Source organism: Pyrus communis, chromosome 12 (assembly GCF_963583255.1).
Source record: "Pyrus communis chromosome 12, drPyrComm1.1, whole genome shotgun sequence".
Classification (NCBI taxonomy): Eukaryota; Viridiplantae; Streptophyta; class Magnoliopsida; order Rosales; family Rosaceae; genus Pyrus; species Pyrus communis.
The window spans coordinates 5,132,193-5,204,281 of NC_084814.1; the positions used below are offsets into that span (position 1 = coordinate 5,132,193).

At 38.1% G+C, this 72,089-nt stretch overlaps 2 protein-coding genes and 1 long non-coding RNA gene across 6 annotated transcripts; 1 reads left to right on the top strand and 2 right to left on the bottom strand.

Moving 5' to 3' along the window:
- Nucleotides 1–7,353: 7,353 nt before the first annotated feature.
- On the bottom strand, nt 7,354–10,784 carry LOC137710353 (gibberellin 20 oxidase 1-like). The gene is made up of 3 exons (XM_068449305.1): nt 10,294–10,784; nt 7,932–8,259; nt 7,354–7,608 (listed from the first exon to the last, which is right to left on the bottom strand). The coding sequence occupies exons 1-3, from the start codon at nt 10,782–10,784 to the stop codon at nt 7,354–7,356; spliced, it is 1,074 nt and encodes a 357-aa protein (XP_068305406.1).
- Nucleotides 10,785–31,184: 20,400 nt separating this feature from the next.
- On the bottom strand, nt 31,185–34,201 carry LOC137710343 (uncharacterized). 2 transcript variants are annotated; one of them, XR_011064975.1, is made up of 7 exons: nt 33,741–34,189; nt 33,562–33,616; nt 33,349–33,406; nt 32,816–32,864; nt 32,651–32,677; nt 32,199–32,280; nt 31,185–31,559 (listed from the first exon to the last, which is right to left on the bottom strand). It is a non-coding gene; the product is annotated as an uncharacterized lncRNA (long non-coding RNA). The 2 variants fall into 2 exon arrangements; XR_011064974.1 differs by having other exon boundaries at nt 32,651–32,864; nt 33,741–34,201.
- A 66-nt stretch (nt 34,202–34,267) lies between these two features.
- LOC137710342 (polycomb group protein VERNALIZATION 2-like) lies at nt 34,268–42,518 on the top strand. Of its 3 annotated transcripts, none has more exons than XM_068449294.1 (15): nt 34,268–34,712; nt 34,926–35,060; nt 35,501–35,556; nt 35,867–35,946; nt 36,596–36,648; nt 37,351–37,404; nt 37,478–37,537; nt 37,735–37,781; nt 37,888–38,021; nt 38,966–39,224; nt 39,492–39,540; nt 40,895–40,978; nt 41,557–41,636; nt 41,820–41,909; nt 42,183–42,518. In XM_068449294.1, exons 1-15 carry the CDS (start codon nt 34,575–34,577, stop codon nt 42,313–42,315), a joined length of 1,452 nt encoding a protein of 483 aa, XP_068305395.1. In that variant the 5' UTR covers nt 34,268–34,574; the 3' UTR covers nt 42,316–42,518. The 3 variants fall into 3 exon arrangements, with proteins under 3 accessions (XP_068305395.1, XP_068305396.1, XP_068305397.1); XM_068449295.1 differs by having other exon boundaries at nt 35,882–35,946; XM_068449296.1 differs by having other exon boundaries at nt 34,555–34,692.
- The last annotated feature ends 29,571 nt before the right edge of the window (nt 42,519–72,089 follow it).

A 72,089-nucleotide genomic window follows, 5' to 3' on the forward strand; every position in this document is an offset into this window, starting at 1 on the left:
TAATCCACTCATTATAACACGTATGTTAGTCACATTATATACGATTTATAAATTCACACATTATAAACGTATATTAGTACCAATACCTAGTTTTACTTTATCCTAGAAGATACTCTCACTTATTTTATAAGACGGTACGCGTTAGGTACACACGTCTTTGTAAAATAAGCGAACTGATGAGTATGAAATCAAAATTTCTTTTTCTCCTCCTTTTTTCCCTGGAAATGGTGGTATGAAATGCTCTCACGCTGTCCTCGTGCTACTAATTTGTGGCTCTTCTCCCTTCATTTTACTCTGATCGATCACTAACTGGTGCAGGAATTTCACATGTTGTTGGTTGCTCTCATAGCTAAAGTTGACTCCGCGTGCTTAAAAGTCTTTTTTGATGATGCGATGGGAATTATGCCTTTCACTTTCTCACTCCACAAAGATGACAGGGAAAGGCAAAAAACATATAAATATCGAATCCAATATCTTTACTCAATCTTGGATGTGGGATTTCAACACAATCCGGCCGTGTTAGCTACAGTGAGATATGAGACATCTACCTCTGATTAAAATATTAAACATGTTTGCCTTGCGCCCTAGTTAATTAGAGCTTTCTTATTATATACTGGATCATGCACAACGTGGTACATGAGTGATAAATTAAGCAAATTACTTTGAGTGATAAATTAAGAAATAATACGGGTATGGAAAAAAGGCAAGGGTTCCTATCGTTTTAGTATTAAAAAAAGATATACTACCGAGTACCACCGACCAGCCGTAATTATAAAGGTCACTAAAAGTTCATCCACACACATACAAAATAGACCTTAATTAAGCTAATTAACTGAGTTATGAGTAGAGACCAAATGGGGGAGAGAAGTGAACAAAAAGAATATATAGGTACTCTTTTGTTTAATTAGTGGGCGAAGTGCAAAAGTGGAGGGTCACAGTACATCAACAAAGAATCGACATTTTTTACAAGTCCAAATAATAAAGTTCAAAGGACTTAAACAAGGATGGGTACGAACAAAGAGCTTTTACATGTTGAGTGTGCATCAACAAGGAACACACCATTTTTTGTCCTGGCAAAGTTAAAAGGACTGAAACAAAGAAATAATGTGTTTAACTACATCTTTACATGAAGATGTATAAAAAGGCTTATTAAATAATCCCATTAACTACTAATAGGTTGTTATCCACCTCATTCTCTGCAACTAAGGCTATTGTCAGTTTCTTGTAGTGCTAGAACTGATTAATAGTTGTCAACTTAGCACAACTTTTTGGGACCTCGAACATCAATCATTCATTAAGGCCAACGCTACTTAAGTTTGGTTTCTTTAATATCTTTTTATCAGTGATATATTAATTGGTTTTAGAAAATAAGTGTAGTTTTCCTCAAGATAATCAAAGTTTCAGCGATAAACACACATATTTTAGCTCGTCATACATATTCTTTTAATCTTCTTCATTAATCAGCTAAATTTTTTCAATATGATAAAAATTAAAACAGGTGTGTGTAATCACTTCTGTTCACAGTGGCGAAGCCACATAAGAGCAAGGAGGTGCAGTTGCACCTGTGGTTGTTGAAGATCGATCCTAAGAGCGAGAATCCGCCCTTTTGATTCCTCTGAACCTGCACGAAACTGTTCTGTTTTCTACTTTTTTACCCTCACAACACCATGATATTCTTCTCTCCCTTCTCATGTATTCCTGCGACTGTGACTGATTGGATGAGGAGAAGAGATATGAGGTGGAGCGACAGTTTGTGCTCATAGAAAATGGGTTGTACGTGGAGCTATCAGCTGAGCCAGTTTTGAGATTGATAAAACTTCCAGCTTCTCAAGTGTTCCAAGGGCATGTCAGTGGTCCTGGGTCTGCTAGCGCTAGCATTTCATGAAAATTCACATCGTGATTTTACATGCACTCCCTTTATTCTTTCCAGTTACCCTTTTCAATCTAATGAATTTAGTCTTATGTTGTCTCTCTGTTTTTGATGTTTTTCATGGTGGTCTTGTTCTTTTGGTTGGGGGTAGTCATTATTTGTGTTTGTGTTTAAGATGTATTAATTGCAGTATTACCCGATTACGGAATTTTAAACATGTCGTTAGAATAATTATTTTGATGTTTATGATTTGATTGTTCACTTTTTTTTTTTCAAGACCTTTTACCCTTTTAAATTTCACCCCTATCTCTACAATTTCTAACTTCACCATTGTCGTCCATATTCAACAATTATCGATAAACTACCGACCCAGCAGCATAAAGATGTAAAGTGGCTTCCTGGTCTAAAAACACAGCATAATACAACTTAAAACTGATTTGAGTTATGAGTAGAGACCAAAAAGAGGTGTTGGAAAACAAGAAAGAAAGAAAGAAAGGTGCTTTTTTGTTTGGTGGAGTTTGCATAGTGGAGGGGTCAGAGTACATAAACAAGGATAAAGCACAATACTTTTGCCGAGTCCAAATAAAAAAGGTTAAGAGGGACTGAAACACGGAAATAAAAATGCATTAGACGACAGAGCTTTTAAATACACCATAATTTTCTTGAATTTTTATCACAAATAATTATTTATTTATAGCAAATATATAATTTTGGTCTTTTATGTTTTGAATCAATCAGTTTCATCCTCTATGTTTTGCCTAACACATTAATTTCATTTTTGTTGTCAAGTTACGTTAGAAATTTCGTTACTGTGTTGATATGGCAACCGTGTGGCATATTCTTATTTGTTATCATGTTCCACATGGTTGCCACATCAGCATACTAACATAATTTCTAATGAAATTAGATGGCAAAGATGAAATTGATGTGCAAGGCAAAACATGAAGGATAAATTAATTGATTGGTCCAAATCATAAAGGACTAAAATTATGTATTTGCAATACATAGAACCATTTGTGATAAAAAAAATAAAAAAAATTTCCCTAAGAAACAATCATTTGTTTGATACACTTATAATTTTATCTAATGAACTTCATAGAGACCACCATTTAACATATTTTGAAGATCACACGATATGACAGTTGATGAATGGATTCCTTCTTAAAATTATTATAAAAAAAAATCAAACCATTAACCACCACATCATGAGACGGTTGACAAAATGTGGTAACAAAAGATAGTATTTCTAACAATTTCCATGTCTAAAATAATACAAAAATATATAATATTTTATAGTAACCAACGTTAGTTGCACAAGATAAAGTGAGTAAATGACATCAGTGGCTCATAAACCCATTAGACACTTATAGGCCTTTACCTAATACTCATTAACTTGTCATATGCTGATGCGGAGTACTATCGGGTTCGTTAATGAGTAATTAGGTCAACAATAATTTGGTATGAAGTCTCTATTTATTGAAGTTTAACCCAACCTCTTTCTTGCAGGTAAAGAATAATATCACTAAATCATAATGCTCAACAATATCGAGTGATTTAATAAGAATAAAACAAACAAGTCGAGTTAGAATTTGACTAATACTCAACACGTAATTTAGTTGAGTTAGAGTTAACATAACGTTACACGACGCTTATTATTTTTTTGGCACATACGGGCTCGTTTGGAAATAATTTTTTAGAAAACACTTTAACTCACTTGAAGTGCTTCTTGAAAGAAATACTTAATAGGTGCTTTCCCAGAAAGAACTTAAGTGCTTTTTTGAACACATAAGGAATTTTAAATTTTTCTGCGTAAGATATTCAGAAATACTTTTAAAGATCCAAAAGAATTTTTCATTAATTTATAAACACTTCCAAACATGATGTACCTAAACATATAGAACACGCTACCTCTCATTCCCCACAATTTCCAACTTTTTTGCGTGGGCATAAAAAATATTCCCTTTGGTGGCCGGTGGGTAAACTTTCCACTCTTAATTTGTACCAAATATAGTCGTAGTAGCAGTACGGCACCAAAGATTGAAAGCGACTGACGAATATAGTCTAATGTGGTCGAGAGGTGAAGGAGCAAATGACACAGAGATTGGTTTCTTAAAGTAATTAAGAAAAAGAAAACCTAATAAAAAACTGATTAGTGTGCAAATATGGATAAAACCAAATGCTGCAATACGTAAGCAAGAACTGCACGTGACTCATGAGGGAGAGAAGACTCAGAAGTGGGAGTGGAGTGATTTAACAGATATAAATATAAGGGTTTTGAGGGAATAATGCGAAATGCGAAGGTGCTTTTTTGCCTCCCTTTGAGGGTTAATTTGTTCCCATGCAGAATTGAAAGAATAATTCTAAGGGATAGCTAAATTAATCATGTAGGACTGATTAAGTTATACATACAAGTTAATCATGATTTTTATTCCACAAGAATGTGCCAGCTATATTTATTTTCACATTGAAACTTGGATTTGAGAATAAATTGGGTCATGGTATAGTTCAGTTGCCTTTTTCTTTTTGTTCATGGTATGTCTACCTTCACCGAACACATATGGTTTATTTTTTTATTTTTTATTTTTTTCTATTAGTAAACGTTAGCTTTACCTTAAAATCATCTAAATAATTAATAATTCCAACACCAAATGTTTTGGATTACTCATAAAACAGGTTGTTACCAAATTTTGTGCAATTGGAGGCCAATATAATTGATAAATTATTCATAATCCTTCATTAAAGTTATGAGTTTTTTAGTAAACTTAGTGCAAATGCGGCATACATGTTTGCCCGTATATAAGTCTCAAGATTACTACGTTATAAATTTAATAAATTAACATACAATCAATGAGACATAAGGTACAAATTGATACAATTTCAAAACCGTAAAGTGCAATATGAAAAAAGTTAAAACTGTGACTCATTTTGAAAATCATCCCAACCCAAAGGGTAGTTAACCCATCAAAATTAATATAATCATTATTGCAAAAATTGGGTTTCATTAGCATAACTTGTAGAACCTGGATTGTGCTTAGATCCACTGTGCGCGATGGGGGATCTAGGAGAAAATATTTGGGGGTATGCTGGGGCTGGGCGGTTGGAGTGATAATTAATTGTGCGTGCAGGGCACCAAAGTTTTTAGATGGAAATAGCACGCAAATTTTTACTGAAGCATTTCATCGTATAATTAGTGAATATATATGTGGTCATTTGTGAAACAATTTTGTGTGCATGTGACACATCCCGACCTGGAATGCTCATTTGGACTCCGAATCGAGCTGTGTTGGCCGACACCTAGAAGGTGACAAAGCCATAAAGTGTAGTGTAGTGTAGTGGAAAATGTGAATAAATTTAAACCTAAAAGTGCCTAAATATAAAAGTGCGTTGTAAGCGGGAATGAACTTGTTCAACAATGATAAAGAACTCGTCTGTGAAGCCAAACAACATTTCTCTCTCCCAAGTCAACTTTATCCATTTTTATTTTCCCCAGAAAATTGCTTTCCATCAATTCCCGGAAGAACACGCAATTGCTAGAGGTGAAATCCAGGCAATACCCAATTGGCCTTAATCTTCAACAGTCGAGTCCTTAATTATTGACCAAAACCTTGCAGATAGGAAACATAAACTATCTGTGAATATCCATATGAGGAGGACTAGTAATGTTTAGCAAAAGAACCCGTAGATTCTCAAGTCTCATGCGTGGCTTTATTAAATGTGTAGTTAGTTGGACAAATTTTTTTCAGCTTTGATAAAAAATATGCAGCCATTTTTTTGGAGGAGAAATTTCGCATGCATGCTGGTGGATAAACTGAGTCAAGGTTAGGTTCAAAGCAAGACAATTTGCTTTTTTATTTTTCCTTAAATACGACTTTCATTTCAACCAAAATTTGGAGTTCAAATATAGAAGTGATTTTGCAACCAACAAATGTAGAAGTGATAAAAAATTCTACGCGGTAAGTGAACCATTGTTGACTTAACAATATAAATAAGGATAATGCTTATATTCTCTCACCTTTCGTTTTATATTAGGTTTTGTAAGAATTTGAGAAGGCATCTGATGTAAATTAACAAGTCATGTATTGCACAAATCGCTTTATATTAGTTACAAAACAAAAATACTTGTTAATGCTTCAGCCCGAAGAAAAAATCCCGAGTAAGCAGCTGGGTATGAAATAACAACTAGCTAGCTAGTTTCTCCTTCATTATATACGTAAGACCCAAGTAAGAATAGTTGAAAAGATAGAAGAATAAAAGTACATCGACATTGTCAAAGGGATGCGATGAAAGGGGAAACGCAAAAAAAGGAAGAAAAAACAACTTTTTTTTTTTTTTTTTTTTCTGGCATAAGTGTATATTTAAAGTGCCAATAACCACACTGCTATTGAAAACTAGCAAATTAAGCGGAGGAGAAACCTCTAGAACATGGTATCCAAATGCACCCAATATTGTCATGAGGTTTAGCCGGAGAAGATGCATGGGCTACATAATAAATATGTTTCTTATAATTGCCATTGTTATCAAACCGATAATTTAGGTCATGAGTACTCCAATAAACGAGTAATTATAAATATGGATTATAAGTTTTGTCCAGAGAAAATAATGATTCTAGGTTTTGCTTGCAACTTGGCTAAGTCACGATCATGTAATTTAATATTTTTTTTTAGAGCGATAGCGTTAATGATCTAAATAGTAAGTTGTTAATAGAAATCAATGAGAATCGACCACAAATCAAAGTGCATATGCTCCATCGCATGTAATTTAATATCTTAGCAAGTTTCGTTTCTTTTGAATGGTTCTTTATCCACTCTGCCGATTGCAGTACTTGTAAACCAAACTAAATGTAGTCTGAAATGAAAGTAGAAGCCACACGGTTGAGCGAGAGGGTTCGACCAAATCCTAAAACCTTATTAGTCTTCATTTGATTTCCTGTTTAGTTATTTGGGCGATGAGTTGACAATTTTGCATTATGTGGATTTTCATTCTATAAGACTGCATAACATATTCCGTACAGGTAAGGGAATGATATAAGAAGACCTTATTTATATTTTATATAATATATGTCTTGTTTAGTGACACAATTGATAGATCTAGATCTGTATATATATTATTGTTCAATAGTTGTTAGCTAATAAGACAGATTTCCATTTGGTTTGATATATTGGAAAATTGGAAATTTTCCATTCTTTGACATTACGTTCAAATAGGAAAAAGGCCCTTTCGTATTACTGAAATTATTAATTACATGAACACAAAAATTGATTTATGTGTGAAAGCAATCTTCATAATTTTATTCTTTCTTTTTGCTTGGTAAGCAAGGCATGTTGGCATGGTACAAGAAATCGCGTCATATTTTGTAGATTACAGTGTGAACTCCATTTTTAATAAAAGCCAGACTACTAATACAAATTGACTAAACCTGTATTAGACATCTAATATATAATAAGGCTAAACTTTTGGTCCTCCTAGGTTTCAAACTATTATCTTCATTTGGATATTAGGTATCTTTCTAGGGCAGTTTTACCAACAACCCTCTTTTGAACCAAAAGTTGCTTTCGGAAATTTCCCCAAGTAAAGGGCACATACTTTCTAGGGTTGGTTTTTGCATCCATGAGCTCAAGAGGGCAGTCAATGAGGGCAGAATTACGGGGGCTCATGAAATATGCTGCTGAAAGCCTATTCTTCTCCTTGTTAACCACTGCTCTATGCACTACACTCCTCAGCTTCCCATTAGTCCAAGCCTGCAAGAAAATTACACATACAGTTACAACTTTGTACAAAAACTGAACTTTAAAAAAGGGGAAGTTTAACAAAAAACTCTCGATACTGTTCATTTTAACGAAAAACCATATTTTTACACTAAAAAGTCAATCCTGGTACTATTCACTTTACCCTTTATTTTGTCCTTATCGTTAAAACTCAAAATTTTCAAATTTTTTTCATAAGTTTTCCTTTTAAAAAAAAGGTGTAATCCAGATTACAGCCTCACAACATTAGTAAGGGAACATTACTGCTAAATGTATATGTGCATGCAATTGCTTGAGAGAGAGAGAGAGAGAGTTACTTCAAGGGTGTCACCGATGTTGATGATGAAAGAATTTTGAACAGGACGGATTCCAATCCATTTGTCGTCACTTGTCAGAACTTGCAGGCCGCCAACATCATCTTGTAACAATATGGTTAATGTATGTGGGTCTGAATGGCTCCCAAGCCCAAGACATTTTTCAGGGAGGGGACAAGGAGGATATCTGTTGACCCTGATCATGGTAGCCTCTTTTTCCTGAAAGTTCTTTGTGAAAAAGTTGTCTGGAAGGCCCAGTCCATGAGCTAACATCTCCAAAATTGTCATTCCCAAATTGTCCAGTGCATTCAAGTAACCAATCATTGCATTGCTGATACATATTCCAAACATTGATTTGAGTTAAACTATACGAAGAAAAGTTAGACTTGACAATTTCTTATACGACACAAAAATAATACGAAAATAATGGATTTTGGGTCAACACGATTATTATTCGAGTCGTTATCGGATGACTCATTAAGAACCCGTTAATAATAGGTCCTTAACGGATACACATGCAGGTAACCCATTTCGATCCATTAAGAAAAAAAATTATTTTTATAATTTCAAAGTTAACTACTAAAAATACTTATTATAAAACTAAATAGCCATAGTGTATATATTGTATATTAAATATGTATTATGGTGTTATTATTCTATATAAGTTAAGAAAATTAAGTTTTATTTATTTATTTTTATTATGAGAGTTTTTGATTGTCATTACTAGGATAAATTTTACTTGACCTCTAGTCCAAAATTAAAATCAACTAGTATAGTATTAGTATAAGCAAGAAGGCAGACCTACAAGTGTGATAAATGTGAAACAATATATAAACACTTGTGATTGCATCATTCTTCCATGAGTAGACATTGGTTACACTTACATCGTCGTTTAGACTCCACAACCTTGAAACATAGCTTCCTTGATTTTGCAAATCCTTTGAACATTTGATATTTTGTAATATATAATATTTGAATGATAAATGTGTTTTTATGTTTTGAATGTGACAATGTGGTATGTATATACTAATTTAGTATTATGCTTTTCATTTGATTATTTATTGTTTTAAAATATATTTTCTTTAACAGGTAACGCATCGAGTAATATTACCCCTTAATATTAACGTGTAGATTACGGGTATGGTCATATTACCCGTTTAATTTAACGGGTATTACACAACACGGCCTATTAAAATATTAGGTATGACACGAACATGGAAAAAACGATATGAATAACATGTCTAAGAAAAATGCTAGCTAGGCCAGTCGTTTGTTGGTGCATGATTGATTTCAGGTCATTGATGCATGTGGGTTTTTTTTTTTTTTTTAGTACATCGATATTTTTACACTAAAGGAGGGGGAGTTCGGCTAAGCCACATAATGGGCAACCTAATTTGGTATCAAATTCGCCATTCACGAGATTCGAACCTAAGGCCTCTCACTTCCAAGTGAAGAGGAATATCACCACACTATAGTATTGAATGACGAGATTTTATTGAATATACATACATTTATCGTCAGAAATCACTCACGTGCGTTTGAATGACATTTTAGCAAGTGTGGTATTATCTACACATCTCTTTTTACCTTTCACACACCTCTTGATTGTCGGCCATTGGGTTGAATGAATTAAAGATCAAAGGACATGAATTAATAAAAAGTGTGCGAAAGATAAAAAAAGTGTGTGGATGACACCACCCTTTAAGCAATCATCTTAAACTGTTACTAACGAATAAAATTATAGTTCCAATAACCATTTGGTATAGCCATATTTAACTTTCACTTTATTGGAGAGGAGATTTTAACTTGAATTACATGGACAACAGTTTGTAGAAAACCAAAAAACTATTTGCGCCATACGTATTGAGAGAGGTGGTAAGTTTTTTTTGTATTAATTACCTCTAATTGATCAACTGTTAAAACCATTAAATATCATACATGACCTAAGAATTCAAACTATATGATATATATGTATGAAAATCTTACCTAAATTTGTGATTTGTTGGCCACCAAAAACCTTTGTTGCAATTTTCTTATAGAATTCACATACATTTACAGTTAGAAATCACTCACATGCACTTAAGCAATCATTTTAGCAATCATCTTAAACAACTACTAAAGAATAAAGAAAATTTTCCAATAACCATTTTGGTATAGGAGCACTTAGCCTTTACTTTGTTGGAGGAGATTTAAAGTAACATATGGGCAACAGTTTGTTGATTAAAGAACAGAACTATTTTACCACATGTATTGAAAGAGGTGGCCAGCAAATATGGAACAAATAGACAATATCTCTAATTAATGTACTGCTAATTAAACCATACATGATCTAAAAATTCAAGTATGTATGGTATGAAAATCTTACCTAAATTGCTGGTGTTGATCACCAAAAACTTTAGTTGCAAATGCAACTACCTGTTGAGGGGACTGAAGTAACTGTAAGATCTCTGCCCAAGGTAAATTTTTTTCATAATCAGGGTTTGTGGCACAGTAACCCAGTGGTAAAGTAGCTGATCTGACACCCTTCACTTTCTTCTCCATTGGAAGGTCAAACAGCCCATTTAAACTCCCTATGAAATTCTCTATGATCTCCAAAGCAACCCCATGATCCACTAACTTGAAGAACCCCGACTTCTCACAAGCACTCACCATCACTCGGCACACCTTCTCGTAGTCTGGGTTTTTCCTCCCATCCAAAATACCTTGGAGACTTATGACAGGGATGTCATCTGTATCTGCAAAGTCTTCGTGGTTTATGGCTGGCCATTCTTCTTTCGACCAAATGAAATTCTTCACAATTAGTTTTTGTCCCATGGAGAGTGACTCAACATATTGTTCTTCACTCTGCAAAGCCATGCCAAAATCTCAGAGAAATTAGAGTTTCTCAAAAGCGTGCTATTTTTTTGCTGTATGCAGCAGATTTTGCAAAAGGGTGATATATGCAGCAGTTTTGGGATTGTTTATCTAAATGCTTCTTTTTGTAGCCATATAGTATGCTTTGTTAAGTGTGATAAATTGTTGTTGATTGTAGTTTCCAAGAAGATTCAATGGGTTGGACTAAAAATTTTCTTGGATTCAAAGTATCATTGTTGCCTAGGTATATATGATGAGGCTGTCTTTTAGTGGGAAAAAAAACATGAGATTCCTTCGAGGTCATTGGAGATAACTAGGATTCCAACTAAAGAAATGAACTTGTAGAAAAAATGGGATCTGTTAGCCGTCCATTTGGCCATTGGATTTTGATTTTTAAGTTGTGTGTCACTACAAGAAAAATAGATCCATCGTTTAAGATATTGCCCGATGAATACATTTGCCGGTTATGAACTAATTTACGCAACGGAGTATTGCTTAACCGACGGAAAGGAACTGGTCAGCATGTCGTATTTAAATATTGTTGTAAGATATTTCGACGGACAGAGCCGTCGAAAGATATGAGTTTAAGAGACGACTTTTCCGTCGGGCAACTTAAAAACAACATATTGCAAAAATGGAAATAAATATATACAACCCAAAAAAAATTGTTCACCCAAATATATTACAAAAAGAAAAAAAAAGAAAAAAGAAATTGTAAACTATGGTAGGGTTTGGTCATTGCTGGGACAACTGCTAGGGATTTCTTGGAATGGCGGCACAAGCTCAGGCAGGAAGGTGAATCGTAAAGCCAAAAGCTGATAAGCTTTGGGATATGGCTTTGAAGTATTGATGGACTAATTCCCTTTGGCGTGCCACCTCCTCCTTTACTTGCCAAGTCTGGAATCGGTCTCAGTCACTGTAGTGGAACTCGATGAGGAACAAGACTTGACTTCCTGAACCCGACCCTCTCCTAGGCCGTAGACTTCCTTGCCCTTCCTTCGGCCAACCCCGTCCATCAGCACCTGGAAAGACACCTTTGGGTCAGGTGCCAGCTTTTCCACAGGCACGTTAGGATGCTGCTAGGAGAGATTGGTGAGGTAATCATGCTTCTTCTATACCATTGAAGCTTATAAAAAAACAAAGATTACGAAGTTAGATTAATTACAATTTAAACCATAATTACAGTAATAAAAGTTATAATTGAAAGTTACAAAAAAAAATACTTACAAAAATCCCATATGCGACCTTGTTGCCATAATTAGCGTGGGTCTCTACCCAAACCACCACTTTTGAGAACTTCTCCCTAGCTTCCCGCCGTTCCTCGACTAGGTATGATAGAGTTCAAGAACTGGAATGGTGCTCGTACAACTTCTTGTCCTGATTTCCTTTATTTGCCGCTGATTTTTTCTGTACATTAAAATATTAGTTTAAATGAAGATGAAAAAAATAAATATAGGGAACCGGCCACATTTGGTGGTTTTTGGGTGTAATTGCAAGATATTATGCCAAATAATATCTTGCAATCAATTAGGAATTTAATCAATTAATTTAGGTAATTAATCCTATTTTGAATAAATATTTTGGCGGTTACCTTGTGGGGAGGATTTGATGAGGACGGATCAAATAGGTTTTGAATAAATACCTATTTTGATCACTTTTGACCTTGATTGAGTTGTGATTGTCTGCTACTAGCGCGTGGGAGTTTCAGTGCGGCTTGAAGGTAATTTTGTCTTTTTAACTCAAGAATCCATGTGTTGCCTTCATATTTTTCTCAATTATTTTTGGCTCCACAAAAAGTTTCAGGTAATAAATATTTATATTTTTTCTTTTTTTCCCAAAGGGGCCGGCCACACCCCTATAAATACCATCTCATTTCTCCAAAAACCTAATTCCAACTATTTTGCTAAATTCTCCGAATTTCTCTAAACATTTTTCCCTCAAATTCTAACTTTGGCATCAGAGGTTCTTTGGCCCAAGCCACCCCCCTCCAAATTCATCGTGGGCACGTAAGGCTCTTGGCCTTGACCTAAGATGTTAATTGTTTCGTAGGTGCAATTTTGTCCAAGAAGAAGAAGGTGGAAATTTGCATCCACAAATTGGTGATTTCATTGAGAATTGAGTCACATACTCGTAGAAGACTCTCGCATTCAAGGTTTTTCGTTTTCTTATTCATTTGTAGATTTTTTGTACGTTCTTGTTCCTAGAATTTTTTTAGTAAAAATTCTTTGAATAAATGTACAAGAAGAGTACAATGACGGGAAATTCGAAAACCTCCATCCTCGGCAAGGCCCACGACGCCATAACCACAACCCAAGCCGTGCCATTCAAGCCCACACCGCCTAAGCCCAAGGCAAGCCGGCCCGAGCCACTCAAGCCCAACGTAAGGCCAACACGTTGCCTAGCCAAGCTCTAGTCTCGCACCCACATACGCCGCACACCGAGCAACCCATTCTAGTGGCCCAACCCACTCCCGTGGCCTTCTAAGCAACCCAAATCAGTCCAAGACCGCTCCAACCTTCTCGGCTTCAAGTTTCTGGATCGACGATTGAACCGGGGGCATTTCATTGTATTTCTCCGCGGATTTGACATTTCCCAACTCAAATTTCGCACCCGTAGTCTACCACACTTCCACCACTCATGGAGACGCATTCTTTCCGAGTTCTTCCAACCTAAATGGAGAACAACACTTGTCTCGACAGTTATAGAGTTGACGAGCGCCCTCGAACAGCAAACGACCTTGGTGAATCAGTTTTTGTAGTGCACCGAGATGCAACGTGCCCCAGACAAGGTGTCCTGAAATAGGACAAGGGCAGACGAAGAACCTTTCCAGCAGCGTCTCGACAAGCAGCCATTCGATCAACCCCAAACCAAGCGTTTGGGCAGTGTACACTCTCGATTGGGCCCCTGAGATATCGTATACTTTCATCTTAGTACGCAGAGGAGCATCCACTCTCAACTAGGCCCGCACACGAGCATACATTCAAGATTAGGGCCACACTTCGATAATCAACATGAGTAACCTTCCAGGCGAAGTGTTCATTTGCGGCTAGGCCCGTAAGGAGTATCCTCCACCTCACATCGGAGTAAGCAGCATGAAGGATGGAAAGAAGCAGTCACTCAGTTCGGCTCAAGTTCAACCAGCAACCTTTGAAGAATTCCCTCTCTTGCTAAGAATTAACCATATGCACCACCGTCGCAGCATAGATGAGCCGAACACGTAAAAGAACAGCCTAGACTAGCAGGTTAACATCGAAGGCAGTCGAGAGCTCCACTACCCCCAACATAAGCATATTTAGGAAGAGGTAGAGAGGCTTTTAAACGAGCGATTGCATGATTTCCAACGTAATAAAGTAACCGACGAAGCATTACGACGGGACATTACCAATATGAGCAGGCCACCTTTCACAAATGAGATCGAGCAGGCAAAGCCTCTACACAAGTTTAGCATGTCACATTTCACATCTTTTAAAGGAGATGGAGATTCAGAAAGGCACTTGAAGCACTACAGAAGCACGATGGTCCTTTATCGAAACAACGATGGTCTTATGTGCAAGATATTCGCCATCATTTTACAAGGCGAGGCGTAAGATTGGTTCCACACCCTACCAGCACAATCCATCCAGAGTTTTGATGATCTTTCCTTGGTTTTCACCAAAGAATACTCATCATACCACTCGATAAAAAAGAAGTCCAACCACTTGTTTAACGTGAAGAAGAACCCAAAGGAGTTGCTCCGCGACTACGTGAAGAGGTTCAAAGCAGAGAAGATGAAGATAGTCGGATACGATAACTCAATAGCAAGTGCAGCATTCCAAAAATGACTCTCAGTAGAGCACCCACTATTTGGAGAATTGATCATGAAAGAAGATTTAACCCTGGCAAACTTTTTCGCTCTGGCAAAGAAGCATGCACTTTAGGACGAGGCTCGATGAGCAGACAAGGCACCCGAACAGCCTCGAAAAAAGTCAGCAATGGCTCAAAAGAAGGAGGATGGGAAGTAATACAACAAAAGCAGGCAGGAAGCCAAGCGTAGGGACCGACTTATGACCAAAGAAGGCCCGACGACCAAGAACTACTCCAAATTCTCAATCCTGATCCACCAAATCTTTTGCTACATCAAGAATGAGCCATGGTTCAAGTTGTTGAAGCAATCAAAGGAAGATACTTCCAAGTTGGATCACACCAAGTACTGTGCATTCCACCAAGGTCCCGGTCACATAAATGACGATTGCTACACTTGGAAGAACTACCTAAAAAAGCTCATGAAAGAAGGCAAAGTCGATAGATATGTGGACAAGCCAGTTGCATAGCCTAGAAGGAACGCATATGTCGACAAAAAGCCATCAACCAAGACGATTCGGATCAATGGCATCTTCGCCAAATCGGAACACTTGGGGGCCTCCAACAACTCCAAAAAGAGGAAAATCCAGCAGGCTCTACTAATCCTACGGGTCCAAACAGTCGATACCCAACCTAGACCCATCGTTGGCTTCACCGAGCAGGATGCCAAGGCCGTCAACTTTTCACATGACGACGCACTAGTAGTATTTGTCCAACTTGCCTATGCTATAGTTAACATAATGATGGTTGACAACGGAAGTGCGATCAACCTACTTCAACTCTCAGTAGTTCAAAAGATGGGCCTGGAAAACACAATTATACGTCGAGTGAAGGTACTTACTTGATTTAACGGGCACACCTCCATTGCCATCGGGAACATCACACTTGACGTGAAAACACCGCCAGTTGTCTTAAAGCAAACGTTCACGATCGTAAGAGACCTATCTCCCTACAATGAGATTCTTGGGAGACCTTAGCTGATAAAGCTGGACATCGTCACTTCCGTCAAGTATCAAAAAATTTGATTCCGCATCCCTGGAGAATGAGTTAGAGAAATCAAGTTTGACCAGGCCCCATCTCGACGATGCATTGTGCACGTATTGAAGGAATCAAAGAAGAAAACCTTTACCCCCATAGAGGCTACCAAGGTCCGAATGGACGATAAAACTACCAAATAGCAATTATAGTAAGCGAATTAAGAAGATGGTGTCCAAACCAATGTGCCAGCAGACGAGATAGGATGGAAACCCAAAGAGGATGCTGAAGAAAAAAACCGCGTTTGTGATCAAGCGAGGCACCTACTATTACAAGGTTATGCCATTTGGCCTCAAGAACGCGAGGGTCACTCATCAAAGGTTAGTAAACATGATGTTCAAAAAGCAAATTGGAGTAACCATGGAGGTTTATGTCGACGACATCATAGTGAAGGGCAAGCAGCGATCCGATCACATCGGTAACTTGGCGGAAACTTTTGACATCATTAGAAGGTACAAGATGAAGCTCAATCCCGCCAATTGCACATTTGGAGTATCTTTAGGCCGATTCCTAGGTACTTAGTAACCCAACGAGGAATCGAAGCACATCTCAAGCAAATCCGAGCGATCCTAAAGATAAAATCTTTGACTACCTTGAATGAGATCTAAAGCTTGACTGAACGAGTAGCCTCCCTCAACCGCTTTCTCTTGTGTTCCACCGATCAATGCAAACCCTTTTTCAAGGCCATCAATAGGGCATAACGAGACAAATGGGATGATGAGTGCGAAAGAGCTTTCCTAGACCTGAAGAAATATCTTACATCACCTTCTTTACTATCAAAGCCAGAGCAGCGAAAGACTTATACATTTACTTGGTTGTCTCTAAAGTAGCAGTAAGCTTTGCCCTTATACAAGAAGAGCTGGGGGCCCAACTGCATGTATTCTACACTTATAAAGCTCTTTTCGATGCGAAACTAGATATCCAAAGATCGAGAAATTAATTTTGCTACTAGTTGTTGCGGCTCTGAAGCTTAGACCATACTTTCAAGCTCATACAGTCATCATCATGACTTAGTATCCTCTGCGATCAATCCTACATGGTTTGGATGCTTCTCAACGAGTGATGAAATGGGCGTTGGAACTTGGCCAATATGGTTTAGTTTACTGACCTCGCATGGTGATAAAGGCCCAAGCCTTGGCGGACTTCATAGCGAAATTCACACCTAGCCTAGGTGACACAACAAAGCGGCCCAACGGCACCCTAGAAGCAACCGAGCACACCTTAGCCGCGCCTGCTTCCTCAGTAGAGACTTCTGGCATTTGCATGCCAACGATGCATCTAACTATAAAGGCTCAGGAGCAGGCGTGGTCCTTGTCACCGCAGATGGTTCAATGTTCGAGCAAGCGATCACTTTAGGCTTCAAAGCATCCAACAATGAAGCAGAGTACAAGGCCCTACTAGTAGGCTTCCAAATGGCAAAAGACTTGGTGGTGAAAAAGCTCGCAATTCATTCAAATTCCCAGCTAATTATCAGCCAGATTACTGGGAGTACACGACAAAACATCCGAGGATGGCGCAATACTTAGAAAATGTACGCAAGCAACTTCAAGCATTTCAGACTTACATTCTCACTCAAGTTCCGCGAGTAGACAACGTCCACGCGGACGGGCTAGCCGGTCTAGGCTCTGCTCTCGACCACTAACTCAAACATTCTATTCCGAATGAGTATTTAGACAAGCTCAGCATAAAAGTGGAACCGGCAGCCAAGGTGTCACAGGTTAGCATAACTCCCAATTGGCAAAGTTCTATTATAGACTACCTGGTCAATGGCACACTCCCCACAAAAAGGTTGGAGTCTAGAAACTCCAAATAAAGGTGGCTCGCTACTACATGTGGAATGGCATTCTCGTTCGAAGATCCTACACGTGCCTCCCGACGACCTAAAGGTTCTAAACTCAATCCACAAAGACGTTTGTGGAAATCACTCCGAAGGTCAATCCTTAGCGTAGAAGGCTCTTAACACATGCTACTATTGGCCTACCATACATCAAGACGCTAAAGAGTTAGTATAAAAGGGCAACTGCTGCCAACACTACAAGCCGGTACCAGCGAGCTACACCTGCAGACGAATCCTTGGCCGTTCATGCAGTGGGCAATCGACTTGGTAGGGCCAATGCCCCCTGCTACTGAAGGCAGGGGCATGATGATCGTGGCAACCGATTACTTCACCAAATGGGTAAAAGCAGAGCCCATGACGGCCACGACTCAAGCTGACATAGAACGCTTCATATGGAGGAAGATTATTTTCTGATTTGGCATTTCTCAATCCATTGTCATTGACAACGGCCTGTAATTCGTGGGTAAAAATTTGGCGAAGTTCTTTTAAAAGTATGGCATCAAGCATCACATGTCCACGCCAAGATATCCTCAAGGCAATGGGCATGCTGAAGCATCTAACAAGAGGATTCTCGACTGCCTCAAGAAGTCCCTCTCTAACAAAAAGGGAAATGGCCAGACGAACTCCCCGGATGTCTGTGGGCATATCGCACCACTAAATGATGCGCTACTGGTGAGATTCCTTTCTCTTTGGCATTTGGTTCAGAAGTAATCAGTCCACCCAATTTCATCGTGCCAAGTATCAGCACACTGCTACCAAGTATTGAGCAGAACAATAAGGAGATGGCCACAAGCTTAGATCTGGCAAAGGAGAAGCGCAAGCAGACCATCACCCGCATCGCGGCCTACCAGCAGCAGGTCATTTCTAGCTACAACAAAAAGGCCAAGATCCGGCAATTCCAACCCGAAGATGTGGTCCTAAGAAAAGCCTTCATCATTGCTTGCAGAGAAGGCTTCAAAAAGATGGATTTCATCTGGGAAGGTCTATACAAGATCAGCAGAGTAGGCGGTAAGGGTAATTACACTCTAGCCACCATGAACGACAAAGAGATCGAAAAGCAGTGGAACGCCTACAATCAGAGGAAGTACCATGTGTGACCTCCCACTACATCAAAGCCCGAAGAACTCAAGCAGCTCAACGGGCACCACTTCACGGGCTGAAAATTATCCAGTTGTTATGCAGTCTCTACTTTACAGCTAAGTTTTCTTTCGTTTCACTCTTTTTTTATCAATGATGAATTCAGAAGTAATTTACAACTTGGCTTGACTACATGTCTACAACAACTTATCTCTCATGCACTTCAAAAAGAAGATCGCGCCCTTTTTAAGGACTCATCGCAGGAATTTGAACCCCCCGAAGGATCAACCATACTCTCCAGTGCGAGAAGGTAAACCAATCCCCCGACACCCACATGGGTCTACTCTCCAAAGCGAGAGGATATACTCTACACTCCGGATATCCAGACGTGGATAAATTGGGCTGCTTTAGTATAACTAAATGCACAATGGTTTGCGCCGAAATTCCTAGAAGTAACCGCAATGGTCTTTTTCAAGGCCTAGCTAACTGAAGGATTTTGCGTCTTTTGGCCTAATCGATGGGGAACCGGGCCCTAAAGACAAAGGGGGCACATTACGTAGTATGCCCTATGAACGGTAGTTTTGGAACCCTAAAGTTGTTACCGAGTGCACTAAGGTAACCTACGGTTTCTAGAAGACTGCCTACGACTTGCCTTTCGAGCAGTAAGCTGCACTAAACTTATACAACCGCACGTTTCTGTGAAAGGTTAAATAAGTTAGTGTGCATATATGAAGCTTCATCCACCACCGACATGCTACGTAGTCGATGGACTTCTTTTTTGCCAAAGCACAGAACGACTTACACCAGATCCTAAAGTGTTGTTATACTCGCTGCGCGACCTACAGAATTGAAGAAAGTCAAAGTTAACAGCCCAGTGGTCATGTGGACTCGTTTGCTTCTATAAGTAAGGCGTTCGGCTGCAGACCCTACGGTTAACAACCTTGCAAAAGTTCTACACCAACACCTATGACTGTGTAGGCTACGCGTGTCTGTTTCCTTATAGAAAAGTAGCATGCCTACCACTAGTCTATAAAGTTTAACGTTAAGGCACGAACTAAAGAAGCAAAGGTGGAGAAATGCGAAAGAAACAAGTTTATTAAATTTTTTAGCAATATTGATAAATAACTAGCAAAGATCAAAGGAGTTCAAGCAAAGCAAAAAGCAACAAGGAAAAAAAAGAAAATCCTAAAGACTACAAAGAAGACTACTCCTTAGCAACTTGGACATTCCACGACTACTCAGTCGCCACATCTTCAGCAGCCGCGGCGCCCTCAGCAATAGCACCATTTGACGCTTTACCTCTGGCTGCTTCAGCCTAGGCATCAACTTCTCCGACTATTTCACTAATGGAAGCCTCGAAAGTAAAAAGGAGCAAGTTTTCCGGAGAAATAGAGAAGGTCTCGAAGTATTTACCAAAAAACTCAAAATCAGACGGTTACCCAAATAAATGGTCTATATAACGCAGCTTGTAGAAATCGGCCTGACTCTAAGTAAACGAAGCTTCGAAGCCAACCTTTTCACCCTTTAACTATTCATTCTCCTCGAACATACCAGCATGGACGCATTGCAATTCCTCCACTTCCTTCTTCAGATTGTCGTTGATCTTCAAAGCACCTTGGAGTTCCAACAGTTGAGGCTCAAGCCTATCAGCGACCTTCTTAAAGTGGATCACTTGGTTGTAAGTAGCGATTAGTTCTTCGTCCTTTACGTAAGCAGTGGAGCGAAATTCAGAGATGGCACACTCAAGATCTTGAATCTGAGGTATGTAATATCCAATTTCCTTCTCTGCACTTTAATAATTTACTTAGATCGCATGAAGCCTAGTTTTTAAGTGCACGATCTCTTGGCATGTGGTCTCAAGCTGTAGAGAAGTGGGGCATAGATATTAGACCCTTTCAAAGCAACAAGCTCAGATTCCAACTTCTTGATTTTCTCGGTTGAGGAATAAGCTTCGACTGCCACAGTTCTTACCACTTCCTTGGTGGCCTTGATGTCCTATTGATCAAGGAGCATAGACTCGACTGTTAGAATCACCGTCTTCTGCATCATGGCCAGTAGAGCAATCCTTATATACTTAGTTGTGTGCTTCGCAAATGAACTTGGGCTAAAAACCCCTTTGATGCCATTAACAAACTTGGCACACACATCTATATCTTCAAGAATATATGGTTTCAAGAATGCACAAATTTTAGCAGCTTTTCCAGAAGCAGATTTGGTGGATTTCTCAAAACTGCCCATACAAGCAGTATCTTTCTTTTTAGCAGATGAATCGATCTCAATAGCAGAGAGAACAGATTTTGGTGCCATTTTAGTAGGCAAAGGCACCTTATCGCTCTTCATAGTAGCAAGCATCTCCGAATATGAACTAGACTTAGCCCTAAACGGACGTTTGGGCACGAATTTCGGCATTGGGGACACGACAGAACTTCTATGCTGAGCAATTATGTCAGTAATCAAACCAGCCACATTCGGGACGCCAGACATCACAGGAACAAATCTAGCAGCCTCCTCTTTCTTCCCCTTGGCAAGTCAATCATAAGCTTGGGGGCAGTCAGCGAACCTTCGCGAGCAGCAAAAAAAGTCTTTGGCTTACAGTGATCGGATGAGCCAACACTTCATCCTTGATTCGCTTTATCTCCTATCTCAGGGGTAGCCCACATTTCTTTTGGCGAAGAGGACTAAGTAGCCAACGCCACTCGTGGTACTCAAAAGGGATACCAAGGGCTTTATGTACCTTCTTCACATTTGGAGAAGCTTTAGGAATCAAGCCAAATTCTGAATCTGCAAGAATGGAGAAAGATGATTAATAAATCGAAAAGCAGTCTCGCAAAAGCACAAAGCAGCCGAAAGACTAAGCAGTCTACTTACCGGGGATGAAGACCGTTGGAACACGTAGCTCAAGGAAAGAATTAGACTTCCATTCTCCGCTTATCTCCAAAGTCTCCTTTGTCCAATCATGGTCTCCCTTACTCGAGTGGTCAAAGAGCCTATAATGAGATCGCAGTTGCCCAACTCCTTCAATGTGGCCAATGTTGAAAAAAATACCAAAATTCGTTGACAATCAAATCCAAGTCAAAGAATTGGCTTAGATTGTGAAATCCCACCATCACACGAACCGCATTGGGAGAACATTAGGCAGGGGCACAATTCATGGACCAGAGCACCTCTTGGAAGAAGCGCAACATGGGAAAAGTAAATCCTAATACGAAATAATAGGATGGAACTTGATGGCTCTCTGATCCCCACTACATGGCTCACGGCTGCTATTTTCCTTGATACGTCTGAAACCTACCCCTGACGGAATAACATGCCTATATGCCTTAAAGAAGTCTTTAAATGAATCATTGGAGCTAATTTTGAAGTGAGCAACCTTGAGGTAGTCCACCTTGCTCAAAAACCCGCCTTGACGATATAATGGTGGCACACCATCGTCATTCTTGTGGCTTGAGGAAGACATGCTTGAAGAAATTCTACAAAGACGCGAGGAAAATTCCTTACATGGTTGCAACAAAAAAAAAAAAAAAAAAATAGAGATATTGCGCAACAGGCCCCACGACCCAATTATGGCCCTCCGCCACTCTCGTTTCTCCTTTAGGCACATGCCTAAGCCCAGCCTCCAGCCTTCGGTCTAATTAAGCGGGCTAAGCCAGCGGCTCGCTACTTTCCCTCTATCCTCTCATACACGGGCTCAAGCCCAATATAAAAAAAATAAAAAAAAGGAACATCAAGCCTCACGCCCCAGGCATAAAGGCCTAGACTGTAGCGCCCAAGCTCTAGCCAGCGGCGAGCCAGCCCTCGGCCCGAGCTGAACCACTACTGCGCCTAACCCACGAAGCCACACCATGGCAGCAACTGTGTCGTGGCCTTTTTAGCCACTTTCTCGCGCATTCTCGACCCTCATCGAGCCAAATTTCAAGCCCCAAGGCTCCCATAAATTACGAAGACAAGGAAAATTAGTTTTTTCTTACCTTGAAGGGGCGAGAAGATGAAGCAAGCAACGAAAACGATCTTTTGCATGGGCAAAATGTAGAAGATTGCTAGGGGAAGGGGAAGGGGAACAAATATCGTCTAGCATTCTCTTTCTTGTAGGGTAGAATAAATTGTTCTCCAAAGTTGATTTAATAATCTACTTAAGGTAGCCTTAAATAGACATTGAGAAAAATTTATTTCCCTTTCCTAGAAGGATCTAATTTCCAATTAAAGAGGGAATCTACATCAAAATAAGAAACAATCCCATGTTTCCTAAAGCAAGAAAATCTCTACACCTGCTACCATTTCCTACGAGCAGCCCAATAGGTGTAAGGGCATTTGTGGAGCCAAAAATAATTGAGAAAAATATGGAGGCAACATGTGGATTCTTGAGTTAAAAAGACAAAATTGCCCTTGAAATGCACCAGAACTCCCACGCGCGAGTAGAGGACAATCACAACTCAATCATGGTCAAAAGTGATCAAAATAGGTATTTATTCAAAACCTATTTCATCCATCCTCATCAAATCATCCCCACAAGGTAACCTCCAAAATATTTATTTAAGAAGAAGAAGGCGGAATTTTGCATCCACATTTTTCACTCTCAAAATGAGTGCAAAGCTAGTGCCATTCGCCCACCTTCTCCAGAAACTCTTTGGGAGGGTCTGCCCATGATGCCTCAGGTGTTGGACAAGGCTCGTAGTACTTGTGGAGCTCGTACTTCAACTCCTTGAACCAATTACTCTAGACCCAATTGATGTAATCCACACAAGCTCTGTCCCGTTCATTCCACTAGAAGTTGGATTGCAATGTTCAAAAAGAACAAATAATTAATTTAAAACAATAGTTAATAAATTTAAAAAAAAAATTATGACTTTGACGAAATAGCTGTATACTTATTGAAAGCTGGCAGGATATCTCAGCACGAAGCTTCGACCTATGTATAACCTATCAATCAGCGTCCATGAGGCATTTACTGCAGATAAGGGCCTTGCAATCATAAGTTAACAAACTATTGACATCGGCACACGCTCGACGATGGTTGAGGAGGTATACAATTCGGATCTTGGACTAGGTGGTCCGCATGATCTGGTTTATCTTCAGGGCTTAACAGGGTGGGTGCTTTTCCATCTCCCCTCCATCCACAAGGACCTCTACATTGCCAGAAAGGGGTGATGTGATCATGGGGTTGGTGGGGGCTGTTGGTGGCAATTGGTACTGTGGAGTCGTCTGGCAGATCGGGGAGGGGGCAATGGTATAGTCAAACTCGGTGTAACTACCAACTCCACAATCGATGCCTGGATCCTACTGGACACCAATTTAGCATTTGGGTCGACTCCTCACTCTGAGCCAAAGAAGAAGCTGACCGTCGGCTGCTCGTGATCGATTGGTAGGCCATCTAGAAAAATAACTCATTTTAAATATTTCTTAAACCTATATGCATCACTTTCAATTGACTATCAATCCACTATCAATCCACTATGAATTCATTTTCAACCTATATGCTTCACTTTCAATTCACTATCAATCCGCCACGAATTCATTTTCAACCTATATGCATCACTTTCAATTCACAAATCTTATACACAAATATCCAGCACTTTCAATTCACATTTCCACTTTCACATTTTCAATTCACAATTCCACCTTCACATATTCATTTTCACTTCCATAAACCTGTGATTCACAAACACAATAACAAAAAATGACAATCAAATTAACAAGTTACATCCCCTAATTAACATATTGACATATTACAACCCTAATTCATAGATTTACATATTCACATAATCCAATTAAAAAAGCCACCATATATAATCTAATTCATAAATTGGCAAAGTACAACCCAAGATTCACAGATTCACATATATCACAGCTTCACGAATTCACAAATCCATCATTTTCACAAATTTAATGTATAAAATCCACAAATCAATTTCAATTTCTCAAGTCCAAAACAATTTAGCAAATAAAAGGAAATTAATTACTAACTTACAGAGTGGTAGAGAGGTTGACAGAGATGAGAGCCGGTGTTGCTCGACTTGAAAGCAGGGTCAGATGAGAGGAGAGTGAGAGTGAGAGAATTGAGAGACCTGAGATAGAGTCAGAATCAGAGCAGTGAGAATTAGAAAGTGAGGGTGAGAGCATTGAGAGCGAGAATGAGAATGAGAGTGAGAGAGCACTGAGAGGGAAAGATTGAGAGCACTAAGAGGGAAAGATTAAGAGTGACAGTGAGAGAGAGGTTGAAACAGCGAGTAGAAGGAAAGAAGGTTATAACATTTTTACACTCTTACCTAACAGAACCTTCGTCTGGTAGGTATTGTTCGAGTGGTGGGAGGGTTTGGAGTGATGAGATTGTTTTTAAGGAAATCATAGTGTAGATGGATGGTCTAGATGTAATCTGAGGTGAGAATTGTGGGGGTTTGCAAAAAGTATAAGATTTAGAATGATATTATTATAGCTATACATTTGAAAGAAAATATGATTGTATTGTTAACTAGCCGAGTACTTTCTCTGTGTCTATAAATGTGATGACTAACAGATACTCAAATGTCTTACATGTAGAAGAATGACAGAAGTATTGAAGGGTATTGGTAATAGCGTTATATTGGATGAAAAAAAATTAGTTAACATCGTGTACAAAACCAACCTACATTTGATACTATACATGATTTCAGTATAATTTTGTATTTCAGTATAGCTTAATTAATAATATTCTTCAATACCTCCATTATTATTTTACTTGGAAGTCATTTAAGTAACTTCTGATTGCCACATTCATTGACAAAGACAAATTACTCGACTAGCCTACCAGATGATCCTTATTTCCATTCAAACCACTAGTTATAATATTATAATGCAAATCTTATAGTTGCTATGAAACCTGACAAATTAACTCACCTAAAATTACATCTACACCGTCCACCCATCCACTATGATATCCTTTAAAATAACCCTAATACTCCAAACCCTCCCACCACTCACACAATTTCCTGATTCAAAAAGGAATATGCAAAAACTAACTTTACAAAAGAAAACACTTCTATTTATATGAGAAATATGAAGAGATAGGAAGCTATTTATAGTTGATGAATATATGTTTATTCGACGAACTCTCATCCGGTAATTACTGGGTCAGTGGATTTTATCCCCACGTGAGGTAGATATATGTGACACATGGTAAATAGAAATTCGACTTTTGACCAATTGGGTTTTACCCGACAGAGGTCCATCGGGCAATTCATATATTAGTATAATCCCCAGGCCTGTGACTAGATGTTTATGGCACGTTGAGAAAATACTTTTGACTTATTAGATTTTACCCGACGGAAGTTCATCAGCAAATACCTGTCAGTGGATTCCTATGCTTGTGACTAGATATCTATGACACTTTGGAAGTAGGAGTTGGAAACGTTGACCAATAAGACTTTAACCTTTGGAAGTCCGTCGGGTAAAAATTGTGTCAGTAGATTCCCAACACACGTGTTTGGATTTATGTGATACTTGCACATTGGAATTATAGCTTTTGTTGACCGTTGTTGACCTACCCAATGAAAATGCGTCAGGCAACTAACATGATAGTTCATTTTTAAAACCCTTGGATATTTGTGACACTTCAAAAGTTGTACTTTTGACTACACGTTTGGATCATATTCCTTATTCCTATCAAATTAGATACCCTAGTATGAATACAATTGGTAAAACTAGTTTCGCAGAATTTGTTTCCCCTTCTAAATCACGGATTCAAGAAAGACTTGGTCTTTTTCCTATACTTTCATGAAGTAAAATGCAAATTTTCGTGAACAAACGCTCATCCATATGGTTTACAGCTTTACAATCCATTAAAAAATACTGAAAATATAAAAAAACTTACATGATATCACCTAATGCTTTGATTTTTGTAATGTTTAATGCTCTGAAAATATACAAAACATTTAAAATAAAAGCTTGGATGTGAACCCATAAGTAAACACTTTTAAAATCAATTAAGCTTGAGCTATATAAACATGGCTGAGTATTTTTTCTTGACCGGCCTAACCTTACGATTTAAGGCTTTTCATTACGGTAGTATCCTTTCCATGTTCTTCCACATGCAAGAAATCCAAACAACTTTTGTTCACCACCTTCTTCGACCTTACGATGAACTCCCAAGACTTATGGCCATAATAAACTTGCCTTTGTTAATGATGTTTTTTCATAAACTTGTGCAAAATGATCAAACGGGAAAGTTTGGGTAGTGGGTACGTACAATGGTCTTGAACCAAAGAAGAATGGGAGAATGGAGAAAAATGAATAGGAGGGCACATAGTAGAAAGAGGAAAATGAATGTATGGAGCAGAAAAGGGAAGGGAAGGCACGAGACTCATAAATGATAACTAAGGGTTAACCCGACGAACTCTTTTGTAAGGCAATTATTTACTGTGGACAATTTTTCACGTAACTACTAGAAGAAAAGAGACCCGATGAACTTCCGTCGGCAAAGAAAACCTACATGACAACTAGGTAATTCATTGATCAAAACATTCCCATCTTCGCGCTAAAAGTTTATGTAACGAACGTTGTCTTAACCTAATAAATTTAGCCATCATGTAAATTGATTCAGTGAACCAAATTTGTTGATTGATTTAGCCCTACCAACCTTATTTTTCGTCGGGTAAGAAGGGTTAAGCCGACGAAATCTTTTCTGTTGTGGAATCTTTGGTAGGGCAAACCATAAATTCTAGTAGTGTGCTAATGCCTGCAATATTTTTGTTTGGATAAAAGCCTTGTTAAGAGAGCGAGAAGTTATATTTGCCCTTTTTATTGATGCCAGTGGACTTCGAAATACCAGCTTCACTCATGGTCTCCTTGTTGCATCTCTTGAAGTTATGTGATTCGTTACGAGGTGACTTTGCTTTCTATATTTCCTTTTTGGTAACATGTGCTATCAAAATTGTCTTCCTTTATAATTTATGTATATTAGGCTAACATGTGGACGGAGATGGCCCTTTTTTGACAATCAGGACAGATTTGAGAACTCGAACGAATCGATGATCTAGAGACTACGACGAAAATGAAGGCGGATCAATGATTGTTATCCAGTCGAAGAAGCTTAAGAACATGTGGGTCGGGCAACAAACTTTGAAAGATGCTCATGAAGTAGAGACATACGGGTACGTCAACGCTACTACACTTAAAGACTTAAAGGCTAAGGACTATCAAGAAGATCTCGCAAGGGCAAGAGATGACTTAAGGTTAAAAAGACAAGCCAAGGTAGAGATGGATCGACTCTTGCTGTCTTAAAGGAAGAATCAGAACGTGTGTTGGCTTTGGAGCGAGGTGCTTAGGATATAAAGCGAAAAGCTCTTTGTCTGAAGGTTAAGTAGCTTTGACAAGAAGCTAATCAAAGCAAGAACACATGCATTGCGATTTTCTAGCAACTTATAGATAAACATGCCTCTAAAATGTCAACGCTCCTAGATGACCATGAGAAGTTGCTCACACAAGGGTACGACGAAGGATATAACCTGGTATTTTGCTGGTGGATGTCTACAAGATCTATGACGATATCAAGCGCATGGATTTTCCTCCCCCACAACATCTGCTGGACAAGATCTCGGACTTAGAGGCGGAGCAAGAAGAATCTGACTCAAATGTGATCCGGCCTTTGATGCTTCTGAAAAGTCTTCCGTCCAGTCTAAAGGGAAATAAGTCACAAAGGGAGATTAGCTTTTAAGTCTTTCTTTGGCTAGGAGAGAAAGCATGTCCCTTTTGTAATTTCAAACTTTTTCAGTCATAATATGAATTCTTCTTAACAGGGGGAAATCCTAATCTAATAAACTTCTCTAAAGTAAACGAACTTTGTATGAGAAATAAATGGTGGAGTAGAGTACAAGTAAATTTGTAGGCCCAGAACAAAGCTCAAAAGATCCCTTTGGCAATGTTGATTCGGGGAAACGTCGCCTCCTAATCTTAGTATTCATAAAGCATTATCATCGAGATATTTGAAGTACCACATTACTCCAGTACCAGAAATTAAAAATTCAACCCATGAGAAGACTTTTACTTTTGCACTTATTGTAACACGTTTATTGAATTTAAGAGCTTCAAATCGTACCTGAAGATATTGTATATACAGGGGTTGATTTCTTTACACCTTGGCCCAGTTCTTGGGTAAAGAGCTTTAGTACTTGCAATGTGGTGCTAGAGGGAATGACCACTCTGAGCAATAATTGCATGTTTGTTTCCAATGAATCTTAAACAAAAGTTCTTTGGAAACTTAGCCATCAACATATGGGTTGGAAACACTTTTTGAATTCTTTTGTCAGACCCTATGTGTCGGACTTGAACGTGTTCTATTGAACTACCTTAGCTGGCTAGGACAAAGCGTTTCCGTAAATCAGACCTCTGTTGGAATAAAATTCCTCTTAGGGATTGCCCTAGTTTGGATGCCCTTTCGAACCTGCTAACATACGATGTTGCATAAAATATTTGGCTTAGTATACTGGTTCGGGATAGAAGTAATCATACTCGTGGTCAGAGTTCAGAGCCACTTTCAGATGATTTCCGAATTGCCCTTTCGACTATTCTCTCGAATGATGTAGAACCTATGTTTGAATGGTTTATATAAACTTTTTGGAAGCTGGATGATGCATTGGACTTCCGGGCCAGGGTGCCATGTGCCTGTGCTTGTAGCCCGCTAATTTTTGTATGACCAACTTTAGAACTCTACAAGTACTTGTTTTTAGGGAAAAAAAAAATATTAACGTAGCTCTATAACCAGCTGCATGCTGCTAGCGAACCACCAAACACTTAAGAACTGCACAAGTACTTGTTTATATGAAGAAAACACTTGCTCAGTTGGTTTTATAGTAGTTATGAATTTATGGTAACCTTCAAACATTTTAGAGATTTTTAAGTAAAAAATGTACATTCCATTGTTTGCTGTTTTAGGTTATCTAAACACTTCAGAACTACACCAGCACTTGTTTTAGAGATCTCCAAACACTTCAAAATTGCACAGGCACTTGCTTTTAAGAAGAAAACATATGCTCAGTTGTGTGCTGCTTACGAAACTCCAGAGACTTCAAAATTATACAAGTACTTGTTTAAGTTTTTCAGATAATACATATAATCATATTTGTAGATTATGTTCCTTTATATTCAGAGTTCTTTGCTTTGACTTGCATTGATTCATTTGGTTTGTTTGAATATCATGCGTAGGTTTAATTTTTATGATGTGTAGGTTTCTCACATGCTTTTGTGTTTAGATGTACTTGTAGGAGTATGAAGGTGTCTTGGATCTATTAACTCTTCTAGTCAACATTCCTAGTGGCGAAATTCCATTGAGGTTGATTTCATGTTGCAATGCCTTGATCAAATGAGTCACTTGGTTTCATTTTTATTGCGACTACCTTAGTACCTGCTGACAAAGTGTTGGTGGCGAGTGCCTAGACTTTAATTGGTTGGGCTTGTGTTTAAGTACCTCCAATTTGTCTTAGGTTGTTTGCCTTCCGTTGTATTGGCAAGTGTTATTTGTTCTCTAATTTGACTTAATATATTTATGTAACTGTAACCTTTTCATACAGTCTAATTTCTAAATCTTTTATTATTAGTCCTAACCAATATATATATTTATTGATACCACTAGAAACTGCACTTTAGTAGTAGTCTTCATTTGTAAGTGAGAGATTTAAAATGATGCATTTGATACAAATTTATTTTTCAATCCTTAAATTTAAATACATGATTGTACGAAAAAAAAGGAAAAAAAAAAAAAAAAAACACATTCATTCTTAATGAAATTCACTAAAGGCCTTTTTTGACCTAGCCACTCCTTCTCTTTTCTCTCACACAAAAGCCCATTTTATCTTGCTCTTCACCAGACTCATTCCTTTGGATGGGGTCGGCAGGCAACCCCTTACCTCTTCTTTTTCTTCTTCTCTTCAGTGTTTTGTATATGTCCTGCCCTCCGCAACCTATGGTTGTCGGTTTTCGAGGTCACAGTCTCGACGATCCTCTCTGTTTTCTGGCATGTCTTATCAGTTTTATCTATGGTTTTCTTGTTTTGTTGCCTCCCTTCTTTTCTCCTCCTCCTTATTGCCCTTGCTTCTTTTTCTAATTTCATTTCTGCAGTCCTTTTCCCTAAGTTCATTCTTCCCTTTTTTCCTTTGTCTACACCTCCATCTCCGACCCCTTTTAATCCCTATCAAAAATCAGATCTTCGAGTTTTGGACTCGATTTCGGAGGTAGATCTTTACCTCATTGCTCCCTGCTTTACTAGCATGCCAGAAATTTTGGGCGAAGTGATCTGCAGCATCGTCGGAGTAAGGGTGTTTTACACATCGCCTTGGCCCTCCCCACCCCCATGTTATGTCAAACTCGGTTCGTTTCTTGCATGTGTGGTGGTTGGTGGTATGAATCTAGATGGCTCGGCAAATTGCATAGCTCTGCGATCTGATTTTTTCTGCGGATTTTCTCTCTTTTCTTGGGTTAATTTAGTTGTGCTTGACTCTTCACTGATCCCCCTTCATTCTAGTTCCTACATGGCTGTCATTCCGGGTATTGATGGCAAGAGTACAACAACGGCGAGTTGCGTTTCTGTGATGGATATTAGGTTTTACTAGCATGAGTGCCCGCGCGATGCTGCGGGTTTTAAAACGGTATAAAATATGTCGCAGGTTTTAAATATACATGATAAGCCGTACTATTTGTATATGTGTGGAAATCCAATTACAACCCTATCTAAAATAAGAAACAATGAGTAGAGTTGAACTTCCTTAATCAAATGAGTTTGTTTCTTCAGTTTGTTCCTCCTTTCTTCTCATATGGAGCTGTTTTCATTTATCCCTTAGAAATTGGAAAAATAGAAGTTAATGTGAACAAATGACGGTTGGATTTATTAAAAGGATCCTCTTGCTAAAGATGAGAACAATAAAAGGACTAAAAGGATCCTCTTGCTAAAGATCACAACAATAAAAGGACTAACGGAAAGTTAGAAAAATGACTTACGCAGTTGAAAACTGTTGGCTTACCATGTCCTGCATTGACGAAAATATTAGGCATTATTAACCAAACATGTAAAGTTTATGTCAAATTTTATATTATGTGTGGTTTGAACTATGGATGATAACAATGAGATAACTGAACATATGTGTGGTCAATGGACAGACGGTGTTTCAGAGAAAAGTCTCTCTATCTTGATATTCAACACACAAAATTTTAAATATAAAGGATTTAGCATATTTAAACGATAAGTGCATGAACTAATTAGGCTTAAAAAAATAGATTCAAGTAGATAGAAGATTAAAATTGAGAACAACACAACAAAGTTGGAGTCAGTCGTTGGAAAATGAAAGTTGATTTTTGTTCCTATTATAAAAAGTAACAACCCTTTTTTATGATCAGTCCCAAATTTTAGATAATGGACATTGCCTATCAAATTCGTATATATAGATAACTTGCACGTTGCCGTGGGAATGTGAAATAGATTATCAGTATTGTACATAACTGTTAGAATAATGGGACTAAATGTGTTATAAGCTTTGTGCCTATATATGTAAAAACTATTTACACAAAATATAACTGTTAGAATAATGGGCTAAATGTGTTACAACGCAGAAATGCTGATTACGAAAACATGCACAACGCAGATATGCTGATTACGGAAACATGCTTACCTATAGGACAAACAAATGTGACGTCAAATGCGTAAAAAAAGATAATCACACACTTATTCCCAATGTACTCAGAGAGCTTGACCTGAAATCCAAAACCAAATCTTCAATTGCAATGAAACAAAGGGCTTATTAGTCGTTTGAAAGCTCATCTATAAGAAGCACTTATACTTTCAAGTGGTTTTGCTAGAAATGTTTTTACTTAAAACATGTTTGAAGTTTCTATCAAGGTCCAAATGCTCCCTTAAAAAAACATAAAAGTGCTTCTTGAAGTATCTGACATTAACAGAACAGAAACTGAAAAATGAAAAGCAAGTGACTTGTACATGAAATTATGTTCACTCCAAAAACTACACTATTCAACTTCAAAACGCAGGAAAAATGAATGTTTTGATAGAAATTTCAAAGAGGATAATTAAACTACAAAAACATAATTATAATGCAAGCATCCGTACCTGGCAATCAAGAAGGCAAGAAAGAAGCTGTTGCAAAATAGGTAATTGACTTAGTAAATATGTGCTATCAAGAGACAAAAATCAGAGCATGCTAAACTTTTTTGTGCATTCATTGGTTCATTATTAAAAATAAATAAATAAAAAATTGCAGAGGAGATTTTTTACCTAATTTTTTCAGAAATAATGGTGGAGCTGCAGCTGCTGCAGTCTTATTCTGTGGAGTTTTTCATGTTATAATCTCAAGTAGAATAGACTTACATACAGTTGTTATAAAATAACATTTGTATACCACTTATACCAAGATTTACTCACATTCTTAGTTGTGAGTTATTGATTTGATATTTTTAATCAATTTTTACATACAATTAATAATATAGATTGTAGATTTACACTCGTTGTTCTTTCCTAAATTTCTATTCTCAGTTTTTTATTTATTATTAATTCATAAAAAAAAAAAAAAAAATCTTTTTTAAAATGAAAATAAGGCGGATAATGCAGTAAATAACATATTCACTGGGGTAGGAAAACTAAAATCAAATAAGTTACTCAATGCATCAAGAAATATAGTAAATCTAATTATCCATGAGTTCCAAAAAACACTGAAGCCTGTAACAATGCTGAAAAGCATACTATGTATTTAATCAGATCACAAACAATCCCATGATATCTCACAATTTCTTGAGGGCATAAACACATACAGTTATCAAGAAGAACACATAACTATTAACCTACTCCTCCACCGCTTGACCCTTTGATCTGCAAAACCAAACAAAAATTTTCAACCAAAAAGAACTAATTTAACAAAGCAAATACAGTATACAAAAACAAATATTCAATTTAGCTTCATTTAGATTACAGGAAGTCCATTCAAACAACCAAAAGGATATAAATAAAAATATTCAAGAACCAACCTTTTTCAAAGATCACTGGTTCTAGCGTTCAAACCAAAAAACTAAAGACGTTTACCTCAATTAAATTAAAATTAAAATATAATTAATTTACTCTTAAACATAGTTTTTTTCAAGAATCAGAAAAACCTAAAAATATCCCAAACAATCCCAAATTTTGGAATTGCTTTATGCCAACTTACCATGAAATTACAGTCGCTTGAGAAATCTTCTTCAAATCAGGCCGGAACAGGTATCGCAGACTGCGTTTCTTAGAAATCACTAAAAAACTGGAATCAGCGCAAAAGCTCCAGGGATTACGGTGGTGGTTCTTGGTTTTGCTGAGAGGGAGAAGGAGAGTTGCAGAGGGGGGACAGATGAGAGAGAGTGACAGTGTTGGAAGTTGGGGAAGTCTGAGTAGGGTAGAGAGAAGTGAGGGTTGAGTGAATTAGTGGGGGTGTAATGGTGAGTCAGATGGATTAGATGGGTGATAGAAACCGAAGGAAAATTCTAGAGATCCAGCTGGAGGGCATGCAAGACAGAAGCAAAAGGAAAACCGGATAGCGGGTGGGTCGATGTTTGACACGTGGAAAGGTCAAGTAAAAAAATGCGGTCGAAGCAGAAACTCACCATCAAAACGGAGAGGAAGAAAAACCGAGGGGCATTTTCGTCATTTTACTATTATAGAACAGTACCACCTGAGTTTGAGTTTTAGTATATATAAATTTCTTATTGTTGTGTGTTTTCAGTTTCAAGTCTATGTTGTTGTGGAATTGGGCCTCCACTGTTTGTATTGGGCCGTTGGTTGGCTTTATAAATTTTAAATTTAATGAAGTTAAGCTCTTCTCCAAAAAGAAAATTCTTAATGAAATTCACTATTATTTTTGTTAAAGAAAAAAAAAAAGGAGCTCTTTCTTTACCGAGACAATCACACACTTCAACCAAAAAGAAAAAAATGGGGCCACCGAATACGAAAAAGTTCAACTTCGAGCAACTTCCCGTTTCCTGACCAAACGACTTAACGTGACGGAATCCTTATGTTACAAAGTAAATTGGGGGCCCAGCTGCTCTCGAGCTCCTCGCCGGCGCTCTCGAAGCTGAAAACCCTGAAACTCTGTCTTCTCCGGCCAATTTTCCGGCTCAACCTTCAAACCGGTGAGTCTCCTTTATCTCCGGTCAGCAAAGCTAGTCATTCCCTCGGTGCAAACTACTTTCTCTTCTGTGTTGAATTGGCATTTTTTCTTGTTAATTTTATAGCTTAATTTCAATTAACCAAAATTAACTCAAGATTATAGCTCAAATATCGTCATATATCAGATCTCTGTGAAAATCGAAAATTGAAAATCTTAATTTTCTGCTGTTTGTTTTGATTGTATTGTCTGCCGTAGGGATATAAGATGTGCCGTCACAATTCTTATGCGCATTTGCCGGTAGAGGAGGCGGTTGCGATCGACGAGAGTCTTTTGATATATTGCAAGCCGGTTGAGCTCTACAACATTCTTCGCCCTCGTGCTTTACACAATGTATGTTCACACTCATGCATTTTGTTCTGTTTCTACTTCTTTTGTATAATCATGTTATATGTTAATTTTCGGTCATAATTGCGAGTTCCTACACGATATTCCAAAGATCGTGGTTATCAAAGTTTAATCAGGAGTGTAGATTCAAATATGATTGCACTTGTAATGATCCTCATTGGCAATTTTGGTAAAATGGCGACAAATTTAATACAATCTTGGACCCGTTCGATGTTTTAGCATAGTTTGGTGTATTATGGTTATAAGAACAAAGGAATGTTAATCCAATGTGTTTATTTGCAATCATATTACTCATGTAATGTTGAGTTCTATGCTGTTCGCTTTGTGTGCCATATGTGTGGGTGGTTATGAGGTCTTGGTGTACTCTTTGTAAAAACGTACAACATATGTTTCTGTATTCTAATCAAGGCTTTTCTATGTTGTAGCCATTATTTCTTCGCAGATGTTTGCATTACAAAATCCAAGCAAGGCGTAGAAAGAGGTACTAATCTATCTATAAGTACACACAGTCAGGCATATAGAAGTATGTTTATGCATGAAGTTTTGTTTAGTTCTTGTTTCCATTGCCTTCAATGATTTTATTTCAAAACGATTTTTTTAATTCTATGAAGACTACAGATGTAGAGTTTTGATATGTGGTAGTCCACCTGAAATCGTTCCGTTCGGTATAGTCTCATAGTTTGTCAAGGCACACACACATGCTTCCTCGAGTACATTATTTTTTCTGCTGCGAGGACTTCAAGAAGACATTATGTTGCTTACTTTGAGAGGGCAATTTATATAATTTTCAGCATGTTATTTTGTAGGTCCAGGGCTGCGATTGTTATATTCAACTACAGGGACTACAACAACACTTTACGTAAAACTGAAGGTATCATCAATGTCTTTGTCCTCAGAAGTGTAATTCTTTTCTATTACAGTAGTTACAATGGTTATTTGTATCTGAAGTTTCAACCATACTTGTTAATTAATTCATCAAAAAACCGTTTTTTCCTGTAGAAACAAATTTCTGCAAGTTTATTGTTGTTTCTGATGTCTCTGGATTTATTTAGTACTTTTTTTTTCTTGTCCTTTAGGAGGGTTTCTCTCAAATTTCTTCTTTTTATTTATTCCGTTTCTGCTGGCCCCACCCCCATCTTTTAACTCATGAAGCCCTACTTGGCACGACTTGATTCTTGTATAATGACAATTTAAGGTGTAAAGCTTGATTAAAAAGGGAAATGGGTGTCCTAGGATACTGTTTCTCTCTCTTTAAAATTTTCCCCTTGTCAGAGTAAATGCATTATTTAGTTTCTTATTTAAAATGGTTTGGTTTGCTGCCTGGTGGTATGGGCTCCTAAGAAAAATATATGTGATCTGGTTTTTTTCCACTTTTTAGGATTAACATTGAGACAACTGCTTAAGTTTCTGGTAAATCATATTTTTGTTTATAGGAACTTCATTTTCATCGGCAATGAAGCTTTTAATGTTGAACATTCAGTTACTGAAACTCATATGTACCTTTTTTTTTTGACATTCAGTTACTGAGGACTTCTCCTGTCCCTTTTGCTTGATGCAATGTGCAAGCTTCAAGGTACGAGCCAGTATGGATATTGCTTTCAATGTTGTCCCATTTATGTTTGATTAAAATTAGTATAATCGTAGAAAAACGAAGTTTCCCTTAGTAAGGGATAGAAAGGAGAATTACTCCCCATTAGGAATACCTTATCTTGTATTTTGAAAATTGCATAAAACCTATAAAGTATTTTCAGTATCTGCAGAAAGATTGGGTTGAAATAATCTAAACATATATGTTTTCATATACAATATCGTGGGAAATACTGATCTAATATGGAACTCTTAGTTATGTCCATATCAGTGATTAACTTTTCTTACATATTCCACTGTACACACATGCTTCGGATTTGTTTAATCCTGAGAAACTTAACCTTTAATTATTCAATCTTTTATAGTGTCTTTTCAGTGTTCATTTGCAAAATGGAATCGCTAGTTGTTTATAATTTTAGAGATTTTTTTTTAGGCTGAATTATTTGTGATATGATGTTAGCATACCCGCATTTGGCTAGATTTTCAGTTTTTATTCATAATCTGTATATTTCTCTCCTGGAAAAACCTAATTTATTTATTGAACCATAATATTGAAGGTTATTGTTCTTCTGTTAAGTGAGCTGTTTCCATGATTTTTTGTTTGTTTTTAGTTTCAACATTTTATATGGTTTACTACTGTACACTGATTTAGCTTGTTGCTGAAGTAAACCTTCATGTTTTCTTGTAGGGTCTGCGTTATCACTTGTGCTCTTCACATGACTTATTCAACTTTGAGTTTTGGGTTGGTGATTGAGTATATGTAGTCACTTTCTGCTTTTTCTTAAGAGGCTGTTGAAGAAGCATTTATTTTGTAGGTAACTGGAGAGTATCAGGCAGTCAACGTTTCCGTGAAAGTTGACATATTGAGATCTGAGGTCAGAATTGTTTTCATCATGAAGTATGTGGATCTTTTTTGTGCTAGTTCAAAATATTTGCTGCCATTAGGGTTCATATGTTGAACAAAAGAAACTCACAGGCACTCCTGTACTGGCTTGTGTTTCCTTATGATTTTTTAACATGCATGAACAAGTTTTATGCCCCAATCATATCTGGTTACATTTTTTATATACAGACAGTAGCAGATGGAGTAGTTCCACACCTTCAAACATTCTTCTTCTGGTCGGTTTAAATTTCTTGGTACAACTTAAAGCTACTGGTTATTATCCCATTTGTTCTCTTAAAAGAATTCAGAGAGTTGAGTAGGCGAAATAACTTTTTTGTGCAGTTCAAGGTCAAGAAAACATAGGCCAAAGAACCATGGTCAACTTGAAAACCACGTTCATATACAATTCTTGGAGTTAGACTCACCTAGCCTTGCCAATGGAGGGGCACAGGAGGGACATTTGGAGAATGGTGATGGTAAATTTTCCCTTCATACTCCGTTGGGTTGATCATTTTCAGGTAGTGAAAAATAAAAGCAAACTCAAGACAACGAGATGACAAATTCCATCATATCCTGTTAATGTGCAGAGATGTATCACCCTTGGCACATTCGGAGTACCTGTAGTCTCTATCAAGATTGCTTTAGAGAAATTTTAATTTCTTAATCCTCTTTTGTTTTGGGTAGTGGTTTAGAGTGTTTCTACCCTTCTCTTGCTCACAACTGAGCTAATGCATAAGGTCTCTATATAATGGTATGCTGCTCATGATGCATGTCTTATTGTTGTCCACAGCTCCAACATTGTATTATGGCATTTCTTTCATCCTATTTTCTTATACATTTTTCCCTTCTTACCCAGGAAATAGCTGGTCAGGTTGGTTTGCCCTTTTCTTATTTAGTTGACTTCTTTTGTGGTATATAGTAACTCCAATTTTGCTGTTATATCAGTCGATGGCTGTCTTTGCAACTCAGATCTCTAATATATAACATATAGAATTGGTTTGAAGTTAGTATTAACTAAGCACTTGTTTATTGGTTGAACAAGTTCAGTTACATACTTTGATTCGACTGTTCACTGTTCCACCAAGTTCAGTTTAAGTTAGATAATAGTGACTGTTGGATGACAAATCCCAGCTCAAATTCAGTTGAGAGTCTGATATTATGATTGAGCGTTAATCGGGTTGAATGTGGGTTACTTTTAAATCCAAGCCATGCTTAGTTTAATAATAGCTTCCCTTGGACCAAAAGTGGTATTTAAATGAAATGTCTAATCATATTAATTATTTAAAAAAAAAAAAAAAAAAAAACAAAACAAAACATGTGATTGTGCAGCACATTTTACAGATGTGACTGTTTTAAATTTTTTGTCTTGGGGATTCAACTGAGATTTAACTGTATCCTTTGGATTTTCTATCCTGTGAAGTTGTGAAGGCTCCCAATCTGCTCCGCAGTGGAAAAGGTTCCCAAAATGGAAGGCATAGACATGAAAACTGCGGTCATGATCATCCTAGTTCTATAGAATGTATAGAATGTGCTACCTCAATTTCCAATGGTCCTGGTGCTACAATTTCCATTGCTCAATCTTCTCCGGACCTTGATTGTGTTAAATTGCTATCTGGAAGTGATTATGCACCACCAACTAAAACAAGGAAGTTAACTGCAGAGCGTTCAGAGCCAAGAAAGTATGTTAACCTATGTTATGGTTTCTCTCCATTGTTTTTCAGATGCTTCCGTTGATTTTCCTTATAAGAATTACTTGATTAATGTTTTTCTCATTGTCAATACTATCAGTCTGTGTACTTCACTTTTGGATGTGTTTTTAGAGTATCAAAAGCAGAGACTCGTGTCCCCGCCGTTTTTGAAATTGGTATCCTTATTTGAAGTGTCCATAATTGAGGCTGTGAATTTATTTTGACACTTCTCACAGTTCTTGAATTTTTGTATGCCAGCCGTATGCTCCTGCAGAAACGACAGTTCTTTCACTCTCATAGAGTTCAGGTAGTAATTGATTTCTAAACCCGATAGCAGTTCCAAATTTTGTTTCTCCATCAATTTGCATTTTTTGTAGGCTTAATTTTTCTTTTATTTCTTACATGCCATAAGCTGCTGTCAACTCAGATCGTTTATTTTGCAACAGTTTAAAACTTATACTGTTAATGAGCTGTAATAATCCTTTTTTTTTTTTTTTAAAACAATTATAGAGTAATTTTTTCATTATCTATCCCGTATTTCTTACATTACTTAGTTTGCTTATGATTTGTCTGATGGATTTCTATCTTTATTTATAAACGCATTATTTTCAGTAATTATCATGGACTCCTTGCATGTATTTCTTTTTTGGTGTTGAGAAGTCGGCTTTGTGGGTTTTGTGCTTTCAAAGAATGAATTTGCGCCTTTTTTTAGCCCCTGGGAAGTAGCACTGAGTTGTAGTTTATTTATGCAACAGTGGATGTATTTTCTATTTTCTAATGAGTGACCAAATTGGGTTATTGTTACGATGTGTAACTGAGAGGGACCCATTCTTATAGAATTTATGTTGAAGGCTTTTGGATAGAGAATTATGTGCAAGGGACCTTGATGGAGGAGCCAAGTTAAATTCAATAAATTAGAGTCTTTCAACTTTCTTATGTAATACATGCAGATTAGTCTGCAAGTTCTTTCTACTTTCTTATGTTACAATGTTAAAGGATTAGGTGTCATAGATTAGTCTTTAGAATTCCTGAGTAGTATATTAATGTGGATCTTTCCAGATTCATATACCAATTAGACTATAAAAAGGGCTACTTTGTATGCTTTAAAGAAGTGTTAAGTGAGAAGAAATTCTGGATTTCCTGCTTCTGTGTGAAGAAATTCTTGATTTCCTGCTTGTGTGTGAGACACAACCACCTGCAGTAATTCCAAGGCACCTTTGGTGTGGTGCTGAAATTTTCTATTGGAGTGATTCCAAGTTCCAATACACCTTTGGCATGAAGCCAAAGGCTGGAGTGACTCTGGTTCCCTTCTATATTCCTATCTATTTCTACTTTCCTACATCAGACCTCTTCAATATAAAACGTTCGTGATTGAGCATTTTGGATAGCAAACATGATTGCTTTTTATGCTCTGATTGTGAAAATTTTTATTGTCTTGTACATGCATTCTGCCATAGTTATTTAAAAACACAGTTTATTGTAACTGCTGGTGTTTCGACAGCTTCATTACATTTCATTTTATGCATTTGCCTTACTAAGTCTTTGAAATATTTAATCGAAGATATTTTACTTGTTATATGCAGTTATCTTGAATAGATTCCTAAGAGCTGATTCATCAAAACAATAAACTTATCTGGATGAATATTTCTTTTTATATGAAGCCTATGGAGTTAGAGCAAGTATTATCAGATCGGGATAGCGAAGATGAAGTTGATGAAGACATTGCAGACCTTGATGATCGGAGGGTATGCTTAATGATTCTCCTAGATTGAATTTTCTTATTGTACATCGATTCATGTTGCACAAGATAAAAAATTCTACTTGCATTGAATTTTGTCTTTGTACTACTAAAACCCTGTGGATGACTGCAGTTTAGTTCTTTCTTGGCTCAATTATAACTAATTGGATCTAGTTTGTTTGGCCTTCCCTAGTTTTTGTTTGAAACTAGATGTTTTAATTATCTGACTTGCTAAGATTATAAAGATCCATCCGCAAGTATTATAAACGTTTGATCACATTATCTGAAAACTTAGGCTTCTCCTTGCATAGTCAATTGGTTTTGGGTTGGATGCTCCAACCATAACTTTGTTGGAAGTACAGTAATAAATGTGTGTGGTTCAATTTTTCTACACGTGCTCTATGTCATGTGATATAATTGATCCATGTGTTGAAGGGGCCTGTTAGGAAATAATAATCACACATCGGGTGCACTATTAAAGCTAGCATTACAAACATAAGAATAGGGTCTCTCTACACGTAATTGGTTTTGGGTCTAACAGTATTTTCAGAACTAAAACTCTAATAGTACATTATTATGTTGCAGATGCTTGATGATTTTGTAGATGTTACCAAAGATGAAAAGCATCTTATGCATCTTTGGAACTCATTTGTTCAAAAGCAAAGGTTGTCATCTCTTGCTGCTTTCGGCTTTCTGATATTGTTCAAACTTTATTGTCTTGTTCTTTTTCTATTATCCTGTTACTTCTGGTTTATATGTGAAGTTGATACAAAAAAATGGTGGCATCTTAACTTCACGTCAGTTTTCGGATTTCCTGTAATGACAAAGATGCATTATCAATGATGTAGCGTGATAGCAGATGGTCATGCTGCCTGGGCATGCGAGGCATTCTCAAGACTTCGTGCACCTGAGCTAAACTCGTCCCCCGCTCTTTTCTGGTACTGCTATTGCATTAGTTTTCCCTAATTCCACAATTAATGGTACAATTAAGAAAACATAATTCCCAAGATAATCCAACTTTTCGAAAGTAGCAGCACTGAAGCAGAGGGGTCAGTAATATTTGGAAGGATGGCTATTTCCTGCATATCACTCTTTAAACGTATTTTACTCGGTTGCATATTCCAACTTTTATCTTTTTGGTACTGATTGATGCGTGTTTTTATCGTTCATTGGATAATTGTGTGAAATTTAACAAGTGCTCATTAACTCAGGTGTTGGAGGTTATTCATGATCAAACTTTGGAATCACGGTCTTCTTGATGCATGCATACTGAATAGTTGCAACGTCATTCTTGACGAGTACAAACACAAGGGATCAGAATCATCGGATGCCATGAGAAGTTAAAGAAAAGGCGATGGCTCAGCCCTATATGGTACATAGTGAGATGGAGAATGCTAATCATGCTACATTTAATGTTCTTTTTCCCATTGTTTATCTTCTTTTTAAATTTTTGTAACGACATATGGACCAGAAACAGAACTAATCACGTTTCTTCATGGGAGACTCGGTTTCAGACTCCAATATTAATATAACTTACTATGATCTTCCGTCTTTCTCCTGGACATTTTCTGTTTTGTGTTGATTTATTTTAGTTTTTGTGAGTTCTGTTGCTGTACTTTGTGTTTAAGGCTTTGCCCTGTTTTTGGTGATTATGCTCATTTAATTACGAAGCGACTACAAATTTCAAGTTCGAGTTCCCTACTAAACTAATTAGAAAGAGAATGAAATCTGTTCAAATGTTAAAAAGGACAGTCTTAGTGACTGGATGCTGTAGAGAAAATGTCTCGAGCCAATGTCAGAGTACCAGGTGCATGGTACTAAGATAGTCATATCATTCTCCCGAGTAAAGCTCCAAGGACGGGCCTCCGACGAAAGTGTATGTTCCATTGTGCCATTTTCTCCAACCTCGACTGTTTATGACATTCGTTTTCAGACTTGTTCCCTGTTGTAGGTCAACCTCTCTCAGCTTCCCAAACAAAATGAAACACCCTATTCATTTGAATGCAATTTTTTCTCTAGCCTGGTAGCCCCAAGGAACGTCACTGTTCTGCAGCCGGAGACTAATTCGTCCCAAATGGGTGAACCCATGAAAATCCGAATTTGTCAGTCCACATTTCAATCGCTTCGGCAGCCGATGGAATGACAAGGGGAGGCGATATTCACACACCCTTTTTAGCTTCTTACACACCCCTCTTTATTTTTGGTCATCGGATTGAATACATCAAATGGAAACAACAGACAAGGTTATCGTTTTTCTTATTTGAGTAAAGAAGAGTTATCGAAAGTGTTGTAAACCACTAAGCAACATGTGAAGATATTTTTATAGATTAACTTATGAAACAACTTACAGATTCAATGGCGACGAGTAGCTTCGGGAACAACCCTTTTTTCCTGTAACTCTCTTGGGTTGCAACGAAGGGCATCTCTGCCATCCTTGTTCCGTGTATCCTATACAAGCATGAGGTGATCATAAGCAAGTAAAAAAGGATGCTCTTAGTTAATCATGTAATATTGTAACAGTCCTTCTACAGTGCGGTTAAATGCACTTTCAGTCAATCATCAACGACATATAGGCAATTATAAGTTTGCAGTGTCAAAACTATTGTAGACACATCGACAACATGTTTGCATTTGGGAAATTTTTTCTTATTTAACTGCATGGAAATTTCAATATTGTAATATATATGTGCATGCTTATGACAGACGCATGAACATATATAGTAGCGTACTTATGGTTGCCGCGGAGATAACTTCATCATCCTTCTCCAGGACAGCAGTATAAAAACCTCTGAAATTTATCCGGGTCAAATTTGATCTGAAAAAGAAATAAGGATGGTTGTCCATGAAAATAAAATGAGGTTAATTCATGGTAAGTGACTATTAATGGCTATGAAGTTCTGTGCTTACGTTCCCCCGACTGTATACGATGCTCTCAAGAACATTTATGCCCGATGGTCTGTCTATGATGGTCTCAAAACATTGGTCCATCATGATGGTCTCAAAACATTCTTATGTAAATCTTCAAGAGTTTCGTTCGAGCTTCTATCTCTGTGTTGGAGAAGTGTCCAAGAATATCCGTCGTCTAAGTCATTCTTTCTCCCGACCATCTTCTCCAATTCCTCAACAATCTTGTACAAAAGTTTTGTCAGAACTTTTGCACCACAAGAAGTTGACAAATTGAACAAATTTAAGAGAGAATATTAAGGAGGGTTTCAAGATAAAAATAATAATTCTACATAACTCTCGGCACCCTTCACTACAGAGTGATGAAGTAGATATGTCCAAGTCTAATCCATGTTAACAAATCAAATGATCTACACACAACACAAGTTAGATGAGCTAGCCGCTTCAGGAAAGAGCTGAAATTTGCAACAAAACCGACTCCTAAGAATGAAGAAACATACATTTTTTCTCACATAAGAACATATGAGGAGGTTCTCATCATCAAGAATTCCACAGTATTTGCAGACATTGACACAATTTGGACAGTGCCATTTACCCTCAGGATAACTCTGCAATTGGACAGTTGATAGGAAGCAAACAAGTTATTCTTGTATAAAGGAATATGGTCTGAAAATTCAAATGATTGAAATAAAACAGACGCAAAATCGTCTCACCGTCAATTGCAAGCGTGTACGGTGAAAAGTGGACAGACATTTCTCACAGTAAAGCAATAATTCTCCAAAAAGGAGGAGTAGGGCATTCAAAATATGAAGAAGAAACCAATGACATAAACGGAAGGGTGTATACTCTTGATTGAATATATATAGCAGATTTTTTCTCTCGATATGTAAGCTAAAACATGAAGAAACCAACAAGTAAACACAAGAGAATATACTCTTGATTGAAGAGCAGAATCTCTCTCAATACCTAAGTTCACACAAGAAGCAAGTTAACATATAAAGAAATCATGTGATGTAAAAATAAGGACAAGGGTGTACACTCACAATTGACAAGCTGATTTTGTCTCAATACTAAGCGCAAGGGGATATACTTCAGATTGAAGAGTTGATTCTCAATAGGTAAGCTAACATATGAAGAAATCAAGTATCATAAACACAAGAAGATATATCCTCAATCTTAAGAGCAAATTTGCTCTCAACACGTAAACTATTAGTACATAAAGAAATATAAACACAAATATATACTTCTGATTGAACGATTGAATGGCAAATTCTCTCTGAATATTTGACCTATATAAATGGAGAAAGAAGGTGCTAGTGGCAGAAACTTTGATAAAGTGGGCAAATAGTATGGCAACATGACGTGCGGCTTTGCAAAACAAGATGCAATCGTGAACTTGCTATAATGCCACAAAAGTCAATTTCTCTTCTTTCTTTCTTTCTTTTTTTATTTGGTTTTGTAGGTTTGTAGCATGAAAGGTCAAAATCCTTTAGTTATTTTACAAATTGGGTGGACCGATGGAGACCAAAAGAGGGTTAGATTTTGTTGTCTTCAAAAAATGTAATGTTGATTTTATTTACAGCATGAAAAGTCCAATCCCAACAAATCCAGCAAGCGCAGTCATTTTTGTCTTTGGATTTTCGGGGCGGCTGGAAGTCATTAAATTGAAATTGGTACCGCAGCCCTGCCTCTATCTGGCACTCTAGAAGGGATTTGCGACCTGCCACATGCAGAATGTGTGCATAAGGGCTCTTCAAATTACTTCCAGCATAAACCTTAAAATCCCATACAGTGAAAACCTTGTCGCGGCATTGGCAATAACTACCAGCCCTTGTTATTTTCCCACCTGAGACTGTTTCCTATAAAGGACAGTATCCCATTCCCTAGTCTTTTCTCTAGGAGTTTGAGACCCTCTTGTCTTATATTGGTCAACAATATTTTTTTACTAGCCTTTATATAGGTTTGTTCCTTCTTTTTAGTAATTAGAACTTGGATCATTTGGAAATAGATTGAAGGCTTGGGCCTTATGGTTATGTGGATTAAGCTTGAATATAATATAGCCTAAATACAATTAATATTAATTAATCAGATTCATTAATTTTATTTTTTGGATTAAGTTTTTTAATTAATTTATTAACTAAAAGACGTTTCTATTAGAAAGAGTTGTACGTTTTGATTAAAAGACACATCTATTAGAAAGAGTTGTACGTTTTGATTAAAAGACACAACTATTAGAAAGAGTTGTGTACTTTCAAATGCATTGAATAGGTATTTGAAAGGGTGTGAAACAGCCTATATATTTGCAATCACAGTATCCAAGCAAGAATCATCTTTTCTTCCTCCTTATCTTCCGTACAAAATTTCCAGAGAGTAAACACACAAAGCAATTCGCTAGAGTTCTATAATCCAGTGCGGGTTGTAGAATTAGATCCATACAAATACCTTACAACAACCAATTACCATATGTCAATTGATCGCTACATGTGCACTATAGTTATTACTCCCCCCTTAAACTAAGCGTGGTACTACCGAGCTTAGTTTGCTGCAATGGTATTGGAGGTCCTAAACCAAGGTGTCTGCAATGCTTGAGAAACACTTGACTTTGTAGACCTTTGGTAAAGACATCTGCGACTTGACCTTCTGTTGGAATGTAATGCACACTTATATCTTCCTTTTATACTTTTTCTTGAACGAAGTGGTAATCCGTGTCAAGATGTTTAATCTTGGAATGGAACACAAGATTGGAACTTAATGCCAAAGCTGATAGATTGTCACAATGAATTGAAGGTGGTTTTGATAAGAACTTATGAATGTCTTTGAACATATATCGGATCCAAAACACATTAGCTTCACAATGAGCTAATGCTTTGTATTCAACTTTTGTTGAACTTCTCGGGACAGTTGGTTGCTTCTTTGATTGCCATGAGATTTGATTGGATCCTAGATATACTACAAAACCTAAAATAGACCTTCCAATGTTGATATTTGTTACCTAATCAGAGTCTGAATAGGCAGTAACTTGAAATTCTGGGCTCTTTGTATAGTGTAACCCCTAGTTGATGATCCTTTGTACATACCTAAGTATTCTTTTCACTAAGTGAAAGTGAGCATTTTGTGGGTTGAGTCATATATTGACACACCATATTGACAAAGTGGCCAAGATCTAGTCTTGTAAAAGTAAGGTATTGGAGAGCTCCCACAATACTCCTATAGTAACTTAGATCAGATAATAGACTTCCTTCATCTACAAGTATCTGAGTGTGAGGTTTGGATGGAGTTGATGTTGGCTTGCAGGTTTCCATACTAGCTTTCCTTAATAAGTCTTTAGCATACTTTGACTGATGTATGAACAAAGATCCGTCAACATTGTTTTGAACATGTAAACCAAGAAAATAAGTGAGTTGTCCCATGTCCCTAAGATCAAACACATCTACTAGGTTATTAATCACTTCCTGAATTTTAGTTGGACTTGACCCAGTGAGAATTATATCATCAACATAGAGCAAAAGTAGAATAATATCACCATTATCATTTTTAACAAACAAGCTTGTGTCTGAAAGTGATGCTTGAAAACCAAGAGTTGGAAGATAACTAGTGAACTTTGAATTCCATGCCCTTGGGGCTTGTTTCAACCCATAAAGTGACTTTACCAACCTGCAAACATGAGTTGGTTGTTCAGGATCCACAAATCCTTGAGGCTTCTTCATATAAACTTTTTCCTTAAGGTCCCCTTGTAAAAATGCATTCTTAATGTCATGTTGTCTTAAAGACCAACTAAACTATGCTGCCAATGCAAGTATAAGTCGAACTGTGGTATGTTTGACCACTAGACTAAATGTGTCAGAATAATCAAGACCTTGTTCCTGAATACACCCATGTGCAACCAATCGAGCTTTAAATCTTGATTTAGAACCATATAGGTTCTTTTTAACCTTATAAACCCACTTACTCCCAATGACAGTTCTATTAGATGGAGGTGGTACCAAAAGTCATGTGCCTTGTGCTTTTAAAGCATTGAATTCCTCCTGCATAGCTATTTGTCATTCAACTTTATTGGAATCACATTTGAAGGTTTTAGGCTTTTCTACATCAGTTATATCAGCCAAGAAGAAAAAACAGCATAAGATTGATCCAATACTTGATTATCAGAAAATGTATCCACAGTTGCAATGATGATAGCTCAGGTAGTAATACCACAAAGCTAGCATAATTTTTCCTTGTAATTGCACTTGTTTGTAGTCTAGTTTGCATACCATGATTTCTCAACCCAGAATGAACTGAACTAGTATTACAAGGAGAAGTAGAGAATGGAAAAACTACTTGTAACTGTGCAAGATCTAGGATATAGAGCAAGGGAGTTATATTATTTGGAGTGGAAAGAGTATAGCCAAAAGATGATGTGGAGTCTTAAGTTTGAGAACCAAATGTTGATGATCTGTCATGAACCTGAGAGCTTGATGTTGATGAATTGTCAAAACCCTAAAGGCAATATTGATGTTGATCATTTACCCCAGATAGATGTGAGCCAGATTTATTTGAACCAAAAATTTCTAATGGTGCAGATGAAGGTATTATAGAGTTAGATAAAGGAACTGGGTGATCTACATGTTTTGTGTTCAATTGGCCTTGTGAAATTGGAATTGTAGCAAGAATTTGTGGGGAATGCTAAGGTTCTTAACTACTTGATACCGTCACAAATTGTGATTTACACAGTTTACCAGGGAAGCTAGATTCATCAAATACCACATGTCTAGAAATAATACATTTCCTAATGTGTATGTTGAAGTAGATAACACCTTTATACGCCATTGACTATCCCAGAAAAATACACATCAGACATAGGTTGTAGCGTATTTGCATTATAGGGTCTAAACCAAGAAAAGACTGCAGAACCAAAAATCTTCAAAGATTGCAATTCCAGAGCTTTTTTTATACATCAACAGATAAGGATAACTCATTGAAAGTGTTTTGCAAGGCATCTTATTGATCAAGAACACTGAATATGCACAAGAAAAATACTAAAATTCAGATGACAAACTAGCAACATTAAGCAAGGTGATTGCAGTTTCAACTACGTGTCTGTGTTTTTTCTCTACCAATCCATTCTGTTGTGTAGTGTAGGGGCATGAGATTAACTGAATAACACCTTTTCTTGCAAGAAAAAAGTAAAGCTTTTACTAATATACTTCCCTCCTCCATCTGTTTGCAAAGACTTAATATGTATCCCAAACTGTGTAAGAACAAAATTATAGAATCTCACAAAAACTACAAATACATTTGATTTATTGCTCATGGAAAAAATCTACACATATCTGGTATATTCATCAATCAATGTTACATAGTATCTATATCCCTCTAATGATCTCAAAGGAGCAGGACCCCAAATATTAATGTGTACTTTTTCAAATGGAGATGTACATTTAGCTAATCTAGATAGAAATGGGACTCCAGACATCTTTCCTTGGATACATGAAATACAAGCACTATCTTTGTTTTCTATACAAGGTGTCACACTAGATTGTTGTAACATTGATGACAAAATTTCAGGAGAAGGGTGCCCTAACCTCTAGTGCTAGAAATCCGACTTTATTACTTTGCCTACATAAGATGCTGGATTACTTGTAGTACACTTCAACCCTTTTGTATGCTTGATCACTGGAATCTGAAACAATTTTTCAGCTTACTCTTTCCTTAATACACTATTTCCCTTGTCTTCTTGTCCTGCACAAAAAATTCAGACTCATCACATATAAACCAAATTTTATTGTCAGCACAAAGTTGCTTCACAGATAATAAACTACTAGCAATATGTGGGACATGTAAAACTTTATTCAAAACAAGAGAATAAGTGTTGGTTTGTAATGTAGTGTAACCAATATTTTGTATTGGTAAACCTGTACCATTTCCTATTGTTATCTTCTCAGAGCCCTCAAATGGTGTTACTTGAGACAAAGAACTGATGTCAGCAATCATATGATGGGATGCAGCAAAATCAACAATCCAAGAGTCTTGAGGAATGACTTGTGTAGTTTGTTGAGCATTCATAGCAATCAATGATGAAGGTGGAGGCTGACATTGAAAAGAGTAGTTACTTCTTTGATAACAATCAAGAGTTGAGTGCCCCCTTTTTCCACAATTCTGGCATTCAACAATAAAACTAGTAGTTGAAGAAGTGTTGTTCTTGCGTAACAATTAGTTACAGTATGTCCCATTTTGTTGCAAATTTGACATTCAATTACTGCAATAGTTTGGGTATTAGTATTACCAGACCAAGTGTTATTCCTATTTTATCTTGAACCTCTTGAGTAGTAGTTGGATGAGCTACCAAAGTTGTAGCCTCTCCCCCTAAAGTTATTGTTGTTTATGAAGTTATTTCCCCTATATTGATTTCCATTTGGAGGCCTGGACCCAAACTGAGTTCCCATATGAGACTGTGAACTTGATCCATTCTAATTACTTGAAGTTCCAACAAATCCAAAGCCATAAGATTCACTAAGAAATTGATTAGATGAAGGGAAATATGGTACAAGAAGCCAGTGTTCTAAAAATTGGTCTAGGCGTTGGGTGGAGACCAACCGCCGTGATTAACTCGTAATAGGTTGCAAAATCGAATAAAGTATTAGACGGACGTTGGGTGGGATTAGACGGGTATAGGTGGAACTATGCAAGTCTGTGCGGGGCTGGACGGGGCTGGGCGAAGTCTAGTCGGCCGTATTTGAAGACGCCAGAACCAGGAAAAATTTCGAATCTGGAAAAGTTATGTTGTAGAGTCGTGAGGAAGAAGATGTGTGAGATCCTGTATTTTAGATATATATATATATATATATATATATATATATATTGTATTTAAAGAGTTTTTAAGAATTTCCCTTTAGTACATTACGTATATTTATGTGTGTGTTATTTGAAAGAAGATGATTTTTAGATATAGATGTTTTTGTTGAGTTCTTTGTATATTTATGTAGTATAATATTGTATTAGTATCCACGTGGTGACAATGTTTGAAAGGATGAATGAAGTAATTGCACAGCTACTTGGAGAACCCTCCAATCTAGCAAGAGCTAGCATACAATGAGACAACATATAAATTATTTATTAAATATTCTTAGTTAGTCGGCAACTTGTTCGTCATTATCCTACAACCCAACCAACTGAAGCTATGTATACATAGACAGAGAACTTCAGTACTAAAACGGGAAGGAGACAAGAAAGAAGAAATAGAGAGAGAGAGAGAGAGAGAGAGATAGGAGGAGCTACAGAAGAAACCGAGAGAGAGAGAGAGCTACACAAACAGAGAAAGTTGCCATGGGTATTTGATAGAGATCGGAGAAAATAGAGTAGAAGTAGCAAGAAGTTTATATATGTATAAGAGAAAGGAATAAGAAGCTGCAAACTGAGAGATGGCTTGTGGTGTTAACCAATAGCATGTTATGTATGGAGAAATGAATGTGGAAAATAAGAAGAGAACATCGAATTTCACAAGGTATGACCGACAAGGAGGTAAGTTGTAGTATGACTAGCTTTGGAATCCAAGAGGGGAAATATGGCAAACCTTTACGGAAATTTATTTTATTAAATTTCGTGATGTGTTATAATATTCTTGATCTTTTTGGTTAATTAATGTGGTTGGATATTAATTGGCTAACTGCTTTAGTCAAGTGTTTACTTGTTATTGGTTATGGAATTATTGCTGGAATGCTATTCGTTGAGAATATATTGTGATACATGTGAAAAATGAAATGATATTATTTGCATCACTCATGTTGTGAGATGTGGTTGGAACTTTAGTGTTGAGATTGGAATTCGGGAAATGAGGGTAGTTGGAAAGGATCTTTTGTATAGTTGAATCTATTCATTGTGAAACCAGTTCCAGGCGAGTTCGGTGTGTACATTAGAATAGGATATCGGTGGGATAATTGTCGATGTGGGTGATTTGGGGTAGAGATCAATGAATTAGATAAGATGACTAACAAAAGGGGTTTATGAACTTGGGATGTCTTATGGGGGTTAGTTTGTATAATAGAATATTCGAACCACCACTGCAGTGGTAAAATGCATGGTATGGGACGTGCAGGTCTGCGTATTTTATTATATAAATTAATGGGTGTAGCTAAAGAGGTTGGATTGCATACATGCATTTTTATCATTTATGATTTTATATTTGGCTATATGATTTCATGACACTTAATTTAATATTGTCAATTTACTGTGATAAGGTTATGTCCCTATTGAGCTATTGAAGCTCATCCCTCTATTGTTATGCAGGTTTATGAACTCGACATTGAAGAAGGTAAGCAGGTTGAGATCGAATTAGATTGGAGTAGAGAAAGTTTATTCATCTATTTACTGTAGGTTGTATAGAATTTTTGATTTGTTTAAGATCATGAATTATTTTTATAAGAGGAATTTATTTTCCAACCCGTTTCAATTTCCTTTTATTTATTGAGCTTTTAACTCATGTTTCGGATTCAGGTTACTGTAGGTTGTATAGAATTCTTGATTTGTTTAAGAATCATGAATTATTTTTATAAGAGCAATTTATTTTCCAACCCGTTTCAATTTCCTTTTATTTATTGAGCTTTTATCTCATGTTTTGGATTCATGTTTGAGTTTTTATTACCGACTCCAGGTTCGGGGCGTGACAGAATAGTATCAGAGCATATGTATTAAACACCCTTGCATAAGAACTGTGGGTGAAGATTAACATGAGCCATATAGGTTTGAATTTAGAAGTGTCTATGAGATAGATTTTTGGAAGCAAAGGTTTTGGTTGGCCTCCAGTGACTTGTAGAGTGTATGAAATAGGCTTGAATGTGAAGTTAGTTTTTGCACGTGACCTTGGCAATTGAATTTATATGTAAACCTTTTGTGAAATGAAGTTAAGTTCGTTTGATCTAGCAGTAGAAATGATGGAAGTTAAGCAATGCATGCATATAAATTTAAGATGATTTTTTTCTTCAGGTGAAATGGGTTCATGAGTAACTAAAGGACAAGAGAACTTGGAATGTGGATTTGAGTAAGAAAATTGTGGTCATCCTTACCATGGAAGAAGTAAGAAATAAACTGAGCACGTGGTTGTAATGTTTTTTTCCATTTAGAGAGAGATAGGACTTTTATCATCATTTTCTATAAGTTAGGTTACTGTAATGAAAAAATTGGATAAGTCAGTGCGTATTCAACTCATTTGACTTTTATTGGTGAAGGAAATAAGAAGTATTCAAGTAAATTCTACAAAAGGAATTTCTCGAGAAAATTTGTCAATTAGTTGAGGGATTAGAAACAATCTTAGAGTTAAGAATTGAATGAGACGAGAATTTGGTGCTACATTGAGTTTTGTAATTTATCATGCTATCTTGATTTTGACTAATGGACAAGTAAGAAGGATTTTATGCAAAAAGATTTTATAATAAGTTAGTTTCGTGCGATGTTGGAATGGTTATTTTAGAGATGAAGATGTTACAAACACTTGGATTTTGTTACTCGTGTGATGTAAGGGCAAGTAATTACAAAGGAAATTCAAGTTTGAACAGGTCTATGGACTACTAAGTTGGATAGATGTGGAGTTAGTAGTCATGACATGATTTAGTGGGAGTTGTAAGAAACTAAAGTGTTTTCATTGGAGAATTAGCATACATATGATTATATATTCAGTGAGTATCACTGAACAAATTGCCAGATTTATTCCTAAGATGATACAAAGAATTATGATAACTTTGGATTTGTAATTTTGCAGTTGAGTTATGAATTATTATATAGCTAATACGAGCTCTAGGAGTTAGGCTTGAATTCAGTGTTGGTTCACGATTTTAGAGAATCACTTACAAAATTATTGTTATATACAAACTCATAATTATGAAAGAGAATTAGTGCTTCAATATGAGGATTTGGGTATTTATGTACCGGTCAGAAGAATTTGAGAGTACCTATATTGATGAAGAAGGTATTCTACATGTTTCAGTGTTGAAGAATTCAAACGAAATGTATAAATATGTTGTTGAGACTTTGTATAATGATAATTAGGCTTGAATAAATAGTAGAGATGATGAAAGATACTCTAAGAGGAGGGATGAACTTTGGCTGTTTGGCAGCTAGTTTGATGAAGATATGGCGAGTTTTGGGAATCAAATTAAAATCGAAAAGAGATGCAACTATATTATAATATCGTCCGTACAGAAAGAGAGTAATTTTCAGAGGATAAGCTTCTGTTAATTTTAAGAAGAAAAATAATTGAGGATCTGATGATTTTAAAAGAGAATGAAAACCACAAGTATACACTCTTGGTGATAGATGTATAAAGAAAGAGTGAAAGACAATAGAGAAAGGGAAGGTGGGAATGCCATAATTTAGTGACTTGGAATTTCATAGGATTGAATAGGAGATTGGCCTATTTAAATTTGGACGTGGACTACTACTTGACTGGGGATATAGTTACTAGAATGAGAATTGTGTTGAAGTTGTCTTGTGGTTAGAATTCAAATAGAAGAAAAAGAAATGAGTTGAACGAAAAGTGGAGTTAAGACTTACTACTAAACTAGAGGAAATAAGAGGAACAAATTGATGAGGTTCTTAATATTAGTTAGGTATATGAATTTTATGTGGTCAAAATAAGACTATTAGAGAATTCTTATTGGCTTGACATGTAAAGTCATTGAATTGTTGGAGTTGGAAGATCTTATTTCAGTAGTTTAATTGATATGTACAAGTTTATATGACTAAGGGAAGTATTAGATGATGAAAATGAGAGAAAATGGAAATGACGGATGCCGGAGTGAGCAAAATCGAAGGGATGAGTGTAGAGGCACAATCTGCAATTTTTTTTGCAATTTGCCTCTGCACATGGCTGAATCCAGATTAAAAAGTTCACTTTTGGACGAATTATTTTGCGTGACGAAAAAGGTCTTTGTCGCGCAAACACCCAACGAAAAAAAAGCATTCGTCGCGCAAGTTTACCATTTTTTTATTTTATGTCCTTTACTTTACAATTTATTCTTTTCAACACATTGAACGACGAAGGAATGTATCGTCACGCAATGCATATTTTTTAATCTTTTCTATTTTTGTTTTTTATTTGTATGTATTGTAAAATTTTATTTTATTATAAATCAAAAACTCAAACCTAATTAAACATTAAATTAATTAAAAAAACTAATTTACTATCCCAAATAAAAATTATAATTAATGCAAATATTAATACTCATCCACATAACGTATATTTATTCATTAAATTAAATATGAGGTCCACAAAATCTTTTTTTTTTTTTTATCAACTTCAATCCTCCGCCCACAACACATCGAACTTCCACTGCCGAAAACTCAGCTTGCAAAGCCCATCCACATAAATATGTTGCTTCTCATCAGTTTCATCAACATCCCAATGAACCTACATTAATGCCAGTAACAATAAATTAGTAATTTAAAAAATATTATGTTTTAACAAAAATAATTGTTCATTATTTACCACAAACTTACCGATAACTCTCCCAGCATGGACTTCTTCAACTCCTCAGGGACCTTTTTCCAAGACTCAAACTCAGCAGAACAATCCCTCCACACCAAATTCGCAATTTCATACATAAATTCAGCATATGCCTCAGCCAAATTTTTTCCTTCAAAGCACGGCACTTGCTTTCATCGATACCTCTCTATTCGCACTACAAGTTTTTTTTTTTGCCAAAACCTTCTCCAAAATCGGCCATTCTTTTTTAAACAAAATATTTTTCAAAACTAGGGCTCTAAAACTGTGTTTATATTGCACTAGGACACCTTTGAGCGACGAACATATTCGTTGCGCAAATTTCAAGTTCGTCGCTCAAAATGCGTCATCAATGCGCAATTAATTGGAAGGTTTGAACGCAGATTGATCGTGCTTTGCGCGACAAAAACATGGATTTGCCGCGCAAATATGCCTTACGCGACAAAGTTGGCGTCACTCAATATATTGCGCGATGAATAAAATATTAATTATTTTTAGAATAAATATTTATTCTAAAAACAATTAATACTTTAAATATTTATTCTATAAATAATTAATACCTGAAATATTATTCTATAAATAATTAATACCTTAAATATGTATTCTATATATAATTAATGACTTAATCCATACAATTATTTTCAGCATAAGTACGATATTCATTGAAGATTGTAAACACATATAAACTAAGGATAGGGTGCTTACATTAGGTTTCAATAAAAAAAACGCAACAGGAATTGAAACCTAATTAAGTCCAAATACATAATTGAAACATAATTAAGTTCGAATACATAACTTAAAAAAAACACAGTAAATTTAAATAGTCATACGAAACATAAATTTAAAACTACTATTTGGATGATCCTGGTCCATTCCACAAGACTTCATAACGCCATCGATTGTAACCTCCCTCCAACACATTATCCATCAACTTCATCAACTATTCGTTCATATCATCATCAAGAGTATACTTACACTGTTACACATATATGCAAATAATTAATTCCAACATATAACTAAAAATTTCACAAACTTAATTATTAATCCATCAACAATAATATACTTACTAATACTTCATCCATCACACCCTTCTTCACATTCCTGGGCACATCTTCCCAAGAACGCCACTCAGCAGTGGGATAATTATTCATGATGGCTACAACAATCGTATGCGCAAACTCAAAATGATCCCTTAAATCATGAAGGTTGGCATTGCGTACACTATCATCCTTATTCTTATCCACCATCCTAGTACGAACAAAATTTTGAAGAATAAGGATAAAAGAATTGTGAAGAATCAGGACAGCAAAGCCCATATTTATAGGTAAGTTAGGACCTTTGCACGATGAAGCCTTTGTTGCACAAACACCTGTATTAAATGTGGTATTAATTCCTCGGATTCACGTGCAGTAAATGGTCAAAACTGACAGGAACTTGCCCGATGAATTATTGGTCGTGCAAATGTGACACACCCCGACCGAGATCAGGGCGTGCTGGCCATCACACGAAGGTGACGTAGCCATGTGCGCGTGCGGAAGCTATTAAGAAGGTAATATAAAAGTACTAATAATTAAAAACTAGCTAGCATACAAAGTACTAGTGTTTGTGAGACACAATTCAGAGCAAGTCTACAACAGTCCAAAAGGAAAAGATACGACATAATTACACCCGAAGGTGACCCTACAATGGTGAATGTCTGTCAGAAATGCCGGGACGCCCTCTGGGATAAACCACCGAACTTGCTAGACCACTAGAACCTGGAGGGGCGCAAAAACAAAAGCGTGAGTGGGCAAAAACAAAGTTCTTTGAAAACTCTTTAGCAAAACACATTCTAACCCCTCGCCGTAAAACCTGTATACTTCCCAGAAAATGAACATATATACGTATGTATAGATATGTCAATCATGCTCCAAAATATGCCATTCATGCTCACAATATGCCATTCATGCTCGAGAATATGCCACAACAGAATCTCATAATCAAATATAAATGCTCAAGCGTAATTCACATCAATAATATATAATCTGGCAGCCGGGAGTCACCTAACGTGACCTGTACGGCTGAATCTAGAGCTCCACTCTCAACTCAATAACTGAATCTGCACACAAGTCGGAACCACCTAACGTGGTCTGTACGACAGGCTGGGTGTAATATATATATGTATGCTCTAGTGCTACGATCACGTGAAGCTGTGCGATAAATCGCGGGTCACCTACAAGTCGGAACCACCTATTGTGGTCTGTACGACAGGCTTGCACCTATTTGGATCCAAGGCGAGCATGCGGTGCTGGTGAACATACACGTGAAGGCTGTGCCCTGGCCTCGGGCGGGAGCACTAACACCGGGGGTGCAGATTATGAGCTCTCTAAACATCTCAAACTACCATTGCATAATAAACAGGAATGCATAACCACATGAATACCGCTTACCTGGCACTTACCTGTGCGTCCACAGCACCAAATACACATATATATATATATGTATGCCACTACTAATACATGCAATGATGCGTAAACAACATTTATATGATGCATGGCATAAAACAAATAACCTTTTCTATTTAATTTCTGGGAATTAATATGTATATAGGTATATACGGAAAACAAAAGCCCACTCACTGGTAATTAGAAGGGTCGTAACCCCCCTGCCTTGAGTGTGAACGCTCGTCCTCGGAAAACGAATCACCTAAACGCGACAAAGTTACGAAAACATTAATTTAAAAGCACCTAAGCAACTTCTCGTAATAACTTCTCATACATTGCTCAAATTGGACAATTGAATATACCAACGTGATCTACACAACCTCAGGATCACACCCATATTTTTAGAAAAAATTTTGGACCACGCACGCGCCCCCACGCGCCTGAACAGGCACGGACCTATGCGCCCCCCACGCGCGGCCACGTGCACTGCACACTGACGGTGTCAACAGACGCCGTCAGGAATATTCCGTCAACTAACGGAATATTCTGTTAAATCTAACCAGATTCCGTCACTGCCGTTAGGAATATTCCGTTAGACTTAACGGAATATTCCCCTTTCTTCTCCGGCGAGACGCCGGCGCCGATGACGGCGCCGGAAAACTGGGTAATTTTCAAACTAAGTTTTCTCCTTCGTTTTTCAACCATTTTTCACGATCTTTATACCAAAATGAAGCTTAGGACTAGTAGAATCACGTTGGACTACTTTTACAAGCTAAAACTCACTAGATCATACCTGCAACAACGGTCAAAGTTCGGCCAACTTTACATCCAACGATCGTGACGTCCAAATTCACCCAACGAACCACTCCGAGGCTCCTTGGGACCTCACAAACACATCTACAAGCTTAGAAATTCCAAAAACACACTAGTTTAGGTTTGCATGAACAGTGCAATAATCGGACCTCGTCGAAACGACGTGAAAACATTAGAATTCTTACCTGAAAATGGTACCACTGGACTCCTCTCAGCCTCACGAGCACGAGGGTGGTCTTGGTTCCTTGATTGGTGAAGGTTTGAGTATGTTTGTGTGTATGTCCGTATGTTTGCAGAAGGAAGAAGAAGAAGAACTCGGGGAGAGTGAGAGAGAGAGAGAGAGAAGAGACAGGGAAGAGACAGGAAATGAGGGAATCCCGGGGGAGTGAGACGAGGTGTATGAGTGTGTGTGTGTGTGTGTGGTCCTACAACACCACACAACACAAAACTACACGTAAAATAACAACTAGGGGGTAAAATTGTAAATTCACACGTACGGTTCGTTAGTTTCGGGACGGGATGTTACAAAATGCCCCTTTTCATCTCACAAGTTTTTCGCACCAAGCAAAATTAATCTGCGTTTTCTTGATGGCTTTACGCGACGCCAACATTTATTCGTTGCGCTAAGTGTTCTTGCGCGACGAAACTCTGTCGCGCAATTTTTTTTTATCCTATCTTTTCTATTTTGCGTGACGAAGAGTATTTTTTGTCGCGCAAGTACGTATTAAGCGACGAAATTATTCTTCGTCGCGCAAACTCTTTTTTCTACTAGTGACATGCATGAGAAAAGAGATTTTTCTCTTGTAATCAAAACTATAAAAGAGATTTTTCTCAGCACATGCATGAGAAAAGAGATCTTTCTTAAAGCATAACGCTAGTAGACTAACTCAAATACACTAGTGTTCGATGCCCTTGTTAACTCAATTATAACTATCAATTTTATCATAAGTAGATCATATTAGAATAACTCATTTACTTAATCATCATTTAAAGATTATTGCTGCTAAAAGACCCAAAGTTGAAAGTCTTTAGTTCAGAGGCTCAAGGTTGTGTGGGTATGAAGATGGTGAAACATAACGACGAGGGGAAAAGGTGGATGGCTTAGTGCGCATAGAGGTGAGGGCCAAGATGAGACGGATGGAAGAGGAATGGGTATGGATGGGGCAATGGTGGGGGCGCGTAGTCTGGGTAGAGGGGATGTTGTGTGATTATTTAATTGTTTGTAGAAAGATAGATATAATTTTTCTTGAGTTCCAACAAATTTAACTTTGCACAGAGAATGCAGCATGACATGCTTCCGGTACGTATACATGCAAGTGTTCAAGAATTTTTGAGGCTCAGTTAGTTAATAATATTCTAACCCAAGTGAACTCATCTATTGAACAGATTAATAGAGTTTTAACTCAAAATTAGTTTTTAAAGCTTAGAACCCAACCCAATCCATTTCGGTTGAGTTGGTTGGGTTGGTCGGTTGACCCACTAAAATGGGCACCCCTATTAGTGACCAAGACCAAATTGATAAAGCAGGCGATCTATGGGACTAAACTGCCAAATTAAAAACATTAATACTAAAGTAAAAAATCGCTCAAACTACAAGGACTGTAGTATAATTCGGCCCCTATAAAAAAAAAAAAGTATAATTCGGCCTTTTACAAAATCATTGGTGAGTCATATATAGATATGTGGATATGCACAAATTTCAAAATTCAAACTTATATAACGATGACAAATAAGGTGGTGAGCATTACCACCATTTGATGATGGTGAGCAAAAATGCATAAATTTTTTAAGAAAATAACATATAAATAAGTAAATTACTATAACTACCCACCGAGTTTACCCAAAATGACTTTAGTAATTATAGACCACCCCCCTCCCCCCGGGCGGCCGGCGCGCCCCCATTTGTGAAATACAATATTGCACCACCCATAATTAAAAATTCTTACATTTTACAACTTTTTGGAAACATTCACACTTTTGTGTAAATACAATTCAATTTTTCCCTTGATTGGTACTTTGTGTGCATTTTTAATTAAGTTTGTAGTCCATAAAGTATGTTTATGATTCTATGAACCACAGATACATAAATACAAATAAAATAGTATGTATGTATGTATGTATTTTTTTTTTTTTTTTTTTTTTTTTTTTTTTTTTTAAGGAAATAACATATCCATATCTCAATATTGGTAAATTTTTTTGGATGTAAGTAGAAGAGCTCTCAAGGGTATGATCAGCCCAGGATAAGGGGTCTTAGTGCAATTTGGATTCTCGACCCGCAATGAATATGGCCTCAAAAAGGGGGTGAGTTTAAAGTCCTAATAGGGGTAGGATTGGTCGAAGTGGAGTTGGAACAAAACAAGCCCCCTCCAATTCAACACTCAAGGAGGATTTGGTGTTATAAATACAAGACATCATGCAACAATCAAGCCCCCTCCAATTCAACACACAATTGTCCTGCGCAAATGCTCTCAAACAACTTGAGATTTTTCATATTCTTTTTCCGCCAACACATCTTCAGTTTGGATAAACAGCACTGTGAAGGCAACCGGCAAACATCTTCAGTTTGGATAAACAATACTGTCGCCGTAGAATCAACCGATCGCGAGGCACCTTCAGTTTGGATAAACAGCATTACGTTGAGGCTGACAGGTTACCTATCTAAGTCTCAGTCGAGAAGGGTTTTCGAATCCTTATTGACAGAGGTCATCTTATTAGCCTTCTCGACAAAGTAAGGTGTTACGAGTTATGACATTCGGCATATTGAACGTCGAGAGATTTTATGATTGGATACTCACAAGTAAGTTTCCGAGTTCGTCATTCTGACAGCCGAACCATATTCACCATTAAGACATACACCACCTTTGAGTACTTGTGTTCATATAGTCTAGTGTCAATTCGACGTGCTTATACTCTCATGAATATAATCACTGTGATCGAATTCGGCGCCAACAATTCGTGAACTTTGCAAAATTAGCAGCCTTGTCTTAAGGCTCGAGAATCCAAAGGCTGAGACTTGTTCCTTCCTTAACCGCAGTTGCAAGATCAAGAAGTCAGTAGCACACTCAACGCAACATCAACAAATTTTACTCCTCGATCGAGCTCGGCCGACGAGTTGGCACACCCCGCATCAACCGAATGACGTAGTTAGCTTATTAGTTACTCGGCTTGCACGCCACATAGGTTTTGTAATTTTTAGGGTCAACATTTTGGTACGCCTGGTGGGACCTTGTGCTAGAGCTTCGGAGTTCATAACCATTGAGACACAGTCCGTAAAGAAGAAAACGATCATGGGAAAGTCAACAACTAACTTACCAATATAAGGTCTTGCTTTCGGTGTATCGGCCGGTAATTTCTTAGGTTTTCTTGTGCACCATCATGGCATCAAGGTCGACGAAAATAAAGCCCGCTCAATTATTAGCGCCCCATCCCCGACAACCAAGAAGCAACTCCAATCGTTACTTGGGAAGATAAATTTTCTCCGCCGTTTCATAGCTAATTCGACAAGAAAAATGAAAACATTCTCTACACTCTTAAAACTTAAGGACTCCAATAAGTTAGAGTGGCACAAAGAACATCAAGTGGCTTTCATGCCAATCAAGGTCTCCCTTACCACGCCACCAGTGCTAGTACTATCTCGCCGAGGTAAGCCTCTCAAACTATACATTTCGACAGCCGACGAGTCCATCGGTTACCTCTTCACACAAGATAACAACGCTAGGTATGAAAAAGCTATCTTTTATCTCAGCTGAAATCTGAATTCGCTGGAAATCAATTATTCACCCGTCGAGAAACTTTGCTTAGCTTTGTTTTTTGCCGCATCAAAACTTCGACATTACATGCTCCCATCAGTTACACAGGTCATTGCCCAAATAGATGTTATTCATTACATGCTTACTCGGCCTATCGTAAAAGGTCGAATTGGGAAATGGACAATGGCTTTATCAGAGTTCAGTTTGCAATACGTACCCCAAAAGGCCATTAAAAGACAAGCCATAGCCAATTTTTTGGCCTAACACCCCTCTCCTTATGGATTTGAGGGCAGCGAAGTCGACATTGGTTTAGTCAGAACACGAGACAACTACTGGACGATGCATTTTGATGGTTCTAGCAACTCAACCACGGCTGGTGTTGGTATCGCAATTCAATCCCCCGACCACTACCGATGATATTTCTCTCTCAAGTTAGATTTCTGTTGTACGAATAATCAGGCTGAGTATGAAGCTCTCATCATCGGCCTTCACGTCCTCCACGATTTAAGAGCAACCCGTGTCCTCATCCTTGGTGATTCTGAACTGGTGATTAACCAACTAAACAGCATTTTTCGTTGCATGAGTTGTACTTTGGCGCCCTATCACATGGTCGCCACCTATTTGGCCGAGTCGTTTAAAAGAATTACATTTGAGCGCATTTCGCGTGTTCGAAACACTAACGCAAACGAACTCGCCCAAATCGCCTTCGGAGCACAACTCATGGGGGGCCAATTAGGCCGGGTAACACCTACAGTCTTGCGATCTTACCCAGCCTTGGTCAATCAGCAAGGAGACCCCGTAGAAGTATGTGCTGTCGAGACACTACTGGACGATTAGAGAAGGGCGATTTTACGATATCTTGATAACCCCAACGATAAACACAACCGGATGATGAGGGTCCACGCCACGAATTACGTGTTATACCAGAATGAATTATATCAAAAGGGTGAGTATAGGTTACAATTATTGTGCCTCGGCCCACAGAAGGCTGTCCAAGCAATGGTCGAAGTACACAAAGGGATTTGTTGAGCTCACCAATCCGGACGCAAAATATGTTGGTTGCTCTGACGACACAGTTACTTCTGGCCGAGTATATTGAATGATTGCATCGAATACGCACGGGGATGCATACAGTGTCAGATTCACGGACCTATACAGAGAGCCTGGCTAAATTACTCCACTCAGTTACCAAACCATGGTCGTTCAGAGGATGGGCAATGAACGTAATCGGCAAAATCGCACCATCTTCTGGAGCAGAAAAACACGCGTAGATATTAGTGGCAACCGACTACTTCACTAAGTGGGTCGAGGCAAAATCATACGCCGAATTAACAACCAAAGAAGTTTGCAATTTTGTAGAGCAAATTATTGTGACCAGATTTGGCAAGCCAGAAACGATCATAACAGACAATGGCACAATCTTCACAGTCGATAGGTTTAAGGAACACACGGCGAATCTGAATATTTGACTTGAGCAGTCTACACCGTATTACCCACAAGCGAATGGGCAGGCCGAAGAAAGCAACAAGGTATTGATAGGCATTCTTGAAAAACAGTAAGAGAGAGGCCTGAGATGTGGCATTTAAAGCTAAATAAAGCATTATGGGCCTACCAAACTTCACCTCGATCAGCCACCGGAACGACTCCTTGCGCGTTAACTTATGGACACGATGCTATGTTACCAGTCGAGCTAAGTATAAACTCATTATGAGCGATTAAGCAAAGTAGTTTGTTCAATGCCGAATACAGTCAAGCCATGAGACAAGAGTTAGAAGACTTGGAAGAAATTGAGCTTGACGCTTGTAATTTATTAACAGCACAGAAGAAAATTGCCAAACGATCTTATAATCAGCGTGTCAGACAAAAAACGTTCGGCGAGGGAGAGTTGGTTTGGCAAACTGTGTTGCCCATAGGGATTAAGGACCCCAGGTTCGGCAAAAGGCTGCCAAATTGGGAAGGACCGTTCATCGTCCACAAAGTTTTCGGCAAGGGGGCATACCACCTTAAAGACCGAACTGGTTTGGTTCATAAACTAGCAATCAATGGGAAATTTTTAAAGAACTATTATCCGGTCACGTGGGAGATGCGAGAATAAAGTTATTTCATTAATAAGCTCGCAAAAACAAGTATACAAGTACAAATGGTCGATTCATTTACAGCTAAATATCCCTAAGGTGAGGAGGAAATGAGAGTTTCAAGGACAGCCTTCAATTCCAACAACCCCACCTCACCCATCGTGACCTCAGCTTGCTGATTCCTCTTATCCATCTTCAGCTACTCGACCTGCCGCACACTAGCTGCATATTCGGTCAGGCAAGATTTGCCGCCCGACTCGAAATCTCTTGCAAGCTCGGAAACAACTACTGACCTCCGATTTTGAAGTTCGGCAATTTGACGATCGAGGTCGGCCAGCGCTTCTTTCTTCGTTTTCAGCATGTCGACCCGTGGATGCAGAGCTTCTTGAACAACTATCGCAGTTTTCAAGTCATCTTTGGCCCGAAGAGCTCTCTTGAAAATATTGAAATATTCTCGAGTTCGTTCCAGAGTAGAAAATGCTCGAGTAATGGCTTCATTGCTTAACTGACCATTAGATGCAAGATCGTTCAGATATGCCCCTACGAAGTCGAGGCCCTGGCATTCAAGAATTTATGATGCTGAAAGGGACAGCAGTTCCTGTAGCTTGACAAGGGCATCTGGTTCTGTTGTTGACACGGAAGGTTTGGTTACGGTCGTTAAAGAGCCAATCGCTCCTGACGTAGTCACTATAAGGGCGTCAAACTCGACCTTTCACGAAGGCTGCACACATAAAAATTGTAAGCAAAAGAAAATTATATGGAATGCGTAAGGGAATTTGCTTTAAACCTGTTGAGATGAGACTTCGGCCATGTCCCTTGGTTCATTGCTCGAACCCAGAGAGCTCAATGGCTGAGCCCAGTATTTAAGGTTGCTCCTCAATTCACACAGCCGATGGAGGTTATCCACGTTCGACGACCACTGAAGTGGCCAGGAAATGTAGATAACACCCCTCGACGCGTAGAACTGTCGATGAAATGAATAATCGGGCACCTGACATTTAATATTTTCTAGGTTCAGATTTGTTGTAGTAAAATTAAACAGATAAGGGGATCAAGCCTTACAAAAGTCGAAGTGACCTCTTGGGGAGGAATGCCGAGGTTTTGATCCGACGGATGAATCAGTGTCTCTGCCGTAGCTTCAGGCCCGACGAGTGGCCTATTCCCGCGGTTCGCTGCAGGAATATCAACTAGGTCGGCAACCTCAACCATAGGAGGGGGATCTATAATAGGGGTTTTGGTTGGTCGAAGACGGCACGTCAACGGGACTTCATCGTTTTCGTCATCCTGAAATCAAAGTCGTCAGTACTTGTGAATTCGATAAGACGAAGGGAGTTACAAATAATAGAATCATACTTCTTCCAAAATAATCGTCAGTTGTTTGTTGGGAGTTAACTCTACGGGTATAGCCATCTACTCCAAAACAGGCGTAACGGCCGGCTCCGAAGCTGCAGATGGAGCAACAGTTAGTCCAGCCACAACCCCAGGGATTGGTGCTGCCGGTTGGTGGGATGGCGTTGGCTGTTGTTCCGTCAAGGCCTGGACAACTGGAACGGGATGAGAGATACTAGGATCAGTCGCTCCCGTGGTCTGGCTGGAGATGACGTGAATCTCTCATTCCCTCTTTTTCGCCAATTTCTTGATGCGTTTTGGAGGTCAAGGAGCGTCATCTCCAGTCTCAGCGTCCTGACGGGGTTGTTTGATTAGCAGGGTTTACGCGGCGGTTTTAGTTTTGTTAGAGGAGGGAGCCAATTTTTTCTTGACCACAGCCGCGGCAACCACGTCTGCTCGTTTTAATACGCGACCACCTGAGAAAGCGAAATCAAGTTAGTAAAATTGAGCAAGTAGTTGAAAGATAAAGGGAGAAATGATAATATACCTTGGGTCATTTCTTTGGATTGGGCAGCACGAGCTTTTTTGGGTCGATCGCCGAAGATTTTATTGACCACGTCTTCAGCCGAGACACCAAAAAAGTCGCGAGTATACTCTTCCCACCAGTCCCCAAACATGTCAGTACCGAGAGATTTAGGAACGGTCTGTTGGAGTCGAAATTTTTTACACCTTTCCTGAAACTCTTTTTCTGTATCTCTACACTCCCTCTCTAAAGAACCAGAGAGGCACCATCAACTTAAGAGAGAACGAGAAGTAAGTAAAGGCACTGGGCAACCTTGGAGGTAGCCGAGCTGCCGGGCAGCGAAGTGGGGGTGATAGACCTCCCAACTAGCTCGGTGAATGTCGCAACCGAGGGGAAGATCGCGTGTCAACACGAACGACCCCCAGTGTTGACGAAGATCAGCATCTTCAGTCTCATCCCATGCTGATTTTGGAAGCCTGATTGAGGTGGGGTATTCTTGACGTCGACATATTAAGAATTTGTCGTCAGAAAGAATGTCTAGGCCGAAAAAGTGTTTAATGACTTCATTAGCCCGGTGAGGAGGCGCTGGCCGAGAAGCCAATTGAGGGCCGAGTGTTGTGGTAAACGGCAAGACGGGAACCTCTGGTCGAAATGTGGAAAAAAAAACCTGCAGCCAGATTTGAAATACCCAGAGGGGTCCATTCTGGTGTGGGTCGATCTTTAATGGTTGTTTCGACCAGACAACGAAAGAGATTGGCAAGGATAGCTGGACTAAGCGTCAAGGAGTGACCACTAGCCAGGGCTTGAGCCACAGGCATATTTTTGACCAAGCACTTATTCGACTTGGTACAATAGATAAACTTGTTGTACCAGTAAAATAGGAAGGCTTCGTGCTTGCCTTTCTGTAAACTCGCCTCCCTGCAGCCAGCGAAATGGAGGATGAGGGTCTTGTAATTGAAAAAGTTCTTGTGCAACTTTTAAACTTCTTCTTTTGAAGGTTCCTGACCTTCTCGGCTGAATGTCTCGACGGCCCGGTCGTCGAATAATGCTTTGAGGTCAAGATTCAACGGGCATTTAGGAAGGGCAGCATCTATTAGGAGGCCAGATGGAGAAGTCCCAAGGATAGCTAAGATATCAAGGATGGTGGGGCTGAGAGGGTCGAAAAGAAGGGTCATGGTGTTGGTGACCGAGCACCAGAAACTCAAAGCCCTTATAAGTAGTTCTTTATACATAGCAATCTCCATAGTTGAGAGTTTGATGACGTTGTAAATACCAAGAGCCTCTCATTCTTTGCCGAAGAATTTTTCCATTCGTTTGACCCAGGCTGCCCAGGTCGCAGTGGTTCAGGGCCAAGCTCTTTGGGACCTTGCCAAGCACCACTTCGACCAATCAAACCCTTGCAGCAAGGGTGTCAAGCATTGGTCTTTGAGAAGGTTGGTGATGAACGATGGCACTGCGTCTTTAAAAAGTAGTCCTAGGATTTGATGAGTAGCGTTTAAATCACTCTCGAATCGTAATGTTTTGATGGCGCTCCGGTCAATGAAATCCTTGTATTTGTTGCACTCGTCAGGGAGCTTTAAGATAAAGGATGCCATCGATGAAGATTTGAAGTTTCGTCTGGGTTTGAAGAACGTTTTTGAGATGTGAGCTTGAGACTTTCTGGTTTTGAAAAAGCAGGAATGGTGAGAGGAGGTTCAAAGTTTCTGAAGGCATAAAATGCAAATAAAGGAAATTCAGGTATTTATGGGCATTTCAAAAGGAAGATCAAACGTTTGATCTTCAAAAGCGTTTGATTTTCAAATTTTAGGGCGAAATCGACTGGGAAAATCCCTAATCATTTTGGATATTTTGTGACTCTCCAAGGATAAGATCGAGGTTTCCGTGGTTCAAGGACGCATGATTGTGTGCTACGGCGGAATCAATGTATTAATGTGGAAGAAATGTTTCGGCTAGCACATGTTTTTGAGGATCATGATTGAAGGTTGCTATGTTAATCAAGGGAGTGACACGCGGCAAGACGTGCAGGAGAATTCAGATCATGCAATCATGCTTCGTAAATACGCTCGATGGATGAGACGTGTGAGGCTTTTCGTTATCCCATGGTTATCTCGTAGAGTTCGCTTCTTCAAGGTCAAAATCGGCTAAGGATTCTTGGCCAAGGACCTCAGAAGTGAGGGAGCAATGTTTGGGCCCAAAATAATATTATTGAGCCGAGTATAGGTTTATGTTCGGCCCAAAGCTTTTTCAAATATACTATGGGTTGCCTGCTGGTTCCAGGCCATTTAGCAAGGATGGTCGAGTCCTATCGCAAGAATGAGTAGTTCAGATGAGCAAAGGGGTCAAATAAGTCCTAATACAATAAAAGGTCCTAGAGCAATTTGGATTCTCGACCCACAATGAATATGGCCTCAAAAAGAGAGTGAGTTCAAAGTCCTAATAGGGGTAGGATTGGTTGAAGTGGAGTTGGAACAGAACAAAAAGTCCTAATCCAAATATGATTTTGAGGAGGATTTGGTGCTATAAATACAAGACATCATGCAACAATCAAGCCCCCTCCAATTCAACACACAATTGCCCTACGCAACGCTCTCAAACAAATTGAGATTTTTCATTTTCTTTTTCCGCCTACACATCTTCAATTTGGATAAACAGCACTGTGAAGGCAACCGGTGAACATCTTCAGTTTGGATAAACAGCACTGTCGCCGTAGAATCAGCCGATCGCGAGGCACCTTCAGTTTGGATAACCAGCACTGCATCGAGGCCGACTGGTTACCTATCCAAGTCTCGATCGAGAAGGGTTTTCGAATCCTTATTGACAGAGGTCATCTTATTAGCCTTTTCGGCAAAGTAAGGTGTTACGAGTTACGACATTCAGCACATTAAACGTCAAGTGATTTTATGATTGGATACTCACAAGTAAGTTTCCGAGTTCGGCATTCTGACGGCCGAACCATATTCACCATCAAGACATACATCACCTTTGAATACTTATGTCCACATAGTCTAGTGTCGATTCGACGTGCTTATACTCTCACGAATATAATCACTGTGACCGAATCCGGCGCCGACAATTCGTGAACTTCTCAGAATTAGCAACCTTGTCTTCAGGCTCGAGAATCCAAAGGCCAAGACTTGTTCCTTCCTCAGCCGCAGTCGCAAGATCAAGAAGTCAGCAGCACACTCAACGCAACATCAACAAATTTTACTCCTCGGTCGAGCTCGGTCTACGAGTTGGCACGCCCCGCATAAGCCGAATGACGTAGTTAGCTTATTAGTTACTCGACCTGCGCACCATATAGGTTTTGTAATTTTTAGGGTCAACAGCTTTCCATATAAAATTGTATTTAAATGGTAAGTAATATAACTTATTTGAATTTGGTAAGATAGCAAGGATATTACTATAAACTTGATTTCCATTTAAAATAAGATCATGTTTTCAGGACTTTTATTTATTTATTTATTTTTTTTTGGCTTTTTGGAGATAGCGGAAGACTCAATAAAACAGAGCTCATTGGCATTCTAAAATTCATACCACTGATCCCACTTAATGAACTAAGACCTTGTTGTTATTGTTGTTGTAATATTATCCTTTTCACTCAGCTTGGTGAGATGGCACGATAGTACTAAGCATATTTTTACTTCCTACAAACGGTGATTTGTCTTGGTGGCTATTGTCTTGGATGTAAGTAGAAGAGCTCTCAAGGGTATGATCAGCCCAGGATAGGTGCCTCGTTAAAACCTAGTTAGGTAGCAAAAACCCAATGGGAAAAATGCTCCTAATCGTAGGGAAAAATAGTACATTAAGATCAAGTGAGTATACTTCTGGATACTCCCCCTGACTTTGACATAACTTCCAAATGAGAACTACAAGCATTGCATATAAATAGTTTGGCATACCAATTCCTCGGACAAGCTTCTGGAAGGTTGACTTCGGCAGTAACATCGTGTAGAGGTTGGCAAGGTTGTTTGGGATCGGCTTGCATGACTTCAATCTCCTGATGCTTTGCTGATGTAGATGTGAACGCAATATGTTTTAGCGTTGACTTTGTTGATGTATCATGGCTTGGTCAGGTTAATACATGCGGCATAATCTTCATGGATCGTCGTTGGGACTCAACGATGGATGAAAAAACAGCAAGTACTTCGAATATGCTCAACAAGAACTTCTAACCATGTCTCACTTGTGGCGTTGTGAAGTGAGGTGAGTCTTGGAATGATTCAAAGATTTCGCAACTAAGGTCATATCATGGACCTCCAAGATATTGCGATATCCCTAACGGTAAAGACATAACCATTTGAGGATTTTGCCTTATGCAAGTTTAATAAGCAACCAGCGTCAGCATAACGAACAAGACAAGCATCATTCCGAGGATTAGGGGGGTTGGATTCGCTCGAGATACGTTGGGATTTGCCTCATAGTACTTTTAGGGTACGTCTTTAATACCAAATCAGTGGTTGCGTGTAGGCACGGTGCTACATCTTTACCAAGATCAATAGCAAAGGAGATGTCCTGTCTAAATACAATGAGCTAAGTACAATGAAGCGCAATGTTAAACTTAGATATGGAATTTCGGATTCCATAACCTCTTCAAGAGTCTTATTTTCATATAACGTATGGATGATCAAAGGTATACTCAAAGGTAACACATTCGGGGTGTAGTTCGACTGGTAGACCAAAATACCGTCAGAACAATGCTTCAACTTCAGGTTAAGGCATAAACTGAGTTTCCCAAGATCCTTCATCTTAAATCCCATCTTCAAGTGCGAGGCTGTTTTCTCAAGCTCTTCTGGAGTCTTAGTAAGATTCGTGTCAATGAAATAAACTATAACTCTAGCAATTTGGAATAAGACTTCATAGTTTAACATGCAACGGCATAATTCATATCCTTAACTGATCAAATAATCACGTAGACGGGTATACCACATCCGTTGGATTTTTCAATCCATAAGTGAATGCCTCAAAACAAGTTTAAGAGGGTGTTCCGTGGTTTTGGAACTATTTAAACCACTCCATGTAATTCTTCGAGGCCTTACATACTGCTATCAATCACAGGACGTTTTGAGAGAAACCTTGCGCCATAAGGCATGCATCATATCACACTATTTCATTCATCTCATAACGCTTCCTTTCCTACTTCTAACACAACAGGGTTACTTTGGGCTGTGTAGGAACGACAGGTCCAATACACATTTTGGTAAGGAATTTGACCTGGATTGTAACTTTAGTTGTCCAATCAGTTCTATGTTGTCACTTAATCAATGGAGCACAGTTTTATATCATCGTTTTTCATTTATGTCGGTAGCTACCATATAAGTGAAAACATCATCGATGATAATCTCATTTCAATTCCATTTAGATCATCCAAACTAGTATACTAGACCAAGAACTTAAAGTTTCGGGAGAAATTCTAATTAATCTCATGAGATGGAAATGATTTGAGATGGCGATCGAGTTTAGATTCATTTGGTGTCGTGCCTTCTTCTTCTAAGGAAGTGAATCCTTCGAACCAAGTGATCTGTCGTGCTCCAGGCCAAGACAGATTGATTAGCTATCTGCCAGTGTACCGGACCGTCCAACAAGGGCGTTTAAACCGTCCAACAAAGGCGGCACACCCTCTGGGGATGTTGACTCAACGTCCATTAAGTACATTTATCCTTGCAAGCATGTTTGTAGATGGTATATGATCTCGTCACTTTAGCTAGATCAGAGGAATGCGTTTGGAGCAACGTTCTAAAAACTAGAATTCATCGCACTTACTTATCACACTTGTGCGGTATGGGGATCGAGATGATACATAGTGGGTAACGTCCACGCAACTTCGCGCCG

Bases quoted from the DNA above. Each gene is read 5' to 3' on its own strand.
- LOC137710353 (XM_068449305.1), bottom strand. From the start codon at position 10,784: ATGGCTTTGCAGAGTGAAGAACAATATGTTGAGTCACTCTCCATGGGA. The intron at 8,260-10,293 runs GTAAGATTTTCA...AATATGTATCAG, and splicing joins GATCAACACCAGCAATTTAG to CAATGCAATGATTGGTTACT. The intron at 7,609-7,931 runs GTAACTCTCTCT...ATTTTCTTGCAG, and splicing joins ACATCGGTGACACCCTTGAA to GCTTGGACTAATGGGAAGCT.
- LOC137710342 (XM_068449294.1), top strand. From the start codon at position 34,575: ATGTTACAAAGTAAATTGGGGGCCCAGCTGCTCTCGAGCTCCTCGCCG. The intron at 40,979-41,556 runs GTATGCTTAATG...ATTATGTTGCAG, and splicing joins CAGACCTTGATGATCGGAGG to ATGCTTGATGATTTTGTAGA. The intron at 41,910-42,182 runs GTACTGCTATTG...TCATTAACTCAG, and splicing joins TCGTCCCCCGCTCTTTTCTG to GTGTTGGAGGTTATTCATGA.